Raw genomic sequence first — 71549 nt, 5'->3', positions numbered from 1 at the left:
TGTCTAGAATCACAACTGGGAGACCAGCCCTCGAACTTATTATATGATCAGGTTCAAGCAATTCCTAGGGCTTCTCCAAAGCCTGTTGACTGGAACAAAATTCAAGCTTGCACACAAAAATCTGATGAACTGTTCATGATTATCATAATTGACTTCAGAATGTTTTTAAAGAAAATTCTGGTCTTTCTTCACATGTTGACTCCACCTGGGTAGCTTTTAATTCTGTTTATTAATAGGCTGAACTGGGACCTTTCTAGTAGTAAGGGCCAGGATGGAACGGGAGGCTGTGTCCACTCCAAATTTAGTTACCCTGCCAAGTCAGCTCTCCCACACGCTAGATCACTCACCTCCAAGGAAGACCACCAAAATTCTTCACCTTCAACTCCAGCAAATGAAGGCTCCTAAACAAAACCCAGACCCTCCTGGTTCCTGCTATTGTTGCAAAGAGCCAGGACATTGGAAAGGAGATGGTTACAAATTTGAGCATGTCAGGGGCCTTCAGCTCTCTAACCAGCCTCTCCAGCGTCCACCCAGTTCCCGGTGACGGGGCTCCGAGTAAGTACGGGGGCTCTTCCCAATCCTCCCTCTTCATTGGCTTGAACATCTCTCCAGATGGGGATGAACCTTTTCCAGTGCTAACGGATGCTGGAACTGCACACTCAGTGCTCAGTCCCACTACTATTGATGGAAAACAGTCCCTGCCTTGGAGTACTAACACAGTTCAAATAATGGGGATCTCTAATGAACCTCAAAAGGTTCCTGTCTCTGAATCTATTCCCTTTTGTTTAGGCCCTTTGAGAAATACCCAGCCTTTTCTCCTTAGTTCTTCCTCCCCAGCCATTTATCAGGCTGAGACTCCTTATAGAAGTATCATGCCACAGTTTCTTTCTCCCAAAAGGTGGAAATAATTCTAGAATTTGGGAGTAGTCATCAAAGTAACCCACCAAGTGAATTAAATGACCCTTTGACATCTTTTATTTCCTCTGCCTCTCATTGTACTAGAGCTGATTCTGAAAACACTGATCATCTGTCCCTATTGAATCAGCTACCACCACCTTATGGGCAAAATCTCCAACTGGCAAAGTGAACAGCACATCTCCCACTGAGGTTCTAACAGACCCCTCAAAAATCTCTCCCCAGAATTAATCAATACCCTATAAGTAAAGAAGCCCTTCAAGGCATACAGCCTGCAATAGAAGGTTACAAGGCTCAAGGTCTCATTGCCCCTTGTACTAGCTCCTGAAACACTCCCATTTTACCAATGAGAAAAACCTAAGGGCCAAGGGTGAAGGCTTGTCCAGGACCTCTGAACAATAAACTACATTATTATCCCCTGACACCCTGTTATTTCTAACCCTCATATGTTACTAACATCCATTCCCAATGGAAGCAAATTCTTTCCGGTAATTGATAATGCAGTGCATTCTTTAGTATCCCAGTTGATGAACCCAGGCAATACCTTTTTGCTTTCAGTTGGAAAGAAAAACAATTTGCCTGGACAATAATGCCTCAGGGTTTTACTGAGAGTCCTTCTTATTTCTCACAAATTCTGAAGGCTGATCTGGATGATATAAAGTTCCCTAGGGGTTCTACTGTGTTGCAATATGTGGATGATTTGCTACTTTGCTCTTTTTCTAAAGCCTCCTCACAAAAAGACAGCATCCACCTGCTAAAGCTTCCAGCCTTAATCACATCTATATTCTAGCTCTATGTTAGAGTTACTTCTTATCTCTCTGCAAAAGGATGATTGCTCGAATTTTGGACTAGAAGAAACTAAAACTATTAGAAATGTTGAAAATATTTTATGAATTTCCAACTGTTTCCAGTAACTTTCTCATATTTAAAACAAGAATAGCACGTGAAGCAATATATATTGAATCAGCCTCATATATTGAACATTTATTGTATGGAGCAATGAGCTATGTAAGAGTTAAATGGACAAGAGTCTGAAAAATAGCAATTGACCAAATTTTTAAACATTAAATTGAGGGTGAAAAGACTCAATCGTTTCCACAAGAATGTTTTCCCATAACTGACTTATGAATAAATACAATCTTGACTTAGAGTATTTTAATTATATCCAGTGAAATTAACTATAGAGGTTAATCACTAAACAGAAAGCATCTATCCTTCTATGTTTTTATTACATTCTTTTTGGTTAAATTTCGAGAAGCTACAGTCATGTAATTTAGTTTGGAAGTAATGTCAGTCTTCATGAGAGGCTTATGCACATACACACACACACACACACACACACACACACACATATACAAAAATATCTTTTGACAGCATCTAAATGCTTCTGTCCATATCTGCTTTTAAATCTAAGAAGTAATTCTCTTTGAAAGAACAGCCTTATATAAGCTTTTAAAATCTTAATTATGAGCTGAGAAATTCAGTTTTGAATTACTTAAATTACATAAAATTGTTATAAATCATAAGGTGCAGAAAGCTCAATTTTCCTGTTTGTTTGTTGGTCAAGGCAACTATCCTAAAAGCCACTCAAATGTCTAAGCAAACTGGAATGGAAATAGAAATGAAAGCTATAAAAATGACTAAAAGTGAAAAATTTACAGATTTTCTATTTGTTATCCGGTTTTTCTCACAGAACTCTGCCTGTGAGATATACATACATGCACATATGCACATACATATATGTACATGCACCATGTGTGTGTGTTGATTGAAAAATATCTTTTCTAAACATTATGACACTGAAGTCATTTCAATTACCTATTCACTCAATAAATGTATTTCCTACTCTGCCAGGCATCCATTATGGGGAAATAAATACGAAAAGAAAATGCTCTCTTTCCTAAAAGGGTCCATGATCTACTTAAGAGACAAACATTTGTAAATTATTGATGAGTAACAAATAATTGTAGAAATGCAGTAAATGTTATAATAAAAGTGTAGATTAAGTGCTATGTGGATGCAGAAAAAGAAATGGCCAAGTTGCCATTGAGAAAAAGAAATGGCCAAGTTGCTATGAGACATAGAAGGCTCCTCAGAGTAGACAGCATTTGAGCTGAATCTTAGAGGATGAGGACTTTTTAGGTAGACAACACAAGGAAGCATGTTCTGGGTGGAGAGAATGAAGAATACCAAAAGATCATGCTGCGATCAGGGCACGTGAATAATGGCTCAACATGGCTGAGAGCAGAATTCATACAGAGAGTGAGGAGAAATTAGCTTGAACGGGGCTGTTGACCTAAAACAAATAGGCTGCCAGATATTTCTCCAGCAAAGATGGGTTTATTCGGGACCAGCAGAGACTTGCAGTTCAGGGTCTGCAACCATGGTGTGAGCCACATGCAGTCCCTGCACAGCAAGGGATGATGAATGCTTTTATAGAGGGAAAAGGAAGTTGGGGGGCGGGGGCTACAGTAAACGAAGAGTCCATGGCTTTTCATTGGCTGAGTCCTTGCGGGAAGAAGATGCCTATTTCTCTTCCTGTGGGGCTCTGCCATCAACCATCACAGGGAGTGAGAGCTCCTCCTTCTGGTCTCCCAACCCTGGTTAACTGAGGTTTCTGTGTATTAACTTTTTACATTTCCTCTTTTGATCAAGATCTTTCTCTGAAAGCATCACTGATCAAGAGTCAGGTTTTCTATTTCAGTGGATTTTTGTCCCTCAATGCCAGGAAGGACTTTTCAGCGTGTAGTGTCCTAAGTCGGAGGGAAAGTGCACAGATTGGAAACCTACTGAGGTCACATTTGAGTAGCAAGGAGGACTAGGAGGGAGGGAGAACTCTCAGACACTTTTTGTCAAAGTCTATATGTTATCAAGAGCATAGACACTGGAGATCATCTGAAGCACTATGTCATCTTCAAAGGTCTGGAGACAAACTTCCAACCGGCTTGATCTAGATATCTTGGGAAAGCTGTCTCATCAGATGTTGTCTGCTTCAATTCTGGGAAATCTTTACCTTCAGGTCACCAGATGACATGCACGTCCAGTCAGGGTTCAGTGCTTTTTTTTTTAGGTGTGCTATGTGAACCCAAGAGTCTCTTCTTTGGAGTTTGGTGGCACAAGGGTTGGTTAGCAGTACCTGATAGGGACCTTTCCAGCGAGATGGAAGAGAGTTCTTCTGGAGGTGACTTTTCCAATAGACAAAAGCTCCAGGTTGCAAGGTGTGATGCTTAAAGTCTTTGTCTCCTGAGGGCACACTGTGAAGACTGCTTTACCAAAACATGGCTATTTTTAAATAGAAGCAAGTAGGCCTTTACAGTATTGGCGTATCTCTCCTTTTATCAGCTGTGGGTCAAAAGAAGCAGGAGCCAAGTGCATTGAGTCCCTGGGACTATCTCAAAGGGTGAGAGGTTGTGAATTCCAAAAAACATGCATCTGAGATTTGGAAGGACAAGTGGCAAACTTTTGGCCAAGGTGTTTTGCCGACTGAGTCTTAGGAATTCCCTTAGCACGTGCTATTAAACCAGAGGATTGAAGGTGGTTAGCACAGTGGCAGCATTGTAAAAGCAGCTGGACAGCACAGACCTATCCAAGCACCTGGCCAAGTGATGGGTCCCTCCATCACTGTACAGTTTGAGGGGACAATCTTTTCTGAAAGGACTTTAGCCACAGAAGAGGCAGTAGCCTGTCTGCAAGGGAAGACTTCAGTCCAGTGTGAAAACATACAGACCATGACTAAACATATTTCTATCCAAGAGATAAAGGGAGTTGTATGAAGTCCACTTGCCAGAACTTGAATGATCCATCGGGCAGTTTTAAATGTCCGGGGCAGTGTGAGTTGTCTTCCCTGGGTTGTACTTTGCACAACTGGGACAAGTGAGGTAGGCAGTTTTGCGGCCTTTTAAAATGTTTCCCCACTAAGGTCTTCCCTGGTGGCGCAGTGGTTAAGAATCCGCCTGCCAATGCAGGGGACATGGGTTCGAGCCCTGGTCTGGGAAGATTCCCACATGCTGCAGAGCAGCTAAGCCCGTGTGCCCTGACTACTGAGCCTGTGCTCTAGAGCCTGTGAGCCACAACTACTGAGCCCGTGTGCCACAACTACTGAAGCCCACCTGCCTAGAGCCTGTGCTCCGCAACAAGAGAAGCCACCTCAGTGAGAAGCCCATGCACTGCAACGAAGAGTAGCCCACATGCAGCAACGAAGACCCAACACAGCCACACACACACAAAAAAAGGTTCCCCACCACTATTGATTCATAATAGCTATCATTTTGCCAGAACAATGGTTTGATGCATGTACAGTAGTGGGGAGTGGGAATTTTAGAGCCTCCATTAGGACTGGGTTATTTGGTCCCAACCAGAGCTTTCTCTTTCTATCAAACCAACAGTTGTTGAATTTCCAATCTTGTTTTTCCTTTTCTGAAGCCAGTTGTTGGACTTCTCTAGGCAATTTTTCTAAGTTATTATTTGGGGAAATTTCTCTTTGGACCATGACAGAGGTTTGGCTTCTGTTGGTCCTTTTAAGGGCAGCATTCCTAATTTATTATTAATAAGTTAATAATTATTCAAATATTAACTTGATCCCTAGAGGGTCAAGTTTAGAATGCCCTGGAATCTTAATAATATCTGAAGTGGCAGGTTAAAGTATTGCATTTAATAATTCCTGAACATAGCGGACATTTTAAATTTTACTTCCACTGGAAGTAAGGAAGCCACATTGCTTCCACAAGATTCCAAAATCATGAGCTACTCCAAACGTATACCTACTATTAGTATAACTATTGCAAGTTTTGTCCTTGGCTAAAGCACAGGAGTATATAATTCAGCCTGTTGGGCTGAAGAAGCCGTAGGTTCTTGTTGTCCTTACCTCAGACAACATCAAAAGGGGTTGTAATAGCACACCCAACACAATGTCTTCCTTTGTCATCTTTTACGTAAGAGGCCTCTGTGAACCATGGAATTTCCTGTGGCTCATCACAAGGAATCAGGAGGTGGTCCATCAGTGTTAAACGGTCATGAGGGACTTTGTCATTGTTGGAGGGCAGAGAAGTAGCCAGGGTAAGGTTATTACAGTGTAAAAGAGGTATGTGAGGGGCAGTTGACAGAAGGGCTTCTTAAGAGGTGAGGTGGCTGGCTGAGAAATGTTGAGTGTGGTGGGAATTCAGGAGGGCTTCCGCGGCATGGGGTAAAAATGGTTAAAGGGAATCCACCAGGATTTTCTCGGTGGCCTTAACCAAAAGGGCAAAGGCAATAATGGCTCTGAGGCAAGGGGGTAGTTCTGTGCCAGAGGGTCTAGTTTTGGGGGATAATAACCTTATGGGTCAATGGTGGTCCCCATGTTTTGGGGTGAGTAACCACAGGGCATTCCCTTCCTTTTCATGTACAAAAAGGAATGTGATAATTGAGATGCCCAAGGGAAGGTGGGTTCATCAAACTTTCTTCTAAGGCCTCGAAAGCCATGTCATCCAGTTATTCCCATAAAATTGGGCGTGCGGTGTTACTGTGGAGTAAAACATATAGAGGTTGGGCTCTAAGAGAGAAATTTGGAATCCAATTTTGGCAATAACCAATTATCCCAAGAAAACCTCACAGCTGGCAATTAGTTTTGGGTTTGGGGAAACTTAGTACCCCATGAAATCCATCTGGATCTAGGTGTAGCCCTTGTTCTGGTATCAGAAGCTCTAAATATAAAACCCAGGTTCGGGCAAACTAATTTTTTCCTTTGTAACCTTATGTCCCTTTATAACGGGGTTGGCTGAATGTAAATGACATTCTAGAAGTTCTCTCATTAAGAATGTTTTGTCTTAAATAATGATGTTTTAAATATAGATGTAAACACATATGTGTATACATAATGTATATGTAATGAGAAAAAGCCTAGAGAAAAACTCTGAAAAAATTTCTTTTATTTATTTTCCAAAGTTTTATAATGACCACATGCTACTTTCGTAAACAGAGATATAACTAAAAAAATTAAAATCTAGAAATACAAAACTTCATCTTCATCTGGTTTCTTGTCAATCTAATTAAATTCACAAGTCTTAGCTGTTCTAGAATACTGGGCACAATACTGAAAATCAGGCATAGAATTCTCACCCAAAGTAGAAGTATATAGAAAAATGTTAAATCAAACCTCCAAATTAAAATCTTTCAAGCTGCATGAAATGACTGATTATCAGTCAGAATAATACTTTGTTTTTTTAAATAACATTTGGAGGTCAGTGTCTGCCACATGAAATTTACTATAAAATATATACTAAACACAAGAAGTTAGTAAATTAAAAAGTATAACATTTTAATGTTATAACATGTGTTACAATAGTTTCACTTAATGAAGAAATATTCTCAAAGTAAAATGAAAATCTTAAAGTAGAGCACACTTTGTTTATTAAAAAAACATTCATTTTATTATCCTTTTAAAGTTATTTTAAATTATTTCCCAAGTGATTCGAGAATAGTTTCCAGTCATATCTTACTGTTCCCAGAAGCAGCCTTTTTCAACTCCTTTTGCTGTTTCCACAGATACTTACTTCCCTCATTCTAATTGTGTTTGTACTTACATCTCTCCCTGTATCACTTTAAGACATTCTCGGTGGTCATCCAATAATGGAAGATAAAGACTTAATGGCTTCTCTAATCATCTTCCCAAATTTTCCTCTTTCTTGCCATGCAGTAAGAATTAAAACAACATTAATTTATCCTATATGAAAATATAAGTACTTTTTCCTGCGAGACAAGTTGTATACCATGATTCTATTTCTTATTTCTTTCTTTTACAATGTTTGATTTTCCTAGGGTTAAAAATTTAGGTGTCTTCTATCATTTCTTCTTAGGCTCACCAAAAGAATTATGTTAAGAAACAAAACTAAACTAATTGCTGTTTCCAAATGGTCAAGCGTATCAGCATATCGGGTAGATATTGTTTTAGTCTCTCTCTGGAATCATCCTCCGTTCCAGTAGAAATAGGTTTCTTCCTAATCCTTCTGTACACCTGTCCTCCCAGGCCTTCTGTTTACTTCTCACTTCTGCTGTATTTGCATCTCCAGGGCCAGGAAAAATTCTCCGCTTTTAAGGACCTGTGTGATTAGATTAAACTCATCCAGATGATCCAGGGTAATATGTTGAGAGCGTTAATTTAATCACACCTGCAATGTCTGTTTTGCTAGATAAGAAAACATACACACAAGTTCTGGGGATTAATATGCGGATATCTTTGGGTACCCATTATTCTGGCCACCTTACATATCTTTTATATCTTCCTAATTTTTTTCACTTATTTCTCTTAATGCATCATCAGTTTGGTTAATTTGCTCTGGTGGTATTATTTTTTATAAATTTACTTATTTTATTTTATTTTTGGCTGTGTTGGGTCTTCATTGCTGCACGAGGGCTTTCTCTAGTTGTGGTGAGTGGGGGTTATTCTTCATTGCAATGCGTGGGCTTCGGTAGTTGTGGCGCGTGGACTTCAGTAGTTGTGGCACACGGGCTCGGTAGTTGTGGCGCACGGGCTTAGTTGCTCCGTGGCATGTGGGATCTTCCCGGACCAGGGCTCGAACCTGTGTCCTCTGCATTGGCAGGCGGATTCTTAACCACTGTGCCACCAGGGAAGCCCTCATGCGTTATTTTTAACACATACAAATTTAAATTCTTTCCTGAGTTTGTCAATTCCTTTCTGAGTTTTTCTAAATCTGACATATGTTGCTTTCCATATCTTATGTCATTCTTTATGTCTGCTATAAACCTAAAACAATAAAACAGCCAGTTATTTTACCAGCAAAACAGGTTTATTCAGGAGCAGCAAAGAATTGCTATTTGGGACAGGCAACTATGGTGAACCGCATGCAAGCCCAGTAACGCAAAGGAGAGAAAACACTTTTCTAGAGGACAAGGGGACGTTGGAGGCTGTAATAAACAAAATTCCCTTGGAGGAAATTAGTTTAAAGTATAGTGGCTGTTCATTGGCTGAGCTGTTTCCAGACAAGGAGACAAAAAATCTTTTCCTGCGGGAGATAGTAAAGTAGCATTCATTCCTGGGGGAGATGCGAGGTGCATCTCTTTTTGTTGGAGTCTGTATTGACCTTGAGTGGTATGTGCATGAGAGCTCCCCCTTCTGGCCACCCCACTATTTCAGTGAGGTTTCCCTTTATTAACTTCCACCTTAATTTATTTTAAAATATCAGATTATCGTTCCCACCTATGTGGGAGGCATGACTTTCTGGCTTCCCTAGAGCCAGTGATCCCAGAGAGCAACATAGGAGAGAGCGCCCTTCTTTGGAGCCCAGCCTCCGAAGCCAGACGTCACCATTTCCCTCTCATCCCACTGGTTGCACACCTATGTCCTCCCTGTTCAGTGTGGCAGGACATAAGTGCCAGTGGTGGGATCCCTGGGGCCATTTTGGAGGATGGCTACCAGATGCTAAAATCAGTCAGTAAAAGTTTAATGAAGGAGAAGATATTTGCATTATGTCTTCTCATAAAATGCTTATTAGTTACAGGGGGAAAACAATAATTCAATAATTTGATGAGGGAGAAACCTCACAAATGCCACTTAACCAAGAGCCCTGGTCAGTTTGGGCTGCTGTAACAAAGTCCCATAGACTGGGTGGCTTACAAACAACAAACATTTACTTTCTCACAGGTCTGAAGGCTGGATATCCAAGAAGAGGGCGGCAGCAGGGTCAGGATCTGGGGAGGACCCTCTTCCACGGGTGGCAGATTGCCGACTTCTCCCCATGTCCTCACAGGGCGGGAAGAGAGCTAGAGAGCTCTCTTAGGTCTCCTGTAAGGCACAGCTCCCATCACCATCACATTGGAGGTTAGGATTGAAACATGTGAATTTGGGGGGAAAGACACAAACATTCAGACCATTGCACCAAGTGACCAAGATTTGCATCACCAGTAATGGGACAAACTGACACCGTGTGCTTCTAATCTGGCGAATTGAGGACACATCACTTATGTGGTATTCCTACCCAAAATGCATAATCTAAATCTAATCATGAGAAGACGTCAGATACATCCTAATTAAAGGACATTCTACAAAAGACCTAACCTGTACTCTTCAAAAACGGCGATGTCATGACAGACAAGAAAGGCTGATGCCACTCCAGATGACAGGAGACTAAGGGGACTTGACCAGTGGTGACTGTGGACTGAATCCTGAAATGGGAACAACGTCTCCTACTAGGGATATGCTTGGAGTAGCTGGAAAGTTTGACTATGAATGGCAGATTAGATACCAGTGGTAGTGGGCCCAGGTGGCCCGGAGCTTATGGTTAAATATTGAGGAATTTTGCAAACTGGGTGTTAAATTGCTGGTAACTTGAAATCAGCCATGGTGAGCCATTTCCCATGGAAATGGCGAGTGTTAGGAATTAGGACTCCCCCCGCCTCACCCCCAGTGCACCAGCATGCCACGTGACAGTTGGATTGTGACGATGTTCAGTTTCCTGATTTTGGTCACTCTACTGTGGAGGGCAAACTTCTTCTTCTCAGGGAGTCCACAGTGAAGTATTTGAGGGTAAAGGGACCCAGTGTCTGCTGCTTTTTCTCAAACAGTTCAAGATAGATCAATTAATTGATCAATATGTAGATAGACATTCATAGGTGATAGACAATCATACAGTTAATACAACAAAATGGTGACCTTCGGTAAATCTGGGTAAATAGTTCTTCGTACTATTCTTGTCACTTTCTGTACGTTTTAAATTACAAAAAAAAAACAGAAACAAAAACTCCAACCCTAATACGCTGTAGGCTATGAAGTCCTGGAAACATGACTGACTCGCGAAAGTCACACAGGATGTAGCTCTTTGGTCTAAGGCTCTCATAGTACCTTGAAGTGGCCTTTCTTAAAGATTTAAAATTTTCATTAAAATGTCTTATGAGAAAATGAATGTATGAATACTTTTCTATTTTAAAAATAATTTGTTACACATACATTTTTCTGTTAGAAAGGAAATTATTTTGTTTCCTTTCAGCTTTAGAGTTGCAAAGTTTTCCTTGGGTTCTGAATGAAAAGCTACGAAGAAGAGCTGGCACTTGCTTCCGCAGGCGAGAAAGAGGCCTTGTGTTAGGAGGCAGAAGGGGTTTACCCTGGACGGAAACCTTACCAACAGTGGGCCGAAAAGTTGGTAACTTGCACTTACATCACACTGATGATAATTGGGGTGTTACTCTACAGCGTGATTTCTCCACATCGGTTGGACTGACATTCTGAGCCTGACAATTCTTTGTTGTGGGGCGTTCTGGGCATTGAAGGATGTTGAGCAGCGTCCCTGGTCTCCACCCACTGGATGCCAGTGGCAGGGAGCTCTCCGCTGCCAGCAACCCAAATGTCTCCAGATGTTCCGGGGAGGGCAAAATCGCCAGTGGAGAACCACTGTTTTAGGGTCGATGGTACAGGAAAAGTCAAAAGCAAAAAGAAGAGATGGTATATGTATATATACACATATATATATGAAACATTTGAAGAGTCTAGGGTTTCTTTCAATGGACATATCCTGATCTTTGTGTGTTGTGTATATTTTATTCTTCTTGTTTATTTTTTAGATTCACCAATTAAAGGAGCCTAATTTTCTATATCACCCACATTTTAGAGAATGAATTCACATCTATCTTGGACTCATAATAGTATTACTTTCTATAATAGTATGAAATTCTATTTAATTTAATTAAGTTAATGGTTTTAGTTAATTTATCCTAGCTCTAACATACTGGTCAAATTCTGAACTTCAGCATCCAAGGTATTTAACTAATGGGTTAAAACAATGGATCAAAATAGTAACGACAACTCAAAGTGATTTTTAAAAATCCCGATTCTTCAAGAATGAGTAGTACACAGCTTCTAAAACACAGAGAATGTACGTTTCCAAGGTTTGAATGTACCATACACTGATATTGTACCATAGCGATGGCTTCTTGTACCAGCCACTTATGCTTAGACATGTACTTAGCAACAAGATAATTAAATTCATAAAGAGGGCTAAGCATTGTAAAGCTAAATAAGTAAATAAAACCTGAGAGAAGTCGTGGGGTTGAAGAAAACCACTTTCATATTGTCCTCGGCACTGAAGAACATCTAATTTAAAGGCATCAGCTAAGTGGTGAATCTATTATCTGACAGTATTAGCTATCATATCTTAGAGCAGTTAATGAAAATTAGTGAAAAAGGTGATCCTTGCCGGTTGTCCTGGTGCGCGCTGCCCCCTGGTGGCTCTCAATGCATCTTTGCGTCCTTTCCTATCTCCTGTATTCCATGTCTTCATCCAATCATTTTTTTTCTATTTCTTTAATTCCATTTGATTTAATCAAGTTACATTATATAAACATTGGGAGGAGTATTTCCATAAAATATTTTGAGAACCAAGTAGACTTGGATGGTTCATCTTAGCTGCTGTGTGACTGTTGGTAAGCTGCCTAACTTCTCTGAGCATTAGTTGTCTCATGCGTAAAACAGAGCTTAGAAAACACAAAAATTAGCTCACAGTATCATGGAAAAAATGCGATGAGGCTGTATATAAAACCAACTCATAATAGTTAATATTCTTATCGTGCTCTCTGTTTTAGACATTCAATACTATCTAGCAATCTTTCTAACTATACATATTCCCACACACGGAGGCTTCTACCCTGTTTACAAATCGGAAACCAAGGCACAGAGAGATTAAGGAACTTGCTACAGTCAACACAACCAGCAAGAGGATCTGAGCTCATGCAACGTGGCTCAAAAGTCCATACTTTTAACCACGACACAAAACCCGTTATCAGAAAATCCTCGTTGAAATAATGAACTAAGTAATTTCAGAAATGTATGATGAATATGCCAACAGGGGAAGTACAGACTTCTTCTCTTTCCCAGCATGCTAGTGTCGTTCGCACAATCTATGAAGCATTTATGAGAACTCATAGGTCATGAAGCACTTTATTCATTCTTCACCTCTGTCTAAACCATCCCGACCTTTCAAGCACAGGACGGCTGACCTCAAGAGAGAAAGCATTAATACTCCTGAGTGCAGATGGAGAGACTATCCCCATGAGTCAATATGCATTTTCAATTTCTTGATATTAAAGAAACAGGGACTTTCCATGCCAAGAATATGCAAGTAGGAAGTCAGAAGGCATTTCCCCTGTTCCAGCCTCCTGAACTTATTATCAGAATCTAGTAAAAGAGTTTGTTTCTATAACACAGTCACATCTCTTGAGCCCATCTTCTCTGTACCCTCACTTCTGCAGCACTGCAGCATGAGTCCAGGCCCTTCTCTTCTTTTTTTTTTAAAGCAAATTGTCTATTTTTAGGTGTCAATCAGAAATACATTGAAAAAATATATGTTCACACAAAAAGTTGTACATGAGTGTTCACAGCAGTGTTTTTCATAATAGCCCAAACTAGGAAGCAATCCAAACGTCCACTGACTGATGAGTAGATAAATAAAATGTGTTATAACCATACAATGCAATATTATCCCTTATTAATAGTAATACGAAACGAAGTACAGAGTCAATGCCACAGCATGGATGAACCTTGAAAACCTTATGCAAAGTGCAATAAGCCAGTCACAAAAGGTGATTCCATTTGTAGGAATTGCCCAGAATAGGCTAAATTCAGAGACCTAACGTAGATTAGTGGTTGCCTGGGGCTGTAGGGTCAGGTGGGGAGTGAGTGCTAATGGGTAGGGTATGGGGTTTCTTTCAGGGAGGACAAAACTATTCTAAAATTAGAATGCGGTGATGTTGCACAGCTCTGCAGAGGTACGAAAATCATTGACTTGTACACTTTAAATGGACGAATGTGCGACATATGAATTATTTCTCAACAAAGCTGTGACAGAGTGATATACTGAATAACTCCCATAAGGAGGTGAGTTCAATAATGCCAAATCATCAACTGTGTGCTGCTTCTCTTAAATAAAACACGGAGGCTAAATTAGAAAATACAAGAACAAGCTAAAGGTGAGCACATAAATTGGTACCACATCTAAGGGCATCTTTTCTATCATTTCATTGTAAGTATTTTTTTTTAACTTTTAATCCATCAGTTTTGGTGAGATATGGAAATTAATAAAGGAATAGCTCTCTTACCTCCCAAGTCAAACAATAATGCAGTTCCCATTTCTTCTTCCTTAATTTAAGGCTTATTTGGGACATTTAAAAAATTTAATGGTATGTTTCCTTCAGTTAGTAAAATAAACTTTAAGCAGTAGTATTAAAAATCCCATGTTTACAAATGATAAATAGTGACATCTTCGGCCTTAAAGTGCTCAAGGAAGTGAATGCTTTTGAACAGAGCTTCTACTTTGTTGACTTTATGATAGGAAAAACGCATGCATTTTAAGGCAAATTCCCCTGTTGTATAAACGACTCCCTGGGAGTGAGGAGTTATACTAACTTTTATGATAGAGTAGTAATTGAAATAATACCCTAGTGACTTCGAAAGTTATCTTACGAAGCTGCTAAGAGAATCGAAATGGAGAACCGTAGCTTAGCTGAAAGAGGAACTCTAGTTGCAGACGTAGAAAAAGCCAAATAAAGATCAAGTGCACCGTGGCCTACTCACTGCCTGCGAGTTCCCTCTGCCCGCGTCCATCTCCCCACACCCCCATCACCAACGAATCAGATCCACATTTATGTTATTTTAAATTACAAAACTCTGTGAGGTAGGTTAATACTTGACAGCTGAGGAAACCGAGGCTTAGAAAGGTCAAGAGGCCTTGAGAAGTAACAAACGGTACAAATCCTCAGACTCAGGTAACCCAGTGAAGGCAAATGTGCTAGCAAATGTTTAACACCTGGCTGTCTGTTTTTTTTTTTTTTTTTAAAGCCCTCATTTACAGTATTTGCCAATTTCCTTAGTGTTTCCTACCATAGTGGGTTTCAAGCTACCAATGTGATATCATGGGAACACGCCCTGGGCTGATAGTTGGCTGTCATATTCTTCCTTCAGCAGTTTTCTATCATTAAAAAAAAAACCTGACTCCACAGTCTTTAAAATTTACCATTGCCCCCATTTCCACAAATGCTGGAGAGATTGCACAAGTCAGCACCCCCCTCCCCACGTGCATCCCCTACCGCTTAGCAACAACTGCAAAGCCGTGGGACCACCCCGGGGGTTATGGCCACCCCGCTTACCACCAAGGGTGGGTCCTCGTGGCCATCCGGCTGATGAGTACCCCGATTCCAGAACCCCCTTCCCAGGTCTGCTTCACGTGACCCGATCTGGGGCGACTGTCTTGGTTTGAGTGCCCCAGAAGCAGAGCCTAAGATCAGGCTTTGGGTGCAGTTTATTTGGGAGAGGATGCCAGGAAGCACCCGTGGGGAAGTAGGGAAATGGGACCAGGCAGGGAAGGAACTCATAAAGGCTGTGTTTTCAAGCACGCTTCTATTTAACTAGAGCTCAAGCCCGAAACACTGGAAGCTAGTGGACACAACTTAGATGTACCTCCTGCCCCCAGGGGTGAGGGGGCTGGGGGTCCTTACCACTCATTGCCTGCAGGCCCTCTCGGGAGGTACAAACTCCCTGGCACTTCAGGTCTTCCTCAAGTGCAGGCAGAGCAGGTTCATTTGGGACCAGCAGAGATTTTGCAGACAGCTTCTTTTCATAGACATGTTACAAACACACAAGTAATGTTTCCACTTCCCTAATTTGGATCCTTTGCTTACTGTCTTTTAATTTACTAATTTCACGTCATAATTCCTAATCATCTTTTGATGTGTATATATAGATAGATAGATAGATAGATGGATGGATTCTGCCTCATTCTCTTTAACTCCTGCATTCTGTGTAAGGATGTTTTACAGTTATCCTTTGTGACTAGACTACAGTCCATTTGCATCTGTTTTGTTGCTGTGGAGGTTACTCATCCCAGTGGTTAAAAAGCCAAAAAGGGGAAAATACTGAAAGGTCTCTGAGTCCTCCCTGTTCCCCTACGCACCACCTGGTATCATACCCTAGACTCAGCTACAATTAAGTTTGTTTTTAATTCTTCTGGTTCTTTTCATTATAACTCTAAATAATATACATCCTGGCCCATCAACCATAAATAGCGTATTTTCAAAGGATAGAAGTTTATCTTCTCTTTCAGCTCCTAATTTTAAAACATTACTTTTAGTTCTAATGGTGGAAGATTTTGTGACTTTCAATTATTTACCTAAGTCATTATTTATAAACTTACATATTCCCTATTGGCTCCCTGCAAAGGGAGATGAGGAAATTAGTATATTTATACTCTCTCTCACCCCCCCACCAACGTTATAAGTCTGAGTTTTACTTTTATACTGTCAAGAATTTGCATTCGCCTCTGCAATTATGATTACATCTTTCAAACTTTGCCCAGAATTGATTGAAAACACTCAGCAGCATTCACGATATTAGGGGTACAGCAGGTCTGTAGGCAGCTCGCATATGCCTTTCAGCTGAACCTTTTCTGCACCCGGGTCAGCCTCCAGCTGTCAGCGCTGAGATGACTTGGTGCCAGCTTTGGCTTTTACCGGCCACCACAACGTCCTCCGCTTCGGCCACCGCCCCCAAAGCCCCCGCCTCCGGAGACGCCCGAGGCCCCGCCCCGCGCCCGAGGCCCCGCCCCGCGCCCGAGGCCCCGCCCCGCCGTGACGGCGGGCTGCGCGCAGGCGCCGGGAGCGTGGGCTGAGGCGCGTTGCCGCGCGCCGTGCGGGCTGCGGCAACCGTCGGCCGTCGGCGCGGCTTGGGCGGTTGTCTTGGAGAAGCAAGATGGCGGCGACGGCGGCCGCGGTGGTGGCGGAGGAGGACACGGAGCTGCGGGACCTGCTGGTGCAGACGCTGGAGAACAGCGGGGTCCTGAACCGCATCAAGGTTGGGCGGGAGGCCGGGGGGCCGGCGGAGGGGAGGCCGGCCGCGGGCGTCACAAAGGGGCGCGGGGCGCGTCCGGCGGGCCGCCCGGGCTGGGGTCCGAGCTCGCGGGCCACCTTGGGGGCGGTCCGCCCTCGGGTCGAGGGTCTCTCCCGGGGAGTCTCCGGGCCGCGCGGCGGCGAGCGGGTGGGGGGGTGCCCGGCCAGCCTTCGTCGGAGGAGGCCGACCGCGGCGTCCGGTGGTCGAGTCGCCCGCTACCCACCCTGGTCCCGTTCCAGGCCCGGTGGTCGCGTTGCTCCCCGCCCCTGGGTTTCCCCCGCCCCTGGGTCTCCCCCGCCCCTGGGCCTCCCCCGCCCCCGGCCTCAGCTGCTGGGCAGCGAGCCCCCCCCGCTGGCGGTGACGAGCGGGTGGCGGGCTGCTTCTCGGAGTGTACTTTGCAACCTCGACGCGACCGATGGGCGTCATGAAGGCCCGGAAATCAGGACCGCAGCCAGAGTGATGGGTGCTGACGGTGCCAGGGGGACAGACGGTGGGCACGGGGCACAGAGAGCTTGCGCCCCTCCGTCAGGACGTCTCGGGACGCCTTCTGGCCTCTCTTCGCACCTGCCTGCTGGGCGTTATCATCTTGCTAGTTTTCCTGTTGCCTTTTGAAATTTCAGCTGGTGAGCTGCTTGTCCTGAAAATGTCCTGAGATCATTTTTGTTCCTTTACCCCCGCCCCCCGCTTTTTTTCAAGGCTGAACTCCGAGCAGCTGTGTTTTTAGCGCTAGAGGAGCAAGAAAAAGTAGAGGTACGAAGTCTACAAAGTTTAATGACTGTATTCGTTTATGTTTAATTTCTAATTACTTGAAAGCCACTCGGAAACACTGTTTCGAGGAGTGTGTAGCCAGGGACAATTTTGAACTAAGGATTAAACTTCTTTACTGTTGGGAGAGGGTCACGATTATTCTCTTTTCATGTATATTTTAGGGTTTTGGAGTAATCTAAAGAAAGTCAAGGCACCACAACTCTAACGCCAGTAGTAAATCTCATAGATCTCTTTCCTTAGGGGAAATCCAGAACACTTGAAGAAGTGGTTTCACAGTCAGTGGGTTTTCTGCGGGACCCCTTAGAACCTTTAATATGCTGATATGCACTGTGAATCCCCACCGGGTGGGAGGAATGTCGTATGCAGCTTTTCTCCAAGTTATCCAGTCACCCAGTTATTTTAAAATCATGTAGTCTTTCTTATGTCAAAGGTCCACTTCTGTCTGTATAAGTGTATTTAGTTTTTTCTCTCTACGGCGAGTCCTGCCACCATCTTGAGTAAATATCGTGGCCAGCAAGCGTTACTCCATAATCAAGGCCTTCAACTTCCTCTGTGACCAATCAGCCTCTTCTCCTCCTCACTTTAGACCTAGATGCCTTGCTCCTCTTTAACTTCAGGAAGGTCTTCAGTTCTTGGCTCTTCTGTGTTTTTCCAGACATCAGTCTTCTCTTAGCTGCCTCTTGTTCTTAGCTGGTCTGGACCCCATGGTCCGTATCTCAGAAATCCTCCCTACCTTGCCTTCCAGCCATACTTGATTTGGGGAAAAATCTTAAGGGTCATTTAGTTGAGCAGATTAACTCCCCTCCCCGTTTGTGTCCGTCTGCGCTAGAGCGGTCAGCGCGCACTGGACTGCTGACGTTCCTGGTTGGTGGTTCCCGCCTCCGTGGGGTCCGGAGCTGGCTGACCCTGAGTCTCGCCTCTGCTCAGCAGCTCCCACTTCGCCGTCACGTTAGCCTCCGACATCACGTTACAGGTAGGCTAGGAGGCTACATCACGTTTGCCTCCTAGCCGACCTGTTTCCTTCACTGTTGACGGACGGTCTTGTCTCTCCCTTCACTAGATAATAGAAGCATCAGATCCTAACTTCTTGTGTCCTCCTCCACAATCTGTCACTCATCTCAGAAAAAGCTCCCCTGCATCTGTGTTCATCTGTTTCTTGTTCCTTCCTGCTTTAGTAGAGGCGAATCTATCTTGTCCAAGAATAATCACTTTCTCTGGGTTTTACCTTCTAGGTGTTACTGTCAGTGCCTCTTCTATACGCTGTTATCTTTGGCCTCTCCCTTTCTCCTGGCTCTTCTGTTGAGCACGGAAACATGTTTACATCTCTCTCAAGGAGAGAGCTGTTTCCCTTGACTCATGTTTTGCTTTTTAATACCTCTGCAACTTTTTCCCTCAGTTTTGAAAGACTGTGTCTCTCTTATACCTTTCCTTATGCTCCAGGCACCCTCTAATTCATTAACATCTTAAATCCGTCACTACTACACCTAAGTAATTTCTTTTGCTGCTGTCAAGAAGAATCTCCTAATTGAGTATATCTCAGTCCTTACCTTAGCAAAGAGTAGTTCCTGTAGTGATCAGTAGTTATAGAATGGGTTTAGCCATCATTTTGTGAGTGACAGTATTTAATTTAATATCTTTGCCAAAAAATTGAACTTTAGTCTACATTTTGTAGTGGTTTGGAGATAAACGTATAACACTTAAAATATTTCATTTTTTAACAGAACAAAACTCCTTTAGTCAATGAGAGCCTGAAAAAGTTTTTAAATACGAAAGATGGTAAGATGTTTGTTGTTGTTTATTTTGTCTGTCTCTGAATTTTCAAATCTTGACTCCATTTAGGAGAAATGAGGAAATTCAGATTATTTTTTGAAGTATCCGATTCTTATAGGTTCTCATTTTAAATTGTATATTATTGTACAGCTGAGTTGCCATTAAATATCAGTGGTCATGGGAGATTGTTGGTTAAAGCCAATTTTATTGTAAAAAGCTGATTTTACTGTGAAAAGCAAAACACTCATCCATTTATGAAATGTCACATTGTGTTACTGATAGTTCCAGACCAATGATCCTAATGAGGAAATGGCGGAACTGAGATGTTCATCACTTAATTGTATTATTCAAGAGAAGAAATTTGCAATTTGAAACATTGAGAAACTTCTTTTCTCCCTTTACTGTAGTTATCTTACTTCCAGTGTCAGTGAGGAGGCCTCGGGTTCCTAAAGACCCTCTCTCACCTTCTCTTTTGCTCTTTGCAGGCCGGCTGGTGGCTAGTCTCGTTGCCGAATTTCTTCAGTTTTTCAATCTTGACTTTACCTTGGCTGTTTTTCAACCTGAAACTAGCACAGTAAGAATGATGCTTTTTACGTCTGTCTCTGAAACTGCCTTTGATACGGATGGGTTCATTACAAGCTGAAAGTTAACAAAATTTGACAACTTACTTAGAGTGTCTTGTATAAAGGTTATATTTTATAGTTGATTATCTGTTTTTCTCAAAAGCCATCTGAGCTGTCAGATAGCTGGCATCAGTGTCCCTGCTTCACATAACTTGACAGAAGTGTTGTTATGGAGTTAACTTGTTCTGCTCTAAGCCTGTACCTGGTAACGGAGACTTTGAATGCAGAGACTTGGTAAAAGAAATATATAATTCTTAAAAATGGACGTTTCATTCCTTAGAAAAATGGCCTCTTTGAGTTTAGAGATGTCTTTAAGTTCTGAAAATATTTTTCTTTAATCTCTGAAAATAACTTTTCTATATTTTGGTGCATTTATCCTTCTTTATATCTTATTTCTTTCCCAGTTTCAAGGTCTCGAAGGTCGAGAGAATTTAGCCCGAGATTTAGGAATTATTGAAGCAGAAGGTACGGTGGGTGGACCCTTATTATTAGAAGTGATCAGACGCTGTCAACAGAAAGAAAAAGGGCCAACCAGTGGGGAAGTAAGTACAGTCCTATCCTTTGTTACCTGTTTCTGTTTTCCAGTCATTGCCTGTCTAGTGCGGCCACGCAGATTAGTGCATACGTAATGAGTCGGGTTTAAATAAAAAGAGGTTATTCCTTCAAAACAAAACAAGACATACTCAGAGATTGTGTAAATGCACATTTTGATGAAAATTGGAGATGTGGTAGCTCTGCGGCTGCTGCTGCACCTGTTCCGGGAGTGACACTCAGACCAGGGAGTTCAGGGGCCGGGCTGTGTGGAGCCAATCCCAGCTCCTCCACTAACTACCCTCCGGCCTTGGCCATGCGACTCCCCTCCCCGGGCCTCCTTTGTAGATGGGGATGGTAGTCTTCCTCGCAGGCGTTGTGGGGCTGACACGCGTGACTTAGTACACGCGTGAGTTAGTGCATGTGAAATGCTGAGAACACTCAATTGTTGGTTGTTACTTTTACTACTATTTTTAAACATAGAAGGGCTGAATTATAGGCTAGTTAACAATTTTTTGAACTTAAAGGCTTTTTTAAACTAGGCTTAAAACTTTAAGCTGTTGATTTTTACAGTTTCTAAACATTTTCATACTTTGTTTTTTTGATTAGCCATCGTCTTTCTTATCCTTTCTTTTTAGAAATGATGCTAATGAGATTAATGGTCTGATTTCCTTTACAAACATTAGTTTTACATAAAGATACTGTTTCATGGATGTAGACAACATCATAACTGTTCCAGATACCTGGTTAAATGTGTGCTTTTAGTCAGGTTGGTCTGTAGGAATGTGGAAGGTATGGACTTTGGACTTTTGATGCTGGAGAAGAAAACTAGCTGTGGATTAGCCCACCGAACTCAGTGAAGCTTTCACCAAAAGTGCATTTTAACCCCCCCTTAAAAACCAGGTTGCTGTGCCCACATCTTTTCAGTCTTTTCTATTCATGATTGCTGAATTAATCCAGCCCTTTGCCTATTTCGTCCCTCTGTAAACACTGCAGTGACTATGTAATGGCAACTAAGTAATCTCCAGGTTCCTCAGCTTTAAGACCCTGCATGATGTGGCACTAACCTGGCTTTCGAGCCTTGTGCCGTTTTTTGAAACGTGCAACCTCGTGCTTAGGCCAGGTGGGGCTTACCCTTGACAGTGGCTTTTGCTGTCTTGCTGTCCCCTTTTTCTCATCTATTCTCCACCTGAAACGGCGCGTCCTCTCCCACACGCAGCTGGGCAATGTTGCCATCCATGTTCTCTCTCTTTTTTTTTAATAAATTTATTTATTTTTATTTATTTTATTTTATTTTTTGGCTCCATTGGATCTTCGTTGCTGCGTGCAGGCTTTCTCTAGTTGCAGCGAGCAGGGGATATTGTTCATAGCGGTTGGTGGGCTTCTCATTGTGGAGGCTTCTTTTGTTGCAGAGCACAGGCTGTAGGCACACAGGCTTCAGTAGTTGTGGCATCAGGCTCAGTAGTTGTGGCTCGTGGGCTCTAGAGTGCAGGCTCAGTAGTTGTGGCTGTTGGGCTTAGTTGCTCCGCGGCATGTGGGATCTTCCTGGACCGGGGCTCGAACCCATGTCCCCTGCATTGGCAGGCGGATTCTTAACCACTGTGCCACCAGGGAAGCCCCACCATCCATGTTCTCTTGACTCTGACTTCGGGGATGTTTTCTTTTGTTTTTACTCACTCCCTCCTGGCAGCCCCTGTAATTTAGTGCCTTATCCCGCATAGTTGTAACAGTTACCTGTTTTTTTTTTTTTTATTTAATTTTATTATTATTTTTTATACAGCAGGTTCTTATTAGTCATCTATTTTATACATATTAGTGTGTACATGTCAATCCTAATCTCCCAGTTCATCCCACCCCACCCGCCCTCAGTTACCTGTTTTTATGAGAGTCGCTTATATCTACGAATAACGCAACACCAGGAGCCACTTTTGGAATGTACTCCTGTTTTTATGAGAGTTGCTAGTTGATTTTTTTTTTTTTTTTTTTTTTGAGACAGTGAAGTAAGGAAGCTAGTCAAGGGAAGGTAGAAAGAGTAGATCTTTGAGAATCACAGGACAGTGTTAGTGTGGCGAGTCGGGAAAGCAAAGTGAGAAGGTTAAATAACTTCGGAAAGGAAGCTTGGGGGCATGTTTAAATGCGGCCTGAGTATAGCCTGTTCAAGGTGTTTGGGTAAAATACTGAGCAGGTAATTAGAATCACAAGTCTATTTGCTTTGTGTTTTGGTAAAATTTGAAGAAAATCTAATGAGGATGTTTATATTAATAGGAAGAAATAAAAGTGCCAATATTGTATAGTGGTTTTAAATGCTGATATTCTGTTGAGGTATAATTGGTATGTTCATGCTTTATTTTTAAATGTGTTTTAATTGTAAACTGTGAAATATTTCAGGGTGCGCTAGATCTGTCTGATGTACGTCCTCCACCGAAGTCCCCAGAAGGAAAAACAAGTGCACACAGTGCCCCCAGTAAGGTGAGTGGGCTGAGGCTCTGCGGGGCTCTGCTTTCTGTTGCTACTCTTGTTACAAGTTTTGTTGTTGTCAAGGTGCTTTTTTGTCTTTGATGAAGTATATATTTTAATGTTTATTTATTTATTTATTTAGAGAGTCTCCTAAAACTTTAATAAGCTCCTTTGGGACCATTATGCAAGACAGTAGGTTTTTTAAAATGCCATGTAAATATGCTCTTAAATTTTTTTATCAACAATTTATATGTTGAGCCACATGAGATTTGGATCTCAGTACTATACTTTCCATTTTTAAAATACTGAAGTTATTTAAAAAAATTTTTTTTTAATTTTTGAAAATTCTCTTGCTTTGATATTGTTTTGAATATTGTATCGTAGAAAGAAATATGCTGTTAAATAACAAAATTGTAGGATATTTGGATTCATTTGGTACTTTGAACGCATTGTCCTTCAATTAACAAGGAAATTTACTTTTCACTTATAAGTTCCTGTAATTTGAGAATATCAGGCTCCAGAATATAGAATTGTTGTGTTGAATACTGTAGACAGGTGCCCAGATATGGAATTGTAAATCACGATGATTTTTTTTATACTGATGAGCTATTTTAAGGATTTATAAAAAGTCTGTGCATTCTGGTTGTACTTGTATGAGCTGTTAAAGTTAAGGCCTTCTGATCTCAGGGATTTGGATTAATGGAGAAAAAACTGTGTGGAACACTTGAATGTAAAATCCAGGCTCTCTGTACTAGTAGGAATGGATAGAAAGGTGGTGGTCTGGAAGGGCATCTTCCTGTGCCTGGCTGAGCACAGCACGGTGGCTGGACCAGCCCGTCTCACCCAAGGGCGGGCTGGGGTCTGATCGTGCTGTGGGACTTCCTCTGACGTCCGTTTGGAGAGGTGCCGTGGAGTACATCCCCGGAGTGGCTCCTGGGGCTGTGTTATTCGTAGACACAAGTTGTGTCTCTTTAAATTAGGTGAACGTCTGGAGGGCAGCAATTGTACTGCTAGGTTCCTTGCTTTTCCAGATGCCTGGGCGTAGACACCAGTGAATGGTTCCTGTTGCTGTCTATTGCTGGTTCTTTGATTTTGTTGCTCCTTTTTATTTTTTAGATTTAGAAATCAGAGGAATGCTGTGCCTTGGGAATGAGGCTCTCACGCTGCTGGTAGCTGTTCTTTTTCCCGAGGCCTAGTTAGCCTTTCCTGATAGGGGCGGTTGGTCTTGGAAGCATTTTCCCGTGATGCTCATTGGAGGCTGGAACCTGCTGTACAGGGAGAACGAGGTCGTGAGTGAATCTAAAATTCACTTCAAATTAAGTGCCAGATATAAGAGCCTTAGTAAAAAGAAAGGTTTGCTTTCTGTGAAAATATCTGGCTTTAGAGGGATTAAAATTAACCATATTCCAAAATACTTATTAATACCTATAGTATTGAGTTATTTGGAAGTTCTCTTTTTAGCATATTATTTTCTAAGGCATATTGGCAATACTGATTTTCCACATATCGTGTGTCTTCAAGATAAAATGTTAATGTCTGTTTTACATATCTGTATGCTCTCTGCATAAAAAGGGTTTTAAGCTCTGTCATGAGAATTATCAAGAGAATCTTAAGTTTTAAGTCAGGAAATGTTGCTCTAAATACAGAGAAGTGATGGTAATTTTTGAGGTGTCTCCAGGTGGTCCCTGGTTCTACCACCTTCTGATGGCTTTCAGCTTCACCTGGGCCCTCGGTCAGCATCACAGGCCTGCGGGCGCAGTGAGCACTGGCGGACACCGCAGCCCGTCTCTAGTGGGGCTGGATGGGGTCTGTTTTAAGGCATGGCGTTCTTTTGACAGTTAAACCGCAAGTCCCCTGTAGTCCTACCGGATCTGGATTTGGGATTCCAGCCCTTGCCCCACCCTCTTCTCGCCCGCTTTCTTCTCTCTCTGAGGTCTTTGAGTGGCTCGGGGGCTCTAAGAAGGGCCTACACATCAGGGCGCCTCATCGGTCTGGAGGGCACTAGGAGTTCCGGGAAGGTGGGGCAAGCGCAGGGTCCAGCCCGGCCCTTAGAAGCTGGCTTTGTGTCCTCCCGGGGCGGGAGCGGTAAGGCCAGGGCAGGTCTCAGCGGAAGCTGCCGAGGCGTTCAGGCTGGCTTGCGTAGCGTGCTGCTGGACGGAGCGGGAAAGGAGTGGGTCTCCGCACACGGGAGCTGAGCGGGGGGGCTCCGGTCCCTACGTGTAACCCCGTGACTGGCGGACAGAGGAGTTAAACATGAGCTGAACCACTTCAGGAAGAGTGTTAAGAAAAGACTAAAACACTGGATTTCAAAGTGAAGCACATTAGTTAGATTTTCCATTTTTAAGAAATTTTCTAATAGGAATCTTTATTGGTTTGGTATGAATTAGTTTATTTTTAAAGATTTATACTTTGTGGTAAAATGTCATTTTATTCTCATGCTCAGATACCAAGGTATAAAGGACAAGGTAAGAAGAAGCCAAGCAGGCGGAAGTCTGGTGCCAAGGTAACGCGGGAGGGCCGAGGAGGAGAGCGGCCTGGGCCGGGCCGACCGCCGGCCTCATGCGGGCCTCCTCGGGTGCTGAGTTCCCACTGGCCTAGGGTTACGTTTCCTTTTGAAATGTCACTTTCTTTTATCTGTGATCAGAACATGCCAAAGTCATGGCGACGTAAAAGAAAAAGTAGTTTGACTTTCAGTTTTTATCCAGGTGAAAATCATAGTGTTGTATTTTAAAACTCTGCTCTCGGTTTTGCTTTGAGAATTCCTTGTTTTTTTGGCAACAAAAACAAGTAGAAGACACTTACTTTCCTCTTGAATGGATGGTCACCTATGTATCCTTAACATTATGATTTTTATCTGAGGTAACTAGAACATCAGACTACTTTTTGGATAAGTTCCAGTCGATGAGTAAAGGCCACCCCTAGTTTCCTTCAAGACACTTGTGTTTGTGTTGAGCAGCTCGTCAGCCCCTGCACGTCTGTTAGCCTTTCTGAGCGCTGCCTCACAGCAGACTCACGGGGGCGCGCTGTGTCACGGCCTTGGCTGCTTTTTTTCCTTCCCAAAAGATCTCAAAATTCGACTAAGCTAGTAGATGAACTGCTTATAAAATTTAAGTATTGGAGTTCTCAGAAGCATTAATTATCTGTATAGTTCTTACACTTATTTAGAATAAGATCAAGTTATTTAACGTTCAATTCTGTGAGAATCACTAGTCCTTGTTGAGCCTAAGTTTATGTATAGATTTTTTCGCTAAGTTGAGGACTTCCAAAATTAAAGGGTTTTGAAAAATTGTATTTGCTGTGTTAGCTGGCTTTCGTTCTAGTGGTTTCAATGGTAAGTTCCTGTTATTATATTTGTTCACACTATTCTTTATGCACTACTACATGAGAAGATGTTTTAAAATGTATTCGAGTATGTTTGAACATTTACCTAGTGAAAGTCTGTGTGTGTTAAGTGCTGGGGGCAAGACAGGTTTAACATGGGTCCTCGCTTCAGCAGTTTATGGTCGAATTGGAGCCGTGAGACAGACCTTAAGAAAAATAATTAAGCAGATAAACCAGCATGTTTTTTACAGATGTTTTAAGTCAGTTTCTTGTACTTTTTAAAGTATAATTCGTAATATTAAATTAAAAAAATCTTGTTGGTGTCATGAGTTTTAAAGAAGTTAAAACATTTGAAAGAAGTTGATACGTAGAACCAAAGCCACTAGGAGACACATTTCACTTTGTGTGCTGGACACAGCGGCGGGGGCCCAGACACGCCCTCCCTCCCTCGCCCTCCCTCCCTCCCTCGCCGTCCCTCTGCGGGTGACTGAAGAGTCTGCACAGGCCTTATTCTGGAACTGCAGGCTGCAAGTCGGGCCCCTTTTATTTCACGATTATATTCCTGAGCCCAAAACACTTCCTCAACAACTTGGAAACCTTTTCCCTTCTACTTCCCTGCTCTTGTTTCCAAACTGTGTCTATAAGAAGTCTGTGCTGTACCCAGCCCAGTAGAGGAGCCCTTAGCCCTCCCTCCCTCTGCCTTCCTCTTTGGCCCTGTGCATGCAGCAGGGTCCCAGTACCCTTAATAGCCTAACTTTCTTAACATCTTAATGATCCACATCCTGAGCTGCATCTGCTCATGGCGGTTGTCCACAGCCAGGTCCAGGGGGAGCCGTTCACAGGGTAGGTAGTGGCACTGTCGAGTGGGCAGAGCTGGGAGTGGTAGCCCAGGGCGCCCAGCAGGGAGTGTCTGTGTCTGACTGTTTCTTTTGCCTGCGGGAAGGCACAAGTATTAACTGCTCATTCAGAGACTTCTGGCTGTTTTCAGAGAAGCTATATTCATATCAGAAATAAACTTTAAAAAATAAGTTACATGTATAACTGATTTGTACTTAGTATTGTAAGCCTGTTAATATGCAAAGCAAAATCTAAGGGTTTTGAACTAATTTATTTTGAGTAAAATAAAAGTTACATTTCTTTTTGTTATTGTTGTAGGACAATAAAGGATGCTAGAAGAGTTAGAATACAAGGTGCATAAATATTAGACGGGAGGGCATTTCTTTAACGAGTTAAACATTTTAAATGTGCATTAACACTTCCAAAGTATCATCTGTAATAATCTATTTTGGTGTGAACCATTTTATTGTACCAAGCATGGTGCTAGTTGTCTGAAAAAAATAAATGCATTTTATTTATTACAACAGACTTTTGGTAGGCTCCACTAAGGTTTTTACCATTCAGTTGAAAAAACTAAATAAGGTATTAGATGGTTTTTGTTTGTTTTTAACACGAAGCTGTTTTAATCATCACATTAAATGTAGCATGGAAGGTTATCCTTTCTTTTCATAATCTATTTTTAGGTGTTTTAAAACTGATTTGTGTTGAGGTATTTTTTTGCTTCAAGTGCTTAATAAATAACATTTCTTAATTTGTTCCTTGTTTTCAAAATTCTGGGATAAGCCCAGCTTTATGTTGATTGAGGGCGGTGATGGGGATCACGTGCTGTGTATGTTTGGGAGCGTGTGTTTCCGCATCTTTTGCGGTTGCCTTCGGGTTTTTGAGCTGTAGAAATGATCCCCGAAAGTATAGTCTCACCTTAAGGTTTTCTAGATGAACAAAACAGTGTTATTCTGTACACACACACACACACACACACACACACACACACCCACCCACCCACCCACCCCCTAAATGAAGGAATGCATGTGGGTGAACAAGATGCCAGCACTTGGCCCATAACCTGTAATGGTGCCTGGCCTTCTGCTTCAGGTCCCAGACCTCTTGTCCGCTGAACCTGTGAGCCGGGCGGCACAGGCTAAGAGAGCAGAGCGGCTGGACAGAGGGTGATCTTCAGGCCAATTTCATAGCCAGACATTGGTTCTCATGTGCATCTGTAGGAATTACAGATTGTTTGTATACAGCATAGGGATAGTGTTTCTTTAGAAAAACTGAGTTTTTAGAAAGGGGCTTGTATGTTTGCTTTGTGGTTTTCAAATTCCACAGTGTTTACTTTCTAGATAAGTAAATTAAACCTTTAAATATATGTGTGTGTTACAATGGTAGTAAAACTACTTTTCTAAATAATTCATTAGTAAGTCATGGGTCACAAACTGCCTTTGGCGGAGTCTGGGAGGGGAGCTGCAGGCTGAAGTATGGGCGGGGAAGAGAATTAGAATTGCACAAATATTTTTGAATACTTTTGCAAAACTGGGATGGTTCTTTGGCTTTGCTGTTCCTCTGTTATGAACAGTGCAGATTAAGCCTTTAGTTTAGAAAAACAAAACTATTTTTTCCAGGTTTTTAAGACATTCTACTGATAATTCAGTTTTTGGCTACTGGAAAATTGGTAGTTATTTCTCTGTGAAACTTCTTTATGATGCTGATTTGCTGTTAATCTAGAAATGATTGAAATCTTGAGTGTGTAAGTGTACTAGCAGAAAATTACACATACCCTAGAACTTCCTTACAGTTTGGCTGTAGTTTACCGTAAAGCTTATTCGCCCTGGGGTCCGTCCAAGGGGTTACGCGAGTGCTGTAGTGCTGTGGAGCAGGCCTCCTGCTGACCTGGAACGACCAGACTTTGTTATGTTTTGTTATAGTTCCTCTTAGTTCCTAGGGCTGCTGTAACAACGCGCCACAAAGTTGGTAGCTCAAAACCGCGGAAGTTTACTGTCTCACGGTTCTGGAGGCTGGAAGTCTGAGGTCAAGGTGTCTGCAGGATTGGCTCCTCCAGGCTGGGCCTCTGTTCCCGGCCTCTCTCCCAGCTTCTCGCGGCTAGTCCTCGGCGTGCCTTGGCTTGTGGACACATCACTCCAGTCTCTGCCGTCACGTTGACGGGGCTTTCTCCCTGTGTGTGCCTGTCCTCTCTTGTTGGGACACCAGGCGTATTGAGTTAGGGGCCTGCCCGCCTCCACTGTGCCCTCCCCTTAACTGGTTACATCTGTGGTGACCCTACTTGTAAATGACGGCACATTCTGAAGTACTACTGGGTGTTAGGACTTCAATTTACCTTTTGGGGGGATGCAATTTAACCCATAATAACCTCCAAGGCCTCTGAGGTTGTCCAGGGAATGAATTCTAAGGCATTGTCATAGGAATTTTTTTTTTTTGCATTTGCATTTCTTTATTTTAAACAATTCGTAATCTTAGCTGTTTAGATTTATCCTGAGTCTTAATTTGTCCACATCTAGGTGATAGAGACTCAAGTAACTGAAGTTTATGTGTATGAGACTTGTCTTAAGCCATGATAAAAGTTTTTTAAACAGATCCCAGTCTATTCCAGTTTCAATTATAAGAAATAGACCATATCATTTTCACCAGACCAATTCCTCTTCCTATGTTCTCAATATCAGTTGATAGTCTCCAAAATTGAAACAGGGAGCCATTCTTAAATCTCACTCCTCTCGCAGATCCCATGTTAAATCCATTACCAAGTCCTGCTAACTTGTATATACTTGTCTGAACTGTCCCGTCTAATTAATCCTTATTCCAGCTATCAGTTTCCTCATTTGCAAAATGGGATGATATTGTGTAATTCTTGTAAGCATTATTATGCCAGCTTTACAGATAAAGAAATTGAAGCATAGGGAGATCAGGGCCTTGTGTAAAGTTACATAGAAGAGTTGGGATTTACACACAGCATCCAGTTGCTTCTGCAGCTCTAGTTAAATCCCTTGTACCTGTTTTTGGGTTACTCAAACGGCCTCCTAACTGTTTTCCTCTTTTAAGAGTTTTGGCTCTTCTAGTTTGGTCTTTACATAGTCACGTGATCTTTCTAATATGCAAACATGACTCCTCTGTGAAATATCTCTGTGATCTAGGACCTGTCTTGCTTTATTCTGCTGAGCCTTGGTTTAACTTCACACTTGAGCAGTTCTGAACTCTTCTTGTTTCTTGGTGCATATCTGTTGTTTCTCAATTTTGTGCCTTTACTCTAGCTAATCCACTGCCTAGAATACCCTGTCCTTAACTCCTGTCTTCAAAGTTCTATTTATTTTTAAAACTCAGCTTAGACATCTTTACCTCCAAGAAGACATTTTAAAGCTTCCTTTTTTCTAAGTTTGTATTTGGTGTCTCTCTGTACCCCGTGTATATCTCCATTATTAAACTTACCATTTAAAAATCTAAAAAATAAGAAAATAAATAGATCCCAGGGTATATGCGTTGTGAGTTGATCTGTTGATGCTCAAAAAATTTGGACTTTCTCCATGAAAATTGCTCTTAAAGTTTTCAGTACTTTTGCTTCAATCTACAGAATGTTTTGATAAATGCTTCTCCTCTTAGTGTGGATTTTTTTTTAATAGTAAAAAATATTTGGAATTAAGTTTAGTGAATTCATTAGTAACCCGGTTAGGTAATGGTCTTTTTGATAAAAAATGAGCCATAGTTATAAAGTAATGACACGTTCCTATGTGATTTAGAAATTGATTTTGACAACGCTTCCAAAGCAGATTGAGTGTTTTTAAAGTTTAATTTTACTCCATAGATAAATAGAACTATAATTTTAAAACAAATTATTATTTTAAAAAATATGTATTGTGTTGAACATCATAATGTGCTACTCCATGAAACTTGTCTTCCTAAAACTAGCCTTTTGTTTCATAGCAAGACTAAAACCTGTCAAAAATAATCATGGATATATATTAGTTATTAAGTTCAGATAGTTCATTATATGGACTTAAATTATGTTGCTGTGAATTCATGGGGAAGAAAGACTTTGTTGGAATAATTATTGTTTCCTGTAATGTGCTTTACATTTGTATTTGTCCGTTTCATGTCAGGTATCCTTTTGAATTTTCTCAGGGATGTTTTGAAGGAGACAGTCTTTCACTGTCTCAGTATCTGTAATCATAAATGTGTTTAAATAGCACAAGAATGCAGGGTATTTATTTCCGAATGCATATTCCTTTGAAAAGATATAAATCAGTTTTTAAAACGTTTATAAATCAGAAGTTATAATGGGCATGAATACACTTAAGAAATACGTAGGTGGATGGTGCTTCTCTATAATTGATGATAATAGGAAAACTTCAAGAAAGTTATTGGGAAATTTGAAAAAGTGTCTGCTTCTTTGAAAATATCCTACGTTGTCTAAAAGGGTGATAACTTGGTATTTATTTCTCCAGACATCTCTTTTTACAACCATTGATGTATCTATATTAATAACATATGGAATGTATAGCTCTATACAAGGCCCTAAAAATTGTATAGCATATATCTTACCTGCTGTCAACTAATCATGGCCTCTAATTAGTGTAAAACTATAAATGTATATCTTACTACATAGTACCTTCTGTCTATACACAGATTGAAAGTGCAGTCATCCTTAGTGTCTCCTTGAGTAATTTCTAACCCGCATTATTACCGCTTTTCCCCAGCTGCCCATCCCTTTTTTCTTACCTCCTAGTAATAATTTGACTTGGAAGAGACTACTACGGTTCAATTCTTGAGGAAATTCATGCCTGAGAACATTAAATTCCTTAAAATTATACAGTTAGTAGTGGAGTATGGACTACATTACACATTCCGTGTTTCAGGAGAGTGCTTGTCTCACGCACTGTGGCGTCTTACTCAGCCCTGCTCTCTGTAGCGTGAAGGCTGAATCTTGGGAAACTGTCGTCTTTAACCCATAAAAACTACAGTTTCATGTGACTCAGCCTAATAGCAGAGCATAAGCCTTTAGAGCTAACCTCTGGAATCAGACTTCGATATCAGATGCCTTTACTCCCCGGCTTGGCAAATGACTGCAGTGTCCCTACATCTCCTTTTTCATTTCTGCAGAGAAAACAGAACCTGCCCCACACACCATAAGGTTATTTTGAGGATTAAAATGAGGTAACACATGGGAAGCATTTGAAGACTTTCCATAAATGTTAGCTACTTTTATTATTACTACCATGATATTTTGGTTTTGTTGTTATTATTTTTATAGTTGTTGACATAGAAGTGTCTAAAGACAAAAAGAAATCTGACCCAAGGATAGAATAAAATTAGGTTGTGAGGGTTAGGGCTACCTGAAAACAAGAAAATACAGTGTGCAGTATATTTTCTGCTAACATCACCAGATCAGTAGGACGGGAGTAAAAATGCTTGAGAATTTTGTGCATTGGTTTCAGATATATAGAAACATATACATCAATACATGCATCCATGGACGTTTAAGGGAGGTGTGGAATAGGGAGTTACTCTGAGAGTCTGAATTAAGACCAGTGATATAACTAGCAAAACTTTACTTTAGAAATGTGAACGGTAAAGGCGGCCTCTTTCACCTTGATGTCCATTGTATTTGGCACCGGATGGAAAACTGCTAGTTTTATTGATGACCACTTTGTTGTAATGCTTGGTTCATTTATGTGATGAACTAATGATGATGAACTAATCTTCCTTATCTCCTTTGTTAGTAATGCTTTTTTTTTTTTTTTTTTTAATTTTTTTTTTTTTTTTTTTTAATATTCTTGTCTGCTTACATTCTTTTTATGTATGTATGTATGTATGTATGTATGTATGTATGGCTGTGTTGGGTCTTCGTTTCTGTGCGAGGGCTTTCTCTAGTTGTGGCAAGCGGGGGCCACTCTTCATCGCGGTGCGTGGGCCTCTCACTATCGCGGCCTCTCGTTGCCGCGCACAGGCTCCAGACGCGCAGGCTCAGTAATTGTGGCTCACGGGCCCAGTTGCTCCGCGGCATGTGGGATCTTCCCAGACCAGGGCTCGAACCCGCGTTCTCTGCATTGGCAGGCAGATTCTCAACCACTGCGCCACCAGGGAAGCCCTAGTAATGCTTTTTATTTGCGAGTTGAAAACATATTAAGGTAATTTATGAAGCAGTGATATATATGTAAGAGGAAATGGGAAAGTTTGTTTATAAATGGGCTAGGTGAAGGTATTTCCATTTAGGGAGGGAGGAAAGGAATGGTACAAACATGTTTGACGTTTTTCCCCTTCAAAAGTTAGTTATGCTCTGAAGCCTGGGGATGAGCTGGTAGGTCCGGGGGGGGGTCCCACTGCACCTCACGCAGTTGCAAGACCCCACGTGTGTATGCGTGTGCATACACAGAATTGCGTGTGTTCACGTGAGTTTTTTATTATTTAAGAGGTCTTATTAAAGTTTTATTTCGCCAAGGAGACCTTTTCTCTTTCCCTCTCTCTCTTTTTCTAGAAGGCCAGCAATGATGCTAGTCAGAGTGATACCAGTATCTCATCATCAGAACCAAAGAGCAAAAGTAGTCTTCACTTATTGGCCCATGAAACAAAAATAGGATCCTTGTTAAGCAACAAAAGTCTAGATGTCAAAGACGAAGCTGGTCCTTGTCCAGATGAAGATGATATGGAAGGAGATTCTTTCTTTGATGATCCCATTCCTAAACCAGAAAAAACCTATGGTTGGTGAGTAACCTGTGCTTCTATATTATCAGACTAGCGGCTTAAAAATAGAGTTTCTAAATGTTTTATGTTTAAGAAATAATGAGCTACCAATGGTTCTGTAATTATTGAATTCGTAAGTCTGATTTTGTGTCATTAAAGCCTTTTGTGTTGTAAAACAATTCCAAGTTTTGAAGGACCTAGATGTTAATGATTTCAGCAGGTAAGTTTGTACTGAATGCCTGCCGTATGCCAGGTACCGTTTCAGTGTTGAAACAGGCAAGATCTCTGCTTCCGAGAGCTCGTACTCTGGACGGCAGCAGCAATAAGTTAAGAGTCACCAGGTGCCGGGTCGCGTAGATGCAGCCCGTGTTGCAGGGACTGAGAGAACTGGACGGCGGAGGGCGGGAGTGCGGGTGTGGAGGGCAGCCGGCTCTCAGTAGCTGGCGGAGAAGGCCTCACCTCAGGGGCGAGCTTACGGAGGGGAGAGTAGGCCAGGTGTTTAGCTGGGCCTCTGGAGCCCCGCACAGGCCGAGGTGTGTGGTGTGGCAGGTCCGAGGACCTGTGGCGAAGCGGCTTGCAGGAGGGGGAGTTGGGCCGGGGCCGGGAGCGACCGTGGCAGGGCTTGGCTTCGCTCTGCGGGGCCCGGAAGCCCTGGGGCTGTGAGCAGCAGAGTGGCCGATCCGACCTGCGCTGTGACAGCGTCGCCTGGCTGCTGGGTCTCCAGGAGGGACGGTGTTAGGGTTATCCAGGTGAGAGGTGATGGTGGACGTGGTGAGAAATAGGCGGTTTGGGATGTGTTTTGAGTTTGGATCCAAAAGGATTTGCTGATAAGTGTGAGAGAGGAAAAGCAGTATCAAGGGCAGCTCCGGGGTTTCCGGGCTGAACAACTAGGAGGTTGGAAAGGCCGTTTTCTGAGATGAAGGGCAGGGGGAGCAAGGCTGGGTTGCACAGGTGGGCCGCGTGACGGCCCAGAGCTCACTCTCGGCCAGTGAGTTCCAGAAGGTTGTCAGTGGAAAGGTGAAGTCTGTTTACAGGTGTGGGTACGGGCGTTCAGGGAGAGGTCTGGGCTAGAGGTGACAATTGGGGAGTCATCAGTCTTAGCTGAGGTCGCAGCCGGGAGACTGGAAGAGGTCACCAAGGAAGGGGCACTGCAGTGGGAAGGGGACGCAGAGAACCGGAGAGAGAGGCGCCGTTGGCGGAGGAGGCCCGAGTGAGCAGCTGAGTTAAGTTCTGCTGAAAGTCCCCCTTTGCGCTTAGCCACACGGAGCCCCGATGCCCCTCGCGGGCGGTGCTGTCGGGTGGGGCTGGGGCGGTGTTAGAGGGTGAGCGTGGGCTCGAGGAGGCCTGAGCCGAGAGGACCGTACATGGCAGAGTGATCTCCTGACGAGTGTTCCGTGCAGGGCGCGGAGGGACGCGCGGTGGCTGGAGGGCGGGCGTGGGGCTGAGAAACGTTAAACTGCGAAGAACGGTAGCACGGACGTGTGTTGATGAGAATAATCCGCTTGTAAAGAGGAAAGACGAACGAAGTAAGAGCGGGAGAGTGCTGCACCTCCGTGCCGGCGCCGGAGGAGGTGAGAGCGCGCCGGGCCGGAGGGCGAGCCTGCGGGCCGCCGGGCGCTGCGCCGCGTCCGCTGCAGGCTGGCGGTCAGGACCGTGTGCCGAGGTCGGCTGCTGGCGTCATTTGCGGCCCGCTCTGCGGGGCCACGCCTGGGCTCGCGTGCTGGGCTCGCCAGCGCCTGCGCTGTCCCTTGCCTGCATCTCGGGGCCACGGAAGGGGCTTCTGATAAGATCCCAGACAGTGACGCTGATGAAGAGGAGCAGTTTAATTTGTGAGATACCACACACAATTCTAGAGAGAGGGGATGACTTCCTGCATGAATTTGCAGTGATTCGTAGTCTGCTTTGCCTTGCCAGGTATACTTCATGATTTTGAATCTGTGAAATGTGTATTCTTTATTTCGCAGCTCCTGTGTTGCCTATAAGATATATTCAAGCTGCTTATGTTTTAATGGCAGAATGTAAGAATCCCATTTAACTGTACGCTTGTTTCTTGCTAGGAGAAGTGAACCTAGTAAGCAAGTAGGAAGCCTTGCATCTCTCTCGGACGCCCCCCCCTTAAAAAGTGGACTCAGCTCCCTTACTGGAGCTCCCTCATTGAAAGACTCTGAAAGTGAGTGTCTGGAAGTCCCTAGGTTTGCTGACTGAAGACGTGGACTTCGAATGATGATGATATTTTTTTCTCTAATTAATTAAGTAGTGTATGATCATTGTTTATTTTTTCAGAAAAATATATGTAAAATCATAAAAATAGCCCATAATTTTACTACTCAGTGATATTTTCTGTTAATATTTTATTTTTAAAATTTCTTTTGAGCGTGGTCATATTCTCTATATTGTTTTGTATTCTGCTTTTCCTATGCCATGGGAATATTTTTAGGAAATTGACTTTTTAACTGTCTTCTATAATAAATAGACATTATAATTTTTAAGCCATCTCTCTTTTTTGGACATTTAAATTGACTTACGTAGGATTTACTTACAATTAATTTTTAAAACTTCCATAGATTCTGTAGATAGCACAGTAATCATCGTAAGAATGTTAAAATACTATTGTCCCTTTAGGGATTTGGATCAGATGTATCTTTTTATATGCAGCAGAGGTAGGGATTGTTAGCTAGACATGGAATGGCCCTGCTACTGCACGCAGATGGTGACAAGACCAAGGATGTAAAAAGCAAAGCCTTAAACATGTAATCATGCAGATGAGCTTTGTATACTGTATCATAGTAAATATAGGATTTAATTGGCAGAGTGTTTAGAGTATAAATGTGTCTCCCTGAGTAGATCTTTATTAGGAAATTGCTGTGGGGTTTTGCATAATCTTGTAGTACTTACTAACCATTTGGTGTTATGTGATACCACTGTAGTAGGATTTCCCAGGGCACATAAAGTAAAGTAGCCGTGCGTCTGTTAATTCGGCCCAGTTTCCCTCTTTTTCTCCTTTCTCATTGTATTGTCACCTTCAGTGAAGGAATCCAGAATGTCATGATCATGTCACTCTTAACACTGACTAGGAAATAATGATTTAGAGAGGGCATTGAGAACTGGGGACTGAAGAAATAAAAACCAATGAGGAGATCAGTTTGGTAAATGAAATAGCGATTAAACTGAAGCAAAATTTAAAAGTTTAAAGGAAAAATAAAACTGATGAGAATAATTAACTGTAGTCTGTGAATTCATACCCAATAGGGCTTCTTATAGAAGGCTGATATCTGATAGTTGGGTAGAAAATGATTTTGATGGTCAGGTTCCAATAAAGAGTAGTATGGCTACAAAAAGGATATGTAATAGTGTGGTTAAAAAAGGGATATGTGATACACAGTATAAGCATATTATATTGTGTAATGCATAATAATGCATAATGCAGTGTAATTAATCACAGTTTGTAATTTTCTTCTTAGTTTTCGGTTATGATGTATCAACAAACCCTGTACTGCAAAAACAAGTTGACATGGTTTAGAGACTATTATATTCTAAAAGTCAGTTTAATGTGAATATTTTTTCCTGTTCACAGGTAAAAGGGGAAACACAATTTTGAAAGATCTTAAATTGGTCAATGATAAAATTGGATCACTTGGTTTGGGTAAGTAGATTTCCAATTTCAGTATTGACTGCTTTAGGGCGATTAGGTTTTAGAATAAAATCTTAAATGCAGTGTCAGTCAACCTACCGTGAGCACCTCATGCACAGATGGTTGGACAGTTTTTATGTATCCAGGGTTACTCTGTCGGCCAGGGGTGGAGGGAGCAGTAACCACAGCGGCTTCTGTCCTCGTGGGGTTTAAACTTAGCAGGAAGATGGGTGTTAAACAGGTGCCTTACGGGTACTTCGAGTGTTAGAAGAGTCAGGCCGCGGCGTTACGGAAGCGGGTAGTAGTTTGACTTAGCCTAGCCTTGGCGATGGGGGAAGTGACTGCTCTGCGAGACCTGCTGGGGCAGACAGAGGGGAGAGCCTGCCATTCGGACCGAGAGCACAGTGCGTGCCGAGGCAGAGGCGCTTCCCTGGGGCTGGCGGAACGTGGTCCGGGCCCCAGGGAGTCAGTCTGATGGGGATGGATGTGTAACAGGAACTCTGGGGTGTTGCGTCCCGTTCTGTGGTCTGGAGCAGCAGCGAGAGCGGTACTCCTGCAGCAGCAGGAGAAGCCTCCGAGTGCCCTGGGCCACTTGTGGGCACCGTACCGCCCTCAGAACCTTGACGTTTCTGGAATAAGGCTTTAGAGCACAGTTTAGTTTGGGAGATAAAAACATTAGTCAAAGGCACTCGTGTTCATAGACAGGCGCTTCACATGTTTAAAGCACGAGTCGGCAAACTCTTTCTGTAAAGGGACAGAATGGGTATTTTAGACTTTGTGGGCCACACGTAGTCTCTGAGTATTCTTTGTATTTTTACAATCATTGAAAAATGTAAAAGTCATTCCTAACTCGCAGGCTGTACAAAAACAGGTTGTGGGCTGATTGGGCCTGCAGGACAGGCTTGTATGTGTAACCAGAAAGTCAGAGGCTAATGTTAGGTTCCAGCCCATTATTCAGTGACTATTTTGTCCTTGAATTGGCTACAGAAGCTGGAGGAAGGTGGGGGAGTGGTTAGTTTCCCCCAAATCCAAACTGCAGCCCAGCTGTTAATGATGCCATATAATTCAGTAGTGTAGTTTTTGAAGGAAATGTATGTGTCTAATTGTAGATAAATTGTGAGGTGTGTTTATATAAATATAACATATATATCTTTTCTTAAACTTATCAGGGACTGGAGAAGAAGATGACTATGCTGATGATTTTAATAGGTAAGAAAAATGGTTGGACAAGAAATACATAAATTGTAAACAATTTCTGAACAGGAAAGTGTGACAAAATTACATTGGTGCTTATTTTAGTCTGATTCTCTCGTTCATATTGATGGAAGGTGAATGGAAGATAGTTAATCCAGAATTATACATTGGACTTTGAAGCATGTTTTTGATTTTGCATTAGAATAAGAACATCTGTATTATGTGCAGGGAACTTGATAAGAACAAGAAAAGGAAATAACATTGAAGGGCTGACTCAGAAGCCGGTAGAAGCAGTCAGGCCACCAGATTGCCGGTGCTTTCGCTCTCCCCTCTCTGACCTCAGTGGTGGGAATTGTCTACGTTCGGCTTAAACAAATTGCCCTCTCAAATTGTTTTTCTGATTCACATGACATTTCTTAATATTTTGTTTCAGGTAATTTTTTTATATATGTAAAGAAAATATAACCTATGACTTGGCTAATAATTAATTTGGAAGTAATATTTGTTGTAGATACGATTAGAAATTTTAAATCAGAGTCTGAGAGTTTAATGTAACTGATAGTTTTTTTCCCCCAATTTAGAATTTGTGTTTACTTTCTAACATATTATACAGTTTTTTGAGAGATGAAATTTAAAAAATCTGGGTTTGCTTCTTTCATGCCATTGTGACCATAGTCACTATTATGAAGCTTAGTGTTCTCATCTGGTAAATGGACTGGACTGTTCCTGCTGCCCTTGCTAAGTTATTTTAAGGCTCAAGTGAGATGAGATGTCTGGAATTAATGACGTGTAATAGTTTATTCTATTTTATTTGAAGAATTAAAATAATTACGTGAAAGACTGAAGAATGCTAGTTACTCTCTCTAAATGTTTATATTCAAAGTTCTTATTTTTCTTTTTTTTTCCCCTGAAATTAGTACCAGCCATCGCTCAGAAAAAAGTGAGCTAAGTATTGGTGAAGAGATCGAGGAAGACCTCTCTGTGGAAATAGATGACGTCAATACCAGTGATAAAGTATGATGTTGTGCTTCTCCCATGGAGTGCTATCTGTGCTTCTTGCCTTGAGTTACTGTAAAGCTTCAAAACTTTATACTTTTTGCAGGGCAGGAATAGAAAGGCAGACTTAGAGAACGGATGTGTGGACACAGGAGGGGAAGGGGGGAGGGTGGGATGAATTGGGAGATTAGGTTTGGCATAAATACACTACCATGTGTAAAATAGATAGCTAGTGGGAACCTGCTGTATAGCACAGGGAGCTCAGCTCAGTGCTCTGTGATGGCCTAGATGGGTGGGATGGGGGGAGGGGAGGGAGGTCTAAGGGGGAGGGGATGTGTGTACGTGTAGGGCTGATTCACTTTGCTGTGCGGCAGAAACTAACACAACATTGTGAAGCAATTATACGCCAATAAAAAATAAATTATACTAACTAGGAGAAAAGCAGTTGAAAATTCCATAAACTTTATGATGGAGTTTCCTGGTCCAAATCTAAAAAGAATGTCTGTAATGAATGTGTAAAATTGTTTTCAGTTGTCGCCTGCTTTGTTAAGTGAGTGCTTGTGAAATGCTGGCGTGTTATTACTGGGGCTTCAATTGCTGTGGGTGTTAACTGGGCCATGGTGGGTCAGGATGAGAGTCAGAATCGACCACCTCAGGGTGTAGACACTGTAGGCAGGAGGTCCTTTTCAGAGACGTCAGTATCGAAGGTTGGTGTGTATATAAGAGCCCTGTGAATGCAGGAGCTGAAGCAGATACTGGGGTGTGGAGTGTTTGTGAGGTGTGAGCGGGCAGGGGGACAAGACAGCAGAAACGGGGAGTCAGGGTGTAAAATTAGGAGTGCATTTTGGAGATCACATTTGACCTTTTATTGGGCAGAGAGCAGATACTTAGGTGTATGTTAGATGTGAGATGTTAACGTAGCATCTCAGGATCAGATATCAGTGCCCCCGGTTCACTGTGGGTGAGTCTGCCTTTGAGGTTGTGGGTCGCTACAGCCTGGAGGTGAGCCTTGCTTTCCAGAATAAGGAAGGACTCTCCAAGTGTTTGTGACTGTCAAGGACTATCATGTAGGGAGAGGGCCTTTGAGAGAAGCAGCGTTTTGTAATGAATCTGGGCCCGCGTTCCTATTCTTTTATGTATGTGTTTTCTCAGGCGAGCTGCAACCTTTGATCCTCAGTTTCTTTATTCGTGAGATGGAGGCGTCAATGCCTCCCTCATAGGCTTGTTCTGAAGGTTAAGTGATAATATATAACGTGCCTTCTCTAATTCCTGATACTGTATAAGTTTGTAATAATTTGTCTTTCTCTTTGTACTTTATGTCATTGTAAAGAGGCCTGAAAATGTTGCTTTAAAGTTACGAAAAGAACTACAGACGGATTATTTTAACACCCAGTCTTCTTGTTAATGTAGAGTTCAACTGTTAGCTCAGCTTTTGTTACCACCAATTTCAAAAAAGGAAGAAGAAAGGACAAGGACTTCTAACTATGCAGCAGTTTGTAGAGTATAAGATAGTATTTAAGTTATAGCAGTAGATGTTAAACATTATTTAAGACTCTGCTTGCATCCTGACACTAATTCTTTTCTTTCTTTTGAACGACAAAGCTTGATGACCTGACACAGGACCTCACTGTGTCCCAGCTCAGTGATGTTGCGGATTATCTGGAAGATGTTGCCTAGGCGATGAAAGAAGGAAGTATTCTAATTGGCAAAGGACAAAGGGCTCTGATCAGCTCTTTTTTTTTTCCTGGACAATCTCACTCTTTGCTGGAACGTCTGCTCCCTGTTGGTGCCTGTGTTTCAAAAAGATGACATATTTTTAAAAATTAACTTTTCATTATACTAAACAAAAATGCTCCTATTTGAGACCATGTGTGGAAGATTTAATATTCTTAATTTGGTTTAGCTACATGTTTCTCTGTGGAAGTTGATTACGCTCAAATTCACTACAAGGAGCGAGCCTGTGAAATGCCAGTGTTAAGCGCATGACGAAGGCGCCAGTAAAGCCGTAGGTTCCCAAAGCTCCGCGTGCGCGCCTGTGGGGCAGCCGCCTGGGGTCAGGCGCTTCGGCAGCAGGTGGTTCGTCTGCAGTCAGCGCGTTCGGCAGCAGGTGGTTCTGCAGGTAGTTGGCAGATGGCCTGGAAAATCTGCAGTCCTGAAGCCCATCACTGTAAGTTACATTTGATAGGTTGACTTTATTTCATATTTCCTTCCATTTGGAAGGTTTGTTAGACCATTAAGGTTATATTAAAATACTCATGTGTGTGCTACTTAGTTTTGCTTGTTTTAAAGATTAAAATCCAGATGTGGTCATGACTTTTGATTCATGGAATTGTCTCTGACAGCACTTGCAGTTGCTGCGCTATGTCCATGTAAGAAGCTTTATTCACAGGTTCTCCTTGTCATAGTTATAATTTATCATTTGTAAAGATGCCTTGAAACATGTTAAATACCAAAATGCATCTGAAACCATTAAGCGGTGCTTTTATTCAGATCTGTAAGTTGGTTATATTAAAATCCAGATTGGACTGTAGCAGTGGTAATGGCCTAAGACCCTATCCAGGTTGACGAGCTTTATACACTGTACATGGTTTCATCGTAACCCTTAGAAGCTGAGCCAGTGATAGAATTCCAGGCAGTCTCGTTTACATTCTATCCATTGTGCTGCTATTTATGTAGGTTGCTGACATCACTGATCCTGAAGTATTAAAAAGAACAATTGGAAGTGGTGCGTGCATGTTCATATTGATGTAAGTAAAGCTGTGATTGTGTTAAATTTTGTACTTTTTAATTTCAGTTAAATTAAAGCTTTTTATTAAGTCACCTTTATTACTAAAAGGAGCAAATTAGACCTAATTCATTGATCTCAAGAAGTGAACAGACTTTGTGGTTTGTATTTCATTTCATACTAGTCTAAATATTACAGAAATATTTACTAGGCTCCGAAATGTAAAGGGAAATGATAATGTATGGATCAAGGTTATGTGACATTAGAATCTGATTTTATACAATTTAAGTGAAGCTGAGCCGTAAACACCGAGAGGAAGCAGGACAGAATGTGGGCCAGGGCAGCCTGGGAGCTGCTCTGCCAAGCTGCCCTCAGTTTGTGGGCCGTGATCTCAGTCTCGGTCAGGCTTTTTGTTTCATGTGAGGAAATAGCGCTGCATCAAGATGTAGTCTGTTGCTAAAAGCCCCCCAATGTGCTCTCTGTAAAATGTATTTCCTTGGATGTCATCTCTGTGAAAAGTCATTTTCTATAAAGATTGTGGTTCTGTTCTGGCCCTCTGGAATCTGTGTCAAATGTGTGATTTATTTTTTATATTATTTGATAGGAGCTAGATTTCTGTGCAATGATTTGAAATCATTTCAATGGAATGATCATTGGGGTGTGGTGCTTTAATTTTGCAGAAAACTTTTGAATAGCAACATCTGAAATTTGTCATTTTTCTGTTACCCACGGAATCTGATCTTTTGATAGTATCTGGGAGGATGGGGAGAAAAATGCCAAATATGAGACTCCCTTTGTCATCAGCAATACATACATCTGATCAGATAGTTTTAATAGCTTAAAATTCAGCTATGAAAAAGCTCTGTTTCCACAGGTGTCCCTTGATCAGATAGAAGGTTTTGAGTGTGATTAGCGTTTTCTTTGTGTTGAGGAGTACATACTGAAATATTAACCCAGGAAATAACGTTTTTATGGTAAAACCTGTATCATACAGTGGAGTTTTTCAGATGTTTCTTTGTCTGTCAGATGTCAAGAAAAGTCTCGTTTTATTCATGATGACTGCGGTGAGCGGCAACTCACGCCCTTTGTGTTCCGTAGTGACAGTGACCAGGCGCCAGTTGTGCTGGCCTTGGTCCTGCCCCGATGGCCGCCGCCCGCCTCTGCCCCTGGCCCCCCTTTCCTCGCTCCCCGCCCCGGCGCCGCACAGCCCCTGCGAGCTGCCACGGCGGGTCCTGTCTCGGGGGTGGATCTGCCTCTCCTTGTCTGGGTCGTCCTTCCCGCAGAATCCTGCCGGGCTGGCTTGTTTCCGTCTCGTCCTCAGAGAAGCTCCAGCCGGGAGGGGATGCCCGTTTTCCCTCCCACCCCGTCACTGTCGCGTTTGCCCTGTGTGTTTTATTCATCTCTCATTGCTGTCTGAGATGATATCATCCGTAAGCTCCGTTGGAGCAGGGACTTTGTAACCGGTGTGTGTCCCTGAGCAGAAGTCCGCCCCAGCATGTGCCCGGTGAGGCTCCAAGGCGACCACAGCCACAGATCCAGGGGGCTGGGCAGCTGCTGCCCGAGGACAACACGGCACGCTTTCGGGGGGACAGCTGTCCTTACCCTGAACCCAGGGAGGCCCCAGCTTCAAGTCTGAGGAGTGGCTCAGGGACAGCGGGCCTGGCTGCCCGCCCACCCCCCAGGCTGGTCGGAGCATTGCTCCTGATGGGCGTGGGCAGGCCTTCTGTCTGCGGCTCAGTGTGGACACTGGCACAGGGCAGCAGCAGGGTTCCAGGTCATGGACTGACGGCCCTGCCGGACGTGCCGGAGGGCAGCGCTCACCTGGGGAAGAGCGCGCCCCACGGCGCAGGTGCAGACCCCACTGGACTCGGCCTTGGGCTGCCTGGGACCCCACCTGGTCTCTGCCCTTGCACGCTAACCCACCCCGCCCTCCTGACACGGTCTACACTGCCAGCCCCCATTGTACGAAGGGGCGTATTTGGTGGAAACAAGTGCAGAGGAAATGAGGGCAGCCACTCTCCTGGGTCATCCACACTGGACGGAGGAGGAAAGTGAACAGCCTGTGACAGAGGCTGAGATGAACCAGCAGAGTGGCTTATCTTGAGGGAAACGATTCAGAGAAGAAAATAATTCTAAAGTAAAAACCTAATTGCACTACTTGAGATTTGAGAACGTTTGTACCTAAAAAAGGCTGCTATGAAAAAGGTGCAATCAAAGTGATTTTTTAAAATCAATTATTTATTTTTGGCTGTGTTGGGTCTTTGTTGCTGCGCGCGGGCTTTCTCTAGTTGTGGTGAGCGGGGGCTACTCTTTGTTGCGGTGCGTGGGCTTCTCATTGTGGTGGCTTCTCTTGTTGCGGAGCACAGGCTCTAGGTGCGCGGGCTTCAGTAGTTGCAGCACGCAGGCTCAGTAGTCGTGGCTCGCAGGTTCTACAGCTCAGTAGTTGTGGCACACGGGCTTAGTTGCTCCACGGCATGTGGGATCTTCCCGGACCAGGGCTCGAACCCGTGTCCCCTGCATTGGCAGGCGGATTCTTAACCACTGCGCCACCAGGGAAGCGCCCAAAATGAATTTTGATTAAAAAATTGTTGGGCCAAGTCATTCGGTGGAAGGATTGAATGATGGGATAACGCAAAAAAAAAAAAAAAAAAAATTAGTAACCTCAAAGGTAAAGAACTCCCTGCATGTGTAGCAAAAAGACCAAGGTGGAAACAGAATGGTCAGGAGCTGTGGACAGAGGATTGACTAAGGACTGCAGCAGCTACGTGTCCATCGACAGGGTTAAAACTGAGGCAGGAAACATTGGCAGAAACATGCGTAGGTTCAGAGACTCCCGAGTGTCTGGATGAGCGAAAGCCAGGCCCACAGCTGGGTGGATCCTGATTAGTGTGAAAAAAAGACTCTTCCGAGATCATTTTAAAGGAATGAGAATGAAATTGCCTGACCGGATGCTACAAGTAATAGAGCAATAACTACAAAGTTAGGAGGGAAAATGAATTTTGAGCATAGAATTTCTACCCTGATGGAAAAAAAAAAAAAAAAGGAACCTTCCTGCCTTGTAGGAAATGGATCGCAAAGCAAGGTAAGATGGGCCTGGCCTCTCACGTGGCATCAGGCTTACGTCATGTCTCCGCGGGGCAGTCTGTGCTGCTATGGGCAGTGGGAGGGGACCTGTGGACTCCTCCCCACCTTCGGGAGCACGCTGTGCCTTTACCAGGGCTTTGCCTCTGCAGAATGGTGACTTTGGGTAAAGTTGGGCCTGCTTCCCCAGTACCAGGAAGAAGAGAGGGCAGGGGGTCCCCGGGCCTGCATCTCAGGGTGGATGGAGAGGAATAGGGACAGGGGAGCAGCAGGATAGAGGCGTCTGGGCCATGCCTTATATACAGGGGTCATTTCTGATATTTTCACCTGAGTTTGTTGTTTTGGCAATTTATGAAATCTTCCGATTTGATGATGAAATTATTTTAACATAAATGTTTAATTTTCAAACACTTCTAGTTGCTAAAAGCCAATTTGGGCATGTTTTATAAATCACTAGACTATTGGATATGGATCTTAACCTCTCTTTTAAATCATTTATAGTTTGTAAAACTGAATGGTAGCTCTTCTGAAATGGAAATTTTTGATGAATGAGTTCCCTTTTTACTTCAGGCATTTAGCATTTCTCTCCCCCTTCTCTCTCAGTCCATGTGGTGTGTGATTTTTTATCTGACCTTATGTTTAAATTTTGGCATACAGAATGCTGTGCTGCACCCACCGTCCTGAGTCTGGTGTTGGGCCTTGATGGCAGGCGCTCCTGCAGCCCCAGGTGTGTTGGCTCTTTGGCTGGGGTGCCACCTTCCCTGACCCCTCTTCCCCATCGCACACACCTGGGCTACTCTTACCCTTTCTTCTCTTTCAAGGCCCAGGTTAGAGGAAGCAAGTGTTTTGTCTCCTCGGTGTGCCCGGTACTTGTCATCTGTCCCTTTGACTCCCTGCACATCCCGTTGTGGGGGAAGTATACCAGGATTCCAGCAGAGGTTTACAGACGTTTAAGGTGCTGGGCACCAGGCGCTGTGCCAGGTGGGCACACGCTCTGTGCACAGTCGGTGACGGGGACTTGGGACACACCGCGTCTGGCCACCGTGTGCTGCTCGCGGGCCCTGTGAGAATGTCACACGCAGGGCCACCAGAAAGGGGATGTTCGAGATGATCTTTGGACTTTGGTTCCCTGGAGACGGATGGGCCGGTGGGTTCTGCCCAGGGTTGCCGGACTCACAGGGAGTGAGCCGAGGGCCCTTCTGAGAAGGAAGGAAGTGTGGGGCAGCAGAGATGCAGGAGGTGGAGTAGCAGAGGGATGGAGTGTACTTGTTGAAACCACTGCACAGATCAGGATCCTGGACACCTCACTTCCTGGCTGAGGGCTGTCGGGCAAGTCATTTGTTATCAACGTTCTCGGTTTGCTCATGGGTACAAGGGGGAGCGAGTACTGCCTGACCGCGCGGGGCGGCTGTTGTGTAACATAAGCAACGTATGCAGAGTGTTCCGTGGTGTTCTTGGCAAATAATACTCAGTAAATATTAATGGTTTTTTTACTAAGAAGGTAAGAGTCACGGGACGTAGTTTAACTTGGATGTGGAGGGCAAGGAGGAGAGAGGGCGCCTTGGGTAATGGCAGATGGATTTCTGTTCCTCTCCCGAGGCCTGATTCAGATGCCACTTCCCACCAAGCCTTCTTCCCGCCTCCGCCGAGCTACCCGCAGTGTAACGTGTTCATGGTCTGGGTTTTCCTTGTGTCCCTGTCTGTGGTGTCCCAACGGGGGTTTCTAGCTGTGACTGCACCACCACTTAAAGGAGACCTGGTGTGGTAACAGAATGAAAACCACCCAGACTGTTTGAGAAGTCACAGTATGCCGTAAAAAGTTACATCAACTATGATTTTAACACCCCAAAATGTGTTGTAATTCCTTTCACAAGAGAATTATGGGATTAAAAAGTAATTCTTAGTGCACTACAGACTGAGCTGTTAGGGAGTGAGGTTCAAGCTTGAACTTACAGGACGAGCATCTTTGTTCAGTCTTGCTGCTGGGGGTCTGTGCGATAAAGATGAGTGATGAAACAGCAGAAGTTATCCCGACATTGAAAGCTAGTTGTAACAGAATACTTTCTCAGATCGTACCAAAAGTAGTAATTCATGAGTTAAATTTTGAGTAGAAATAATCACTAGGCTTTTGTGTTATTCGATAACCCAGTTAATGAAGAGGAGTGCATCATATAAATACACTGTACAAACATTTAGATTTACTACTGATTTGACACAAAATATTGATGAAGACCATATAACACTATGATATGCTGTTTGACAAGAACATTAATGAAAAACTGGTGAATGGACATAATTAAAAGAGAGCATGTATGTTACTAAAATGTTACTAGTCCCTGAAAAAAAATGGAAATGCTATAAATTCCAAACTCATGCGAAAAAAGAACTCGAAAAAGGTTTCCAAAATTTGACAGTTCTAAAACTTACATGCATGACATTTCCAAAATGAATTGTAATTGAATTCATCCATCGATAAAACTCTTAAAATATGTCAGTAATTGAAAAACCATTTTGATCAATCATTCTAGAGTAAAATTATTTTTTTATCTACATAGAAAGATATTTTTAAAAGTCATTCTGATATGAAGAGGTGATATCGGAAAGTGTGCCGTTAAAGCAATGTAGGAAAAATGTATTACAAAAATACAGCAAGCAGTTAATGAAAATATTTATTTTCCTATATTTTGTGATGTTTGTGGTATTTGTCAGATTTATTTATTTTTTATATTTTTACCATGCCGGCAGTACATATTTATTATTATTCATGAATGGTCAAAAGACTTACAAGGCCCATTACTATTAGTGTAACCACACATATGAAATATCACTTGGTGACATGGAGTGAAAAGGACAGTTTCGTATATATTAAAAAAATACATACACGTACACACATTCTCTCTCAAAGGCTCACCATTCACCGCTACAAAAGCAGGAGGCATCAAGCTGCAGGAGTTCCAATATACATAACATGTTGAAACATCTCAAGCATAAAAACTACACTTAAATTGCAAAAATAAAGTTTCTTCAAACATTTTGATCTGAGCTCAAGCAAAGCAAATAATGAACACCAATGATTTTTATACTATTTAACACACTTTAAAACATAAAAGGACCAACAGATGCAAAAGTCCTGAAAATGTAGAGGTTATTTATAGGAATGAACAATGCGTTTCATCCAAAAAAAAGTCTATAGCAGATGTGTTTCATCCTGGCTCTCAAATATTTGAGAATCATAATTTACTATATTCAAACAGCAAGTTAAGCCAGAACAAAATGATAAACAGAAAACTCATTACTTCAAACAAGGCGTTATTGTGCTTGGTTTCCTTAGACGGTTTCACCAGTGCAAGAGCATCATTCACCTGAAAGACTGGTTTCATCAGTGCAAGAGCATCATTCACCTGAAAGTCACTTGTGACCACCTGAGTCACAATTAAAGGGCGCTCGTACAAAACTATTTCCTTTTTTCTTTAAAAAGTGCCACATACTTGACTTCTCATTTAAACAACAACAACAACAACACACATAATGCTAGTGGAAGGCCGTTTGTCTCCATCTCTTGTCAATGAGGAAAGGCCAGAGTGATTCTTGGATTCCAGTTCGAAATAGTGTTCACTGGCCAATGCCTAAGGTCTCCAATTTGGAGGAGTCAAGCTGAGCGTTTCTCGGACGTTGTGCTCCTAAGACAGGACTGTCAGTTACCGGTCTTAAGCGGCTGCTGGGGAGGTTGAAGGCGTCTGCAGTTGCACACGCCATTTCGTACTTAGTCGTCTGTTCATTGCCAGACCGGTGAAAGGTTCCCTTAACTGGTGGACCCAGCATCCTCTCCTGTGCTAACTGACGACACACAGTGGCTGCATCTTTGACGTGTGTGGGGGACGGCTGCTGCCGGTGGTCCCTGTTCGCAGACTTGTTGCTGAACTGCACTTTATCAAACATAACAGTCACGGCACTTTCCCCGAGCTTTTCAACTTCTCCATACAGAACAGGAATTCTCAAAACAGCAGCTCCTAAACTGTTCTCCAGGACGGCCCTTTCTTCTAGTTTTGTTTTGCCATATTGATTTAGGGGACTTGGTACGTCTTCCTCTCTATAAGGTGGGTTTGTTCCAGCAAAAACATAATCGGAGCTAATGTAGATTAGAAATTCTCCGATTGGGACTTCCCTGGTGGTGCAGTGGATAAGACTCCATGCTCCCAATGTAGGGGGCTCAGGTTTGTTCCCTGGTCAGGGAACTAGATCCCACATGCATGCCTCTACTAAGAGTGCGCATGCCACAGCTAAGGAGCCCATGAGCCACAACTAAGGAGCCCATGTGCCGCAACTAAGGAGCCCGCCTGCCACAACTAAGACCTGGTGCAACCAAATAAAAAATAAAAAATAAAATTAAAAAAAAAAAAAAAAAAAAAAAAAGAAATGCTCCGATTGCAGCTGCTTCCTTCTCCGAGTTCCCGGAAGCATCCACATTAAGTTGAGAAGCAGCATCCGGCTGATTTTCGACAACATCTGGCCTTCTCTCTGCTGCACAATGTACTAGGACATGGGGCTGAAAATCATAAATGATGTGATGAACTGCTTTAGAATGCAAGAGATTAAGCTGCTCAGATTTTGGTGTTGCTCTTCTAAAACCACAGCCAACGGCACGCCAGTTATTCTGCTGAAATTCTTAGAACACAGCCCTGCCGAGAAGCCCGGTGGCACCAGTAATCAGAACCCGCCAGTTGGGGCTGCTAACTTCCTCCTCCACCGAAGGGCAGTTCACGGGAACAAAGTGGATAGAGAGCTCCGTCTCCCGCCCACCGTGCCCGCCGTGTTGGCGTCGCCGCAGATTTGTTACTACTCCAGCGCCCTCGGCCCTCCTCCGCTAGGTCTGGGCCGGCCGATCTGTCAGACTTTTAAAATTTATAGTTTGTTGGGCTCTTGTGTCTATTCAGAGTATGTATGTTTATAGCTAACTTTGTATAGGTCATTTCGTATCCCTCCTCTAGCAGAAGGTAATCCCAGATGTTACAGGCTGCTAAACGAGGCCCTGCCCTAGTCAGTAGGCTAGGAGTCTAGCCAAAAGAAAACAGTGAAGACGGAAAAACAGTTTAAGTCTGTTATCAAGGAGCGTTGGTCATTGAAAATATGTAGGCGTCTGAAATTTGAGCAGATTCTGTAGATCAAATGAGAAATATTGAAAGTTTCTTCATGAAACTCGAATCCTGAGAACCTTTGGCGGGAGAGTCTGCAGCGACGTTGGCACCCGTCTTCTCCCCGTTCTCGCAAGCCTTCACGCGGCGGACGTGCTGCCTGCTGCTCTCCGTCCAGAGTGACACATGTGGTCGTCTCCTGGGCATCACGCCTGCTCCAGGGGTTTCAGCGTCACAGAGGCACTCGGCTGCCTGCTGCCGGCAGCTGCTTGCTTTGTGCCCTCTGGTTTAATGGCAAGCTTCCTGGTTGCAAACAACAGTCTCAGTCTATTGCTAACTTACACAGAAATGCAGTTTCTTGGAAAGATACAGGATGGAGAATCAGGCGTAAAACCAGGCAGGAGCCTAGGAAGATGGGTAAAGAAACAGCCTGGTGGTACCGCAGCAGGATTTTTATTTTTTAACTTTATTTTTTTCCATAACATCATGTGGAAAAACCCGAACGAACTTCTTGGACAACCCTATACATATTGGATGTTGAGTTGTTCGAGCACCATTGGAGAAAAAACTCCCTTCTCCACTGAATTGCCTTTACTCCTTCATCAGAAATCAGAGTGTATTAAATTTGACGTTTATAAAGACCCCTCCCTGAAAGTTTCTCAGCCAGCAAGACTGGTTAGTACATACCAGAGAAATTTAAGGAATGATAGATGTATTCTCATTTGTTTTTTACCTTGCCTCTTAAAACAAATGATTTGCATTGGGAACTGTTACTGATGGCAGTTACTAATAACCTCCATTCATAGTAATAGACAGAAACAGCTTATGACAACCTTTCCAGCTGGTGGAGTGCTCTCCGGGAGGGTGGGGGCGCGTAAGGCAGGTACTTTTTTCCAGTCACTGCCGTCCCTTTCGGTCAGTGACAAATGCACCTCTGTGTGATGCTCCCAACGGCGCAGTGGGAATTACTGATTCCTCCTTTACAGGTAAGATTGTGTAAGTTGTAGAGGCGGGACCTCAGCGTTTTCTGGCAAGATGAGCAGAACACAGGGCTTCTGTCCACCAGCAGAACCAGCATGTAGTTCAGAGAGCAGGTAGTGGAGACTCTGAGGAGTGGGACTGTTCACTGCAGACACGTCGGGTAGTAACTTGCATCGACGTTTCGGTTGAAATCTGTATAGTGGCCTAGACTTGATTCTGATGCTGGCGAGGGCTGGAGTGGACATGCCTTGGTAATTTTTCCACGCCCATGTTTATTTGTGTTGTCCTGAAAGTCGAGGTGGGGTTTCCTGGGTGGGGACTGATTATCCCTAAGAGCAACAACCAGATTTGCTTCCTTTACTCTAGTTTTTCCCCTTCTGTGGTGAGGTGGTGAGGGCCAGATTGCTGTCACCTTACCCCTTTCGGGGATCTGTACTGTAGGTGAGAAACCCTTAAATAAGAATCTGCAGGCTTATATGCACATTGTTCCTCTCTCCTCCTGAGAGAGGGAAAGCAACTTGATTCTCCCAGTATAAATAAATCCTCCTCAGGAAGAAAGGGGGAAGACTCCTGGGTTCTTACTCTTTGGAATGTAATTAAATGTAATTAAATATTCCAGATTGCTGGAATATCTCCATGGCTCCAGGGTCTCAAACCCTTTTGAAATGTTAAGCACAGACCATGAAAAAGGTGAATCTCTATTCAATAAAGACCTGCCCTTTGTCCAAGGTCCCACAAAATTTGTTCAGTAAGCCCTAACCATGCAGAAATATAGAAATATTTTCTCTGCAGCCTGCAGTCCCACACCCAGTTGCTGGGTGTAACTCACCAAAGAAATAGCTGAGACAAACTTCGGGGCCAGAAAGTGGTCAGGGTGTGCATTGCAGGCCGGAACATGCCGTAATGCAGTTCATGTCACTTTCCAGTAATTTAAACACTTTATTGAGATATGTACACACCATGCAGTTCACCCATGTCAAGTATACAGTTCAACAGTTTTTAGTCTATTCACAGAGTTGTGCAACCGTCACCACAGTCAGTTTTAAAATATTGTCATCACCACCAAAAAGAACCGCATACCCATTGGCAGTCATTCTCCCTTTTCCCCACCCCTCCGACCTTCCCCCAAGACAACCACTTCCTGACTCTCGAGAGTTGCCTACTCTGGGCCTCTTTTATAAATGGAATTATACAATATGTTATAATATGTTTTCTTTCGTGACTGGCTGCTTTCACTTAGCATAATGTTTTCAAGGTTCATCCATGTGGCATCTATCACTACTTTATTTCTTTTTATTGCTGAATAATATTCTACTGTATGGATATACCATATTTGATATGTCAGTTCGTAAGCTGGTGGACATTTGAGTTGTCTCCACTTTTTGCTGTTATGAATAATACTGCTAAGAATATTCGCACAATATTCACATACAAGTTTCTGGGAGAACGTTTTCTCTTGAGTACATACATAGAAGTGGAATTTCTGAGTTATATGATAACCCCATGTTTAGTATTTTGAGGAACTGCTAAACTGCATTCCAAAGTAGCTGCACCATTTTACATCCCTCCCAGCAGTCTATGAAGCTTCCAGTTTCTCCACATCCTCACCAACACTCATTTTTTTTGTGTGTGTGATGAAGGTGGATATGATTTTATTTTATTTTTGAAGTTTTGAATTTTATTTATTTTTTATACAGCAGGTTCTCATTAGTTATCCATTTTATACATATGAGTGTATACATGTCAATCCCAATCTCCCAATTCATCCCATCATCACCACCTCCCTGCCACTTTCCCCTCTTAGTGTCCATATGTTTGTTCTCTACATCTGTGTCTCTATTTCTGCCCTGCAGACCAGTTCATCTGTACCATTTTTCTAGGTTCCACATACATGCATTAATATACGATATTTGTTTTTTTCTTTCTGACTTAACTTCACTCTGTATGACAGTCTCTAGATCCATCCACGTCTCTACAATGACCCAATTTCGTTCCTTTTTATGGCTGAGTAATATTCCATTGTATATATGTGCCACAAATAACCATTTGTCTGTAGATGGGCATTTAGGTTGCTTCCATGTCCTGGCTATTGTAAATAGTGCTGCAGTGAACATTGGGGTGTATGTGTCTTTTTGAATTATGGTTTTCTCAGGGTATATGCCCAGGAGTGGGATTGCTGGGTCATATGGTAATTCTATTTTTAGTTTTTTAAGGAACCTCCATACTGTTCTCCATAGTGGCTGTATCAATTTACATTCCCACCAACAGTGCAAGAGGGTTCCCTTTTCTCCACACCCTCTCCAGCATTTGTTGCTTGTAGATTTTCTGATGATGCCCATTCTAACTGGTGTGAGGTGATACCTCACTGTAGTTTTGATTTGCATTTCTCTAATAATTAGTGATGTTGAGCAGCTTTTCATGTGCTTCTTGGCCATCTGTATGTCTTCTTTGGAGAAATGTCCATTTAGGTCTTCTGCCCACTTTTGGATTGGGTTGTTTGTTTTTTTAATATTGAGCTGCATGAGCTGTTTATATATTTTAGAGATTAATCCTTTGTCCATTGATTCGTTTGCAGATATTTTCTCCCATTCTGAGGGTTGTCTTTTTGTCTTGTTTGTAGTTTCCTTTGCTTTGCAAAAGCTTTTAAGTTTCATTAGGTCCCATTTGTTTATTTTTGTTTTTATTCCCATTACTCTAGGAGGTGGATCAAAAAAGATCTTGCTGTGATTTATGTCAAAGAGTGTTCTGCCTATGTTTTCCTCTAAGAGTTTTATAGTGTTCAGTCTTACATTTAGGTCTTTAATCCATTTTGAGTTTATTTTTGTGTATGGTGTTAGGGAGTGTCCTAATGTCATTCTTTTACATGTAGCTGTCCAGTTTTCCCAGCACCACGTATTGAAGAGACTGTCTTTTCTCCATTGTGTATCCTTGCCTCCTTTGTCATAGATTAGTTGACCATAGGTGCGTGGGTTTATCTCTGGGCTTTCTATCCTGTTCCATTGATCTATATTTCTGTTTTTGTGCCAGTACCATATTGTCTTGATTACTGTAGCTTTGTAGTATAGTCTGAAGTCAGGGAGTCTGATTCCTCCAGCTCTGTTTTTTTCCTTCAAGACTGCTTTGGCTATTCGGGGTCCTTTGTGTCTCCATACAAATTTTAAGATTTTTTTCTTCTAGTTCTGTAAAAAATGCCATTGGTAATTTGATAGGGATTGCATTGAATCTGTCAATTGCTTTGGTAGTATAGTCATTTTCACAATATTGATTCTTCCAATCCAAGAACGTGGTATATCTCTCCATCTGCTTGTATCATCTTTAATTTCTTTCATCAGTGTCTTATAATTTTCTGCATACAGGTCTTTTGTCTCCTTAGGTAGGTTTATTCTTTTTGTTGCAGTGGTAAATGGGAGTGTTTCCTTAATTTCTCTTTCAGATTTTTCATCATTAGTGTATAGGAATGCAAGAGATTTCTGTGCATTAATTTTGTATCCTGCAACTTTACCAAATTCATTGATTAGGTCTAGTAGTTTTCTGGTGGCATCTTTAGGACTCTCTATGTATAGTATCATGTCTTCTGCAAACAGTGACAGTTTTACTTCTTCTTTTCCAATCTGTATTCCTTTTATTTCTTTTTCTTCTCTGATTGCCGTGGCTGGGACTTCCAAAACTATGTTGAATAATAGTGGTGAGAGTGGACATCCTTGTCTTGTTCCCGATCTTAGAGGAAATGGTTTCAGTTTTTCACCACTGAGAATGATGTTGGCTGTGGGTTTGTCATATATGGCCTTTATTATGTTGAGGTAGGTTCCCTCTATGCCCACTTTCTGGAGAGTTTTTATCATAAATGGGTGTTGAATTTTGTCAAAAGCTTTTTCTACCAACACTCATTATTATCTCTCTTTTTAAATATAGCAATTCTGGTGGATGTGAAGTCGTATCACATTGTGGTTTGGGTTTGCATTTGGAGCATATTTCATGTGCACTTAGGAAGGTGTATTCTGCTGCTGTTAGGTAGCATGTTCTATAGCCGTCTTTTAAGTCTAGTTAGTTAATAGTGCTGTTCAAGTTTTCTGTTTCCTTGATCTTATTCTTAGTTTTTCTATCCATTATTGAAAATGGGGTATTGAAATATTCAACTGTTACTGTTTAACAATCTATTCCTCCCTTCAATTCTCTCATTCTGTCCAAAATGCCTGTATTTTGGAATTCTCTTATTAGGTGATTGTTATATCTTCCTGATGGGTGACCCTTTTATCATTATAAAATGTCCTTCTTGGGCTTCCCTGGTGGCGCAGTGGTTGGGAGTCTGCCTGCTAGTGCAGGGGACACGGGTTCGAGCCCTGGTCTGGGAGGATCCCACATGCCGCAGAGCAACTGGGCCCGTGAGCCACAACTACTGAGTCTGCGCGTCTGGAGCCTGTGCTCCGCAACAAGAGAGGCCGCGACAGTGAGAGGCCCGCGCACCGTGATGAAGAGTGGCCCCCGCCTGCCGCAACTAGAGAAAGCCCTCGCACGGAAACGAAAACCCAACACAGCCAAAAATAAATAAATTAATTAATTTAAAAAAAAAATGTCCCTCTTGATCTCTAGCAATTTTTTTTGTCACTTTAAAATCATTTTGCCTGATATTAGTATAACCTTTCTTGCCCTTATGGTAGCTGTTTGCATGATGTACCTTTTCCTTTCAGCCTGTTTGTATCTCTGAATCTAAAGTTTGCCTCATGTACACAGCATATAGTTGGATCTTTTTTGTTTTCTTTCAGTGCAGTCTGATAACCTCTGCCTTTTGATTGGATTGTTTAATCCATTCACATTTAGTGTTATTATTGATATAGTTTGATTTATGGCTGCAATTTAAATTTTTTGTTTTCTCTATGTGTCATGTATTTTTTGTTTTTCTGTTCTTTGCTGCTTTCTTTTGCATTAAGTGTATCTTTTCTAGTGTAACTGTGATTCCTTATTTGTTCACTGTATGTGTGTGTGTGTGTGTGTGTGTGTGTGTGTGTGTATTTTCCACATATATCACTATGTAAGTGTAAGGTGCTAAGTCCAGCATGATGGTTTGATTTATATGTATTGTAAAATGATTACCACAGTAGGTTTAGTTAACATTCATCAACTCATAGCTGTAATAAAAAGAAAAAAATTCTTCTTGTGATGAGGAATTACTCTTATGGTCTGCTCTCTTAACAACCTTCCTATGTATCATCAGTATCTTTTTAAAGTTATTTTCTTAGTGGTTGCTCTGGGGCTTACAATATACTTCTCAACTTACAAGAATCTTTTTAGGTTTATCCTAAATTATTTCCACTGAGGTATAGAAACATGTTTCCTGTCTAGCTCTATTCCCTCTTCCCTTGTCTTTGTGCTGTTTTTGTTATTACCTCTATATGTGTTACAAATCCAAGAATTGCCTGTTATAATTTTTACTTTATATAATTTTATGTCTTTTAGAGAACCCATGTCCATAAAGTGAGGTGGGGAGGCAGGAAAACACATGGAAAGGGAACTGTGCCTCTCTTAGTGGATAGGATACCCTGAGCTATTTCTAGAGGGGGATCTGTGAACTTCCACTTGACAACTCTGCAACGAACGAAACCCCCCTACCCTGCATCTGTTAGTCAACAGTGTATCCTGATTCACTCCTTACCTATTACCAGGCCGCCTGTTCTAGGGGCCGTATCTCAAAATGACTCAGAGTACTCCCACTTTTACCTCCAACTTTGTTGAAGTTGTCGTATACTGTGCCATTTACTGGGATTTCTCACCATTTGGATTACTCCACTTGAATTTAAATAAAGTTTAGGCAGCAACCTTTCATAGCTGTCTATGATCTTTCATGAAATTGTGAACATGTGCAGAATGATGAATCCAAAGGGTGATCTGGTGTATGTGCTGCAAAGCCTCAGAGCAGGAAGCAGAGTTGAAATAGTAAATTAGGAGATGAGCCGACTTTTGGAGGTTGGCCCCTTGCTTTCTACACTTCTGTACGCATGTTTCTACAAAAAAAATGAATGTTAACCCGCTGACTTACCAGTGAACTTTTTGAAATGTCTTTCAAAAATTGAAGCTTTAGTAATTTTCTTTGGTTGTACTCTGTATCAGTGGAGAAGGAGTTTGTATATAATCAAGGTAAATCATAGTAAATGAACATTTAAATGGCTTCATTGACCTATCCATTACCAAATGATTGTTTAATGAAATATGGACATTTTCTAGAAAGTTGGTGACCAAAATATTCTGAGCTTTAAGTGCTAAGTCAAAATATTTAGGTGTTAACATAGGTGTTCAAATGAGCCTCAGGAAAAAGAAGAACTGGTCAATTTCTGCCCAGTAGGATATGTATTTTAGGTGGAATTAGCAAACAAACGTAATGAGGAACGAATGCTCATTGGAAATCGGAAGTGGTCTGTTTGAAAGAAGGAATCCTGGGCTGTAGTCAAACTAACTGGGTTCTGGACCTCTCAGCTCGGCCCCTTCTGTGGACTTTGCCTCTCACGAGTCAGCTGAGGGTGCTGGACCCTTGGTTCCGTGTTTTTACACTGGGCTGTAGGAGCCCAGGCCTCTCAGGGTGCCTCAGGGGCTGAGGAGGGGGGAATGGAAAGCCACTTATCCGCCCATGACATATAATCAAGTTCTAATATTTGAAAAGAAGAATTTTCCTTCAACAACTGCCCTGGGGGAAGCTGCTGGGCTGGGTGCCTCTGTTGCTGTGTCAGCTGCCCAGAAGGTGTAACCGCCTGGCAGAAGAAAGCAACGTTTTGTAAAGAAAGCAGATGGGACTTCTCAGTGATCAGCCAGCATATTCTAAGAAAACATTGCGTGCCTACTATTGTCTAGTGAGTCGTGCTCAAAGTTACTGAGAGTAATTACTAAAATTAATGTATTAAAAGCAACCCTCCCCCCAAAAAGACCCATCCACCTAAAACTGCGTCATGTTGTTCTGTGTCATGTTTAGGTATTAAATAACATCATCTCTTGTGATATGCCTAGTAGTAGGCGCGAGTCAAACTAGGTCATTTACCCAGTATGCATTCTGAAGTCTTAGCATTAGAGAAGGAGGTGCAGTTTATCTGCAGCTATTTCCATTTCTTTGAAAAAGAAAAGAATAATTACCATGGGCTTATACAGATATTTGGCAATGGGTCTCCTAAGAAACAGCAGAGAACCTTTAAAATTTTTTACTGGGAAAATAGAAGACTCTAAGAACTTGGCAATAGAGTGTTTAAACACTCTGTAAGTTTATAACACTGTAAGTCTATAAAATGGCCAACTTTATAAGAACAAAGAAATAAATATCTGGTTGATTCATTATGGTCAAGTAAGGATGGAGAGGGAGAGCACAGGAGACAGACAAGGGAGAAAGTGAAAAAGAGAAATGGGTCAGGAGGAGGGAGGTGGGAGGAGGGGGCAGGAAAGCGCAAGGGCTGGACCCAGGAGGGAGAGTGACCACGCGGGGCGGGGGGTGGGGGGTGGGGAATCGATGATTCCTGCAGGGTAAGAATGTGAAGCTGTCTTTGTCTTCCCCTTAGGAGACTGGGCCATCAGCTGATACAGTAATGACCCACCATACACAGCTGTCTTATCACTTCTATCAGTGATTGACTTTTCGGGATCAATTAGCCACAGAAACTTCCTGGGAAGAAATATTCTCAACTGCTGTGGTGTGGACAAAATAATCTACTAAATTACTTGCTTCAAGATATAAAATCCAGCAGATTTTCCCTAGTCCAGTTCTGAGGTAACTAGAATCCAAAAGGCAGGGAGGGAGGTATATATATCAGGCTGTTTTTATAGGTGATGTCTACTCCTTAAGTAATTCTCAAAAAACGAGTTGATAAAAACATCCTCAGAATTCTCTGAGGTCTATCTTTGCATGTTGAAAAAGGAGTGAAATCTATAGTGCTGTGAAATATTTTAAATATCTCCCAATATTTAAAGCCTGTCTGTGAGATTGAATACAGGGCCAAAGAGGCAAACTCTCCAAAAATACACATTTTTTTTCATAGAGACTAACTCATTGTGTGGGCTTTAAGAAGCATTAGAAATATAGGCCACCTTAGAATGCATACCTGAATAGGAAACTTTGCAGAAGATAATCTTGCTATTTCTCTCCAGAGTAGCTGAATTTTCCACTGTGGTTTGGCCTCTGTGGTTTTAGAAATAATTTATGTGCTACGTGCGCGTTCTGTTATATAATAGCAACCGTACTGTAGGTGTGCTTGTCCGTCAGCCTTTATTCAGCCGTGCTTGTGTGAGGTAAAGCCCTGCTTAGTAAGATGACTCATAGGTGGCGTGCTCTCGTTCATTAAATTTTACCTTTAAATAAAAGATTTGGAAACTTTAACATAGAAAATGTTTAAAATGCAAATCCATTCATTAATAATCTTCATGTTCAGACTAAGACGTCAAAGTAGCTACTATAATAATGCTTTTTTTTTTTCAGGTAAAACTAATTTTAATAACAGATTTTCTCAAACACAACAGATCCAACATGCAAAAACATATTTATGTAACCCAATATACTTCATCATGCAAAAAGTATAAAAATATTAATAAGCTATTTTACATATATATTTTTTTAAATTAATTAATAATTTATTTATTTTTGGGTGTGTTGGGTCTTCGTTTCTGTGCGAGGGCTTTCTCTAGTTGCGGTGAGCGGGGGCCACTCTTCATCGCGGTGCGCGGGCCTCTCACTATCACGGCCTCTCTTGTTGCGGAGCACAGGCTCCAGACGCACAGGCTCAGCAGTTGTGGCTCACGGGCCTAGTTGCGCCGCGGCATGTGGGATCCTCCCAGACCAGGGCTCGAACCCGTGTCCCCTGCATTGGCAGGCAGATTCTCAACCACTGCGCCACCAGGGAAGCCTATTTTACATATTTTAAATACTGTCTTTGAAATCTGGTATGTATTTTACACTTAGAGCATCTTTCAATTTGGATTTTCATCAGTTAAAGTGAAATGTAGTCCTACCAAAACAATGAAGCTGTGATTAACAGAAAAATATTTTATACTGCTTCAGCTTTTAACCTAATTGGAATTATTTTTTTTTAGCATCTTTATTGGAGTATAATTGCTTTACAATGGTGTGTTAGTTTTTGCTTTATAACAAAGTGAATCAGCTATACATATACATATATCCCCATATCTCTTCCAGCTTGTGTCTCCCTCCCTCCCACCCTCCCTATCCCAACCCAATAATGCTTCTTGAATGGAAAGATAGAAATTATTAGCAAAGAAAGAGAAGCATCAAGAAGAACTAAATGGAAATTAGAACTGAAAATTTCTAGTTTTTTAAGGAACCTCCATACTGTTCTCCATAGTGGCTGTATCAATTTACATTCCCACCAACAGTGCAAGAGGGTTCCCTTTTCTCCACACCCTGTCCAGCATTTATTGTTGTTAGAAAACTAAAAATAGAACAACCATACGACCCAGCAATCCCACTACTGGGCATATACCCTGAGAAAACCATAATTCAAAAAGAGTCATGTACCAAAATGTTCATTGCAGCTCTATTTACAATAGCCAGGACATGGAAGCAACCTAAGTGTCCATCGACAGACGAATGGATAAAGAAGATGTGGCACATATGTACAATGGAATATTACTCAGCCATAAAAAGAAACGAAATTCAGTTATTTGTAGTGAGGTGGATGGACCTAGAGACTGTCATACAGAGTGAAGTAAGTCAGAAAGAGAAAAACAAATACTGTATGCTAACGCATATATATGGAATCTAAAAAAAAAAAAAAAGACAAAAAAATGGTCAGAAGAACCTAGGGGCAAGACGGGAATAAAGACACAGACCTACTAGAGAATGGACTTGAGGATACGGGGAGGGGGAAGGGTAAGCTGGGACAAAGTGAGAGAGTGGCATGGACATATATACACTACCAAATGTAAAATAGCTAGCTAGTGGGAAGCAGCCGCATAGCACAGGGAGATCAGCTCGGTGCTTTGTGACCACCTAGAGGGGTGGGATAGGGAGGGTGGGAGGGAGGGAGATGCAAGAGGGAAGAGATATGGGGACATATGTATATGTATAGCTGATTCACTTTGTTATTAAGCAGAAACTAACACACCATTGTAAAGCAATTATACTCCAATAAAGATGTTAAAAAAAAAAGAAAAAAAACCACTGAAAATTTCAAAAAAGGAAACAAAATACTCACTGGATGGGTTCAGTAGCAGAACAAGGATAACAGAGGAGGGAGTCAGTGAACTTTAAAACAGGTCTAGAAAATTACCTGATTTGAACAACAGAGAAAAGACCCTGAAAAAAACAAAGAACAGAGGGAACATTGGGATATTACCAAAAATGCTAACATTTATATCACTGGAATACCAGAAGGAGATGAGAAAGAGTGTACAGAAAAAATATTTGAAGAAATAACGGCTAAAAACTTTCAAGTGTGGCAAAACACATAAACTAACAGATTCAAGAACCTCAGCAACCTCCAAACAGGATAACCACCCGCCTCCACCAAATCCATATTCTAGACAGACACATCATGATCAAACTACTGAAAACTCGACAAAGTCTTTAGAGCAGTCAAACAATGCATTACTTATAGAGGAACAAAGATTCAAATGAATGGAGATTTCTCATTAGAAACCATGCTATAGGGACTTCCCTGGTGGCGCAGTGGTTAAGAATCCGCCTGCCAATGCAGGGGACATGGGTTCAAGCCCTGGTCCGGGAAGGTCCCACATGCCGCAGAGCAACTAAGCCCGTGCGCCACAACTCCTGAGCCCGTGCTCTAGAGCCTGTGAGCCACAACTACTGAAGAAGCCTGCGCGCCTGGAGCCCGTGCTCTGCAACAAGAGAAGCCACCGCAGCTCTCCACAACTAGAGAAAGCTGCGCACAGCAATGAAGACCCACACACAGCAATGAAGACCCACGCGGCCAAAAATAAAATAAATAAATACATTAAAAAAAAAAAGATTCTAAGTTGGTTCCTGAAGGGGAAGTGAAACTCCATGACCCTTTTTTTCATCTTCCCTCTTTTTTTGTTTTTTTAAACCTGGCAATTTACCTATAGTGCTTTTATCTGCTAAACTGTTTCAGAGTGGAATAATTTAGACATGTATAAATCCCAGTTAATAGATTTCTTAACATCAAATTTGGATAGTTTTTGTCTAAACTAAATGATTTCTTGACTCGTAGTTAAAAGTAACCATGATAGAAATCAAGTTTGATTCTCCAGTTTTTGAAAGTTTGTTCCCCAGCTGAGTGCCTTGTGTCCAGAAAGAAGGGGAGAATAGAATTGGTGGGAAAACTGGCCATCAGTTAAATTGCCTTTTTCTGTCTAAAATAAAACTTCATCAGTTTATCAAAAAAGCAGTTAAATTTCTGATTTCTCCTTAAGAGTACCCGATTTGAGTACTCCCCTTAAAAGTACTCTGATTTCTGTCAGATCGGAGAGGGAGACAAAGCAGCTCTGCTCTGGCCTGGGCCTGGCCGTGGGATGGAAAGACGAAGCAGACGAGCTTTCATCAGCTCCCTTTACAGCGTTTCTCTTCCCTGGTGTGTCCCATGGTCTTATTCCTCATGATGCAGCTGGCCAGGCACCGGATCTTTCTAGCAACCTCCCGAAAAACTTGGCTTTCTTGTAACCCACTTCTGAAACACCTTGCACCTCACGTGCGGGGAGAGCATGGGCCACATAAAGGACAGATTTTGGATTGAAATCTAATTCTGATATGCAGTACATGTATTAGGGCCAAGTTATTTAATCTCCCTCCAAGCCTCAGTTTGTGCATCTGTAAAATGGAGATAGCACCTCATTGGCATAAAGGTTGTGAATACTAAGCAAGAAAGCCGCATCCAGCACACAGCGGGTTCTCAATATTAATTCATCGTCTTCCTCCTCACCTCTGTTTTCTAAGACTTATTATTCCTAAGCAGTATGTGTGGATTTTAACAAAGATCTATGGGGCCACCAGTATAAAGTCAGCATCTCCAGATGGTATGTCTTCTGTACATAGGGTGTGGGTATAGAGATAAGTCAGTATGTTGTAAGTACTCCATTTACTAAGAACATCAGGGAGTCCTGGGGTCCGATCCTGGTTTCATTGCTTCCTGGCCATGTGACTGTGGGCACGTTTCCTCTCTGCTCTCAGTTGTAATGTTTCCTCCTCGTAGGTGTGTGGAGGAAACAGCAGATGACCCATGCAAAGTGCTTATTAGCACACTGCTGGGTGCAGAGGGAGGGACCCAGGCATGGCATCCAGAATTGAGTGCAGCTTTTCTAATACCCTCTAGGAAGAGGAGCCCACTCTCTTCAAAGGGCAAGAAAGGACTAAAATAACCCTGCTTTAGAGCCGTTGAAGTACGCCTCTTGAAGAAGTGTTCTAAGAAGTTAAGAAAATTTTAGATCATTTCTCTTTAGGGAGATCTGTGTTTACCTTGTGAGTTTTCCAAACCTGTCATTTATGATAAACCAACCAGGTCACTCAGGGTAGGCTAGATTCTGCTACGGTGGCAGCCTCATGTCTCGCCCAGATCCGTGTCCCTCCCAGGCCTGCCCCACACCGCCCTCCCTCAGGGAGGCAAGCTTGCCTGAAAGTGCGAGGGATCTCCTCCAGTCTCGATGTGTTCGCCAAGGAAACCAGCTCGGTGGGGAGCTGGAATCTGCCCTGTGCACGTGTACGGACATGAATACAGCAGCAGGGCGTTTGAGCACACCAATTCCACCTCGCCCGTGAAGGGACTCTGCATTTCTGGAACGCTGCACTGGGGGATGGCAGGGTGCGTGGTCCTCTTTGATTCCCAGAGGAAAACTCCAAACAAGACCCACCATTTCACAGTTGAATTTACAGTGATTTTTAGGAATAGCTTTTTCGAGGAACTAACGATCAGGTAAAGATGGATTTGGGACCTAGAGACTTGGAGCCTGGAACCGTGATTTTATCTAATGTGACAAGCTGAATATCATTGCTCCTAATAGAAATTAAGTGTTCAATAATTTTTGCCACTGAGAGGCTGATAACAGAACCTCTAAGGAAAAGACAACGGGTTCATATGGACCATATTCCCATTTAAAGTGTCAGCAGGACCTTTTTTTTTGGTGACAACTTTCATGCCGACAGATCTGTTATTAAATAAGAGCCCACGAGTTCTGTGTTACGTTGGGAACTGGTCTTTCTTAAGATGTGTGCCCAGTGTACACATCTTCAAGTAAGTGGTAACTTTAGAAGATCTCACCGGTAGCAGCAGATGTCTAGTTGGCTTTAGCATAAACTGTGTCCACTGATTGAGATGTCACTTAATGTAGAAGAACACACAGCAGAAACACTCAGGGATTGTGAGTAATGGAGTGACAAGGGTACTTCCTTCTGCTGGGAGGGTAGATTCCAGGGGTTAGGGGAAGGATTAGAAATGTGCAGACAAAACAAACTGAAATTGATGAACAATAGGCTTGTATTTTGTCCCAGGCTTATGGTAATACATTCATTTGTAGAGTGTATTAGTGTGGAAAAGTCAGTAAATAATGAACACGGGGGTGGCAACGTACCTAAAAGTGCTTAGTGTCTGGCTCAGAGTGGGTGCTTGATAGTTGCTTTAATGGGACTCCATCAGTGCCTTTGCTGTGTGTTAGCTCTGTCCTGGAAACCTGGGGAAGTCCCGGTTGCTACAGCGAGGCCCTTCAAAGAAGCCTCAGTTTCAGGTCCTCAAGTTGAGACATCCTTTTAGTCAACTTGCAGAGTTTCTAATTACACATTCTTGCCCCTCCCAGGGCATATTTAGTGGTGGGAGAGCTGGGAGGGCTGCAGACCTTCTAGGAGCGCTTGGTGGGTCCTAGATCAGCGCCTGGTCTGTGTTCTGGAAACTTGCTGCCCAGCGAGTGGTCCCTGCACTGTATCAGCACTGCGTCACCCCGAGCTTGTTAGAAATGCAGGCTCTCGGGCCCACCCCAGGGCTGTGGTCCCAGTGTCCGTGCGTTCACAAGATTTCAGGGAACTTATGTGCTCCTTAAAGTTTGAGAAGCCCTAGACTCTCAGAACTAGAAATGATGGTTTTCTGGGTTCTCATTTAAGAACGGGCTGTTGCACAGCTAATCAGAGATGGCTGCTTCACAAGCCCCGAATTTTAAATTTCTGGTAGGAGAAATGTCTTCTGTCTTCTTCCACACTTTGATCTCTAATGACCACACTAGGGGCTCCTCACGGAACAGAGAGATGACACACAGCTCAGCCCGTGACAGATGACCGGAGGACAACCGTGTGAGAATGTTCTCGCCTCTGCTGCTTAGGTGGGTCCATAGGCCCCGTCCTCTCCGGCCCCCCTGGCTCTATCTTGACTTCATATCAGCCCTTGCAGCACTCTAAGTAAGCCAGCTGAGGACAGCATGCCCTCTTGAAGCAGCACGCGTAAGAGGGGGCTTCCATCTTAGGACGTGGACAGTCTTTTAACTATCTGCTTGGGGGCTTGCTTTGTTTTCTGTTGTTTCTTTCATCTTATGCATTAAGCTAATTTTTTAACTGAAGTGTAGTTGTGATATTATATGTTACAGGTGTACAATATAATGATCCACAGTTTTTAAAGGTTATTTACTCCATTTATAGTTATAAAATATTGACTGTATTCCCCATGGTGTACAGTATACCCTTGTAGCTTATTTTGTACATAACAGTTTTTACCTCTTACTCCCCTCCCCCTATTTTGCCCCTCCGCCCTTCCCTCTCCCCACTGGTGACCATTAGTTCTCTGTATCGGTGAGTCTGCTTCTTTTTTGTTATATTCACAAGTTTGTTGTATTTTTTAGATTCCACATATAAGTGATATCGTACAATATTTGTCTTTCTCTTTCTGACTTATTTCATTTAGCATAATACCCTCCATGTCCATCCATGTTCCTGCAGCTGGCAGGGTTTCACTCTTTTTTATGACTGAGTAGTATTCCACTGTATATATGTACCACATCTCCTTTCTTTGATTCATAGCTTTCATCGCTGCTTCTCGTGTTTCTGGCCCCGCTCCGGAGAGTCAGCCCCTGGTTTCACCTTCTGCCCGTCCTGGGTTGCAGCCCCTGCTCACTCTCGCCAGGTGACTCCAGGTGCCTCCCAGCCCCACTAAGCTTTGACCCTGGTGCATCATCTCCTCAGCCTGCTCAGGGCCCTTCTGGAGTTTACCTAGACTCCAGGATGTGGGAAATTGGACACATGTTAAAATGTGAACTTCTTCTGTGAAGGGGCTGAATTTGTTGCAGCCCCTGGAATCATGCAAGTGCTTAGTATTAAATGCTGGATGTTAGATGTCCACCTCCTCTTATGACGTAGGAAGCCTCGGGAGAGACTTGTTCCCATGCTAACAACAAGGAGACTCCAGGTCATCTGTCAAATCACAGCATTTGTTAAGCCTTTCAGAGAGCTTCAGGTGCAAGACAGCGATGTGGGCCGAATTCCGAACAGAGGGAGAGCCCCGTAGAGGAGAGCTGAGATGCATAAAGCATCCCAGGCTTGGCACGGGGAGGAGAGAGAGCTGGCTGTCTTACCACGGCAGAGAGAGCAGCTGATTGCAAAGGACCCTTAAAGGCCAGAGATGGGCTGGAAGATCAGGTTCAGACAGCGAGGCCTGGGACACAGGGACGTTCATACTTGCTTGCAGGCGCTTTTCTGCAGCCTCCCCAGGTGATCACAGGAGTGCTTGGGGGCAGGACCCTGGAGAGAGCCTACTCAGTGGCACGGTTTCCCACGAGGACTTCAGGCTCCTGGGAAACAGACACAAAACTCTGTCCTTTCCCCGTTACCCTTTTCTGCCAGGAAGCAAAAGCCTTGAGCCACTGAGAGATGACCTGTTAAATCTCTCATCCTGGGCTTCCCTGGTGGCGCAGTGGTTGAGAATCTGCCTGCCAATGCAGGGGACACGGGTTCGAGCCCTGGTCTGGGAAGATCCCACATGCCGCGGAGCAGATAGGCCCGTGAGCCACAATTACTGAGCCTGCGCGTCTGGAGCCTGTGCTCTGCAACAAGAGAGGCCGCGACAGTGAGAGGCCCGCGCGCCGCGATGAAGAGTGGCCCCCGCTTGCTGCAACTGGAGAAAGCCCTCGCACAGAAACGAAGACCCAACACAGCCATAAATAAATTAAAAAAAAAAAAATCTCTCATCCAAGGACAGACAATGATCTGTTGCTGCTGGGGGCAGGACAGGAAACTTTCTCCCACCCCAGACCAGCCACAAATACAGGCAGAGTGGAGCTTCCACGGGAAGGAGGGGCAGGAATGCTTTGAAAGCCTTATGCCAGCGCTCCGTCCCCAACCTGTTTGGCACCAGGGGCCAGTTTCGTGGAAGACAATTTTTCCACAGACCGGGGGTGGGGGGTGGTTTCGGGATGATTCAAGCGCATCACATTTATTATGTACTTTATTTCTATTATTATTACATTGTAATATGTAATGAAATAATTATACAACTCACCATAATGCAGAATCAGTGGGAACCCTGGGCTTGTTTTCACTTGCCACTCACTGATAGGGTTTAATATGAGTCTGCAAGCAACTGATTTATTATGGTCTCTGCTTCTCTGCTGATGATAATCTGTATTTGCAGCCTCTCCCCAGCGCTAGCGTCACCGCCTCAACTCCACCTCAGATCACTAGGCATTAGATTCTAATAAGGAGCACGCAACCTAGATCCCTCGAATGTGCAGTTTGCAGTACGATTTGTGCTCCTATGAGAATCTAATGCCACTGATCTGACAGGAGGCAGAGCTCAGGCGGTAATGCAAGCAATGGGGAGCGGCTGTAAATACAGATGAAGCTTCCCTCGCTCACCCGCCACTCACCTCCTGCTGTGCAACTTGGTTCCTAACAGGCCACGGACCGGTACCAGTCGGTGGCCCCGGGGTTGGGGACCCCTGCCTTATGTCAAGGCCCAGATTCATAGGGCTTACCTAAGACTCAGGACAACAGAAAATCCCTCTTTCTACCACCTGGAGCTGAGCACGAATCGTAAACAGTAGCCGTCTATTCTGCAGGAGGGGCAGGAGCAGGAGAGAGAACCTCGGTCTGGCACAGGGATCCAGGAATGGCTGCGAGGAGGAGATGGAGCAGGAACACTGAGGAAAACCCACAAGCACGTTACCCACTGTAAGGTAAGGCAGCCTGTGTGCACTGAAAGTAGTGATTAAAGACCAGAAAATCTCAAGCCCAGCCCAGCTGCTGACTAGACAGACAACCTCCTCACCCCGGAACCACACATAAAATGATTTTTTATGAGCATTAGAACTACTTACTTTGGTCTCTACTGTTTCTTCATGCATGATTTTCAGCAGTCAATCCAAAGTTGATACTTTAAAAAGCAAAGCAAAACCAAACCAAACCAAATCATTGCCAACAGATAAAGCAACCAACGGAACCAGAACTAGTGATGACCCAGATGTTGGCAGTCTAAGATAGGGACTTTAAAATAACCATGATAGGGAATTCCCTGGTTAGTCCAGCAGTTAGGACTCGGCACTTTCACTGCCGTGGGCCCAGGTTTGATCCCTGGTCGGGGAACTAAGATCCCACAAGCTGCACAGTGCAGCCAAAAAATAAATAAATAAATAAAAATAAGATAACCATGATAAATATGTTAAATTATCCAGAGAAAAATATATATAGTATGCATGAACAGATGGGAAATTTCAACAGAGAGATACTATAAGAGACAAATAGGAATGCTACAAATTAAAAAGAAATGATATAAAACAAAGAATTCTTTTGGCAGGCTTATCAGTAGACTAGTCTCAGCTGAGGAAAGGTGAATGAACTTGCAGATAGGTCAACAGAAATTGTAAAAGGTGATACACAAAAAAGAATAAAAGACTGAAAAAAAAAACTATAACAGGGCCAACAAGAGCTCTGGGACAATATCAAATAATCTAACACATTCAGTTGGAGTCCCAGTATAATAAATAAAAGGGAAAGAATAGAGCAGAAGAAACATTTAAAGAGATAATGGCTAAGAATTTTCGAAAAATAGTGCAAGATAACAAACTCCAGATCCATGAAGTTCAGAGAACCCTGACGGTAGAAATACAAAAATAAATAAGTGGACTCCTAAACCCAAAAAGCACAAAAATCTGCCTAAACATATCATAACTAAACTGTTAAAAACCAAAGACATGGAGAAAATATGGAATGCATCCAGGCGTGGGGATGGGGTTGGGGAACATTACAAAAAGAAGAAGAAAAACAATTACAATGGATTTCTTGTCAGATGGTCAGCAAACTAGAAGGTAATAGTGTGGCACCTTTAAAGTACCCAAAGGAAAAAACAATCTATTAACCCAGACTTCTGTACCCAGTCAAAATAGTTTTCAAAACTGAAGGCAAAAATTAAACTTCTTCAGGCAAACAAGCTGAGATAACTGTGTGAACAGACCTGTGCTGCAAGAGATGTTGCAGGAAGTTCTTCAGGCTGTAGAAAATTACACCAGATGGAAATTTGGATCTATACAGAGAAATGGAGAGCACCAGCAACAATAACAATAAATATTTAAAGTATTTTTTCTTACAGCTTTTTAAAAGATTGTTGACTAAAGCAAAAATAGTAAATGGGGTTTATAACATATGTAGAAGTAGAATATATGAAAATAGTTGCACAGATGATGGGAGGGGGAGGAGTTGCAAGTATAAGGTTGTAAATGCAAACTACTAAGATACGATATTTTGAGAGAGCGCCGAATCCTAACCACTAGACCACCAGGGAGCACATAGATACGATATTTTGAAATTTTCAAAACAAAATATGTAGGCTTAAAGTAGTAATTCCAGATCAGTCGCCAGTATCAATGAACATTGTTGTACATGGAAAAGTATAAGGTACAAGGGTCAATCTGAGACCTAAATTTTGAAGGAAACAAAAAAAAAAAACTTGTTATCATTTAGTTCAGTGGTTCTTCAGTTCAGCCAACATCAGAATCATGTGGAAGAGTTGGTTTAAAACTGGAACCTGCTGGGCCCGGTGCTGCAGATCTCCCCGAGGCAAGGCCTCCTGTTTCACGTGGACGCTCCTAACGTGTCCTCCCGTAGCGCGTGGTGCCGACCCTCAGGGGAAGAGGCGCTGCGTCCTTGGTTGTGGAGCCGAGTCAGGTAGGCCAGACTCGGGGGTAAACGGACGTTCCAGCTGCTGAGCGACTGCAGCCTGGGCTAACGTCAAGAAAACCCCCTCCTTCTAACAAGGAGTCGTATCTTGCAGTGGTCAGCGTGGAGAAATCAGGATCCCTGGGAACAACTGGGCGTCCTTGATGAATCTAGGAACTTGGGGACCATGGAAACTGCGGGCCAAGTGTGGTCGACCACAGCAGCCTCTTGGTGTGGGCCAACGTGTGGTTCAGAATACGAGGCTCTGGGTCATGGTGAGATCCCACTGCCCTCTTTTCCTCCAGACAGAGGTCACAGATCAGCAGTGTCTCTTTTGGGACCCAGGTTGGCTTTGGGTCATGTGTGCGGCATATTCCTTGGGGCCAGGGTTGGGCAGACAAGGTTGCCATGAGTTCCTGAATCCACCATGGCTTTGGTCTGGAGGTGAAGATGAGAGCAGAAGTAGCCATTGGCGTTGGGCCAGATCACCAAGAATAGGGATCAGCCGATGAGTGGAGAAATGGGGTTGGCGGGGAGGAATTCTCATACAGGAAGAGCTGCATCAAGGCTGGGCTCCTTGGAACGTGCTGCGTGGGCAGGACAGAGTGGGCGATTCCTTCACTGGAGGACCTCAGATGGAAGCGGGAACTGGATTTGTCCCCTTCCTTCCACTGAATAGCAGGTGAAGGATTTTCTTTTTTCCACTTCAGAAGGGGAAGTTTTTAGGCTCTGCTAAACAATCAAATTAATGGAAACTCTGGCGTCCCCTTAATTAGCCTTGATTTCCGCCAGGTGGGAGGAAGAGGAACGGCCACCCCACCTCTTGTGGCTGTTTTGTTTTTCCCTTCTTTCTTGTTCCTCCATACCCACTTCCTCCGCTTTGGGGGTTCCTCTGTGTAAAGCACTGGCTGACACAATGGTTGTATCTGCAAACCTCACACCTGAATGAGTAATTTTCCTACTAAC

General features: G+C 42.9%; 1 protein-coding gene and 1 pseudogene across 4 annotated transcripts; one reads left to right on the top strand and one right to left on the bottom strand.

Annotated features, from left to right (window-relative positions):
- Positions 1 to 16531: 16531 nt before the first annotated feature.
- CEP43 (centrosomal protein 43) lies at positions 16532 to 42873 on the top strand. 4 transcript variants are annotated; one of them, XR_009005181.1, is made up of 14 exons: positions 16534 to 16738; positions 17471 to 17524; positions 19264 to 19318; positions 19798 to 19886; positions 20340 to 20477; positions 22855 to 22935; positions 25367 to 25426; positions 33560 to 33786; positions 35823 to 35935; positions 37340 to 37408; positions 38566 to 38605; positions 39508 to 39604; positions 41189 to 41753; positions 42263 to 42873. XR_009005181.1 is itself a non-coding variant. In XM_057527765.1 (13 exons), exons 1-13 carry the CDS (start codon positions 16637 to 16639, stop codon positions 41261 to 41263), a joined length of 1200 nt encoding a protein of 399 aa, XP_057383748.1. In that variant the 5' UTR covers positions 16534 to 16636; the 3' UTR covers positions 41264 to 42873. The 4 variants fall into 4 exon arrangements, 3 of the variants coding, with proteins under 3 accessions (XP_057383749.1, XP_057383748.1, XP_057383750.1); XM_057527765.1 differs by having other exon boundaries at positions 41189 to 42873; XM_057527766.1 differs by lacking the exon at positions 17471 to 17524 and having other exon boundaries at positions 16532 to 16738; positions 41189 to 42873.
- A 6050-nt stretch (positions 42874 to 48923) lies between these two features.
- Positions 48924 to 50731, bottom strand: LOC103001952 (methionine adenosyltransferase 2 subunit beta-like; annotated as a pseudogene).
- Between the last annotated feature and the right edge of the window lie 20818 nt (positions 50732 to 71549).

The sequence above is a fragment of the Balaenoptera acutorostrata genome, chromosome 14 (genome assembly GCF_949987535.1).
Source record: "Balaenoptera acutorostrata chromosome 14, mBalAcu1.1, whole genome shotgun sequence".
Lineage (NCBI taxonomy): Eukaryota > Metazoa > Chordata > Mammalia > Artiodactyla > Balaenopteridae > Balaenoptera > Balaenoptera acutorostrata.
This window is presented reverse-complemented; position numbering and strand designations above follow the sequence as displayed.

Bases quoted from the DNA above. Each gene is read 5' to 3' on its own strand.
- CEP43 (XM_057527765.1), top strand. From the start codon at position 16,637: ATGGCGGCGACGGCGGCCGCGGTGGTGGCGGAGGAGGACACGGAGCTG. The intron at 19,887-20,339 runs GTAAGAATGATG...TTTCTTTCCCAG, and splicing joins TTCAACCTGAAACTAGCACA to TTTCAAGGTCTCGAAGGTCG. The intron at 33,787-35,822 runs GTGAGTAACCTG...GTTTCTTGCTAG, and splicing joins CCAGAAAAAACCTATGGTTG to GAGAAGTGAACCTAGTAAGC.